The 70335-nt window shown below is 44.2% G+C and overlaps 3 protein-coding genes across 10 annotated transcripts in view; 1 reads left to right on the top strand and 2 right to left on the bottom strand.

Annotated features, from left to right (window-relative positions):
* Positions 1 to 26554, bottom strand: part of ARHGAP40 (Rho GTPase activating protein 40) — a 29324-nt gene extending 2770 nt beyond the window's left edge. The window contains exons 1-14 of one of the 3 annotated variants that reach the window (XM_074888477.1): positions 26296 to 26554; positions 16907 to 17109; positions 12309 to 12529; positions 9146 to 9221; positions 8395 to 8546; positions 7617 to 7782; positions 7177 to 7268; positions 6968 to 7045; positions 6546 to 6705; positions 5709 to 5791; positions 4364 to 4570; positions 3969 to 4109; positions 2171 to 2331; positions 1122 to 1177 (exon numbers count right to left, since the gene is read on the bottom strand). In XM_074888477.1, the coding sequence (XP_074744578.1) occupies positions 1122 to 1177; positions 2171 to 2331; positions 3969 to 4109; positions 4364 to 4570; positions 5709 to 5791; positions 6546 to 6705; positions 6968 to 7045; positions 7177 to 7268; positions 7617 to 7782; positions 8395 to 8546; positions 9146 to 9221; positions 12309 to 12529; positions 16907 to 17109; positions 26296 to 26411 (1912 nt within the window). In that variant the 5' untranslated portion in view covers positions 26412 to 26554. Of the gene's footprint in view, positions 1 to 1121; positions 1178 to 2170; positions 2332 to 3968; positions 4110 to 4363; positions 4571 to 5708; positions 5792 to 6545; positions 6706 to 6967; positions 7046 to 7176; positions 7269 to 7616; positions 7783 to 8394; positions 8547 to 9145; positions 9222 to 12308; positions 12530 to 16906; positions 17110 to 22409; positions 22549 to 26295 lie in introns of those variants that run through there. The other 2 variants (XM_074888478.1, XM_074888480.1) reach the window with 2 other exon arrangements.
* Positions 26555 to 40890: 14336 nt separating this feature from the next.
* Positions 40891 to 46682, bottom strand: ADIG (adipogenin). Of its 5 annotated transcripts, none has more exons than XR_012631406.1 (5): positions 45429 to 45826; positions 43359 to 43648; positions 43156 to 43248; positions 41829 to 42159; positions 40891 to 41126 (listed from the first exon to the last, which is right to left on the bottom strand). XR_012631406.1 is itself a non-coding variant. In XM_074888134.1 (5 exons), exons 2-5 carry the CDS (start codon positions 45432 to 45434, stop codon positions 41908 to 41910), a joined length of 636 nt encoding a protein of 211 aa, XP_074744235.1. In that variant the 5' UTR covers positions 45435 to 45444; positions 46584 to 46682; the 3' UTR covers positions 40891 to 41907. The 5 variants fall into 5 exon arrangements, 4 of the variants coding, with proteins under 4 accessions (XP_074744235.1, XP_074744236.1, XP_074744233.1 ...); XM_074888134.1 differs by adding an exon at positions 46584 to 46682 and having other exon boundaries at positions 40891 to 42159; positions 43359 to 43643; positions 45429 to 45444; XM_074888135.1 differs by having other exon boundaries at positions 40891 to 42159; positions 43359 to 43423; positions 45429 to 45825.
* A 560-nt stretch (positions 46683 to 47242) lies between these two features.
* ACTR5 (actin related protein 5) lies at positions 47243 to 68720 on the top strand. Of its 2 annotated transcripts, XR_012631403.1 has the most exons (10): positions 47243 to 47641; positions 48547 to 48776; positions 49624 to 49793; positions 50642 to 50859; positions 51192 to 51374; positions 53990 to 54112; positions 54626 to 54765; positions 55682 to 55814; positions 57238 to 57732; positions 66209 to 68720. XR_012631403.1 is itself a non-coding variant. In XM_074888118.1 (9 exons), the coding sequence occupies exons 1-9, from the start codon at positions 47258 to 47260 to the stop codon at positions 57493 to 57495; spliced, it is 1839 nt and encodes a 612-aa protein (XP_074744219.1). In that variant the 5' UTR covers positions 47243 to 47257; the 3' UTR covers positions 57496 to 58334. The 2 variants fall into 2 exon arrangements, 1 of the variants encoding a protein (XP_074744219.1); XM_074888118.1 differs by lacking the exon at positions 66209 to 68720 and having other exon boundaries at positions 57238 to 58334.
* Positions 68721 to 70335: the final 1615 nt, after the last annotated feature.

Here is a 70335-nt window from a genome sequence, read left to right as displayed (position 1 = left end):
ATTTCAATATCACAACCATTCAGAAGTGTTTCCACAAATCTGGAAAAGTTCTAGTGAATGAATGTGTGTTTCTTAAAACTATACTGAGCCCAGGCTTTGGCCTTTGTGGAAAGGTACTCTAACTTTAACACCCAATAACTTTAGCACTTGCAAACCATCATGAAATATGCTAGGGATCAAATCCAGAGACTGATTTTTTTCCAGTGACAGAGCTTTTCTTCTACAGATGCTAAAAGATATACTAAGAGGCAGCCAAAGCACTCCAGTAACCAACAGTCTCCAGAAGCAGCTGCAGCAGGGCATAAGAATTCCTTTCTATTTTCAGAGACTCCTAATCTGCTGCTGCAATCATATTATTCAAGTCTCCTCTCCATCTGATGACATTACTCTATTGACAAGTGGAAATCAGTGACTAATGAACATCATCACTTGTTTAACTACGTGGTTTGAGAAACTTCCCCCCAAGTTAGTATGGGTACTTTTGTCAGAAAGTTGATGAAGGCAGACAGAATTCACACCTGGAGCAGGCAGTCATTAGTACAGATGCCATGGGCCAGCCTACCACACTTAATTAGAGCCCAGATAAGAAGCACACGATTCAAATCTAGTGGCATAGGATGGAGTTTCCCTTTACTTAGATGAATGTACTTTATGGTTTTAAGTTCTACACTTAATTGCAAACATGAACCTTTATCATTGAGGGGAGAGGGAGTTTGACATGGTACATTTAACAGAATGGAAGGTTTGCTTGTTTCTAAGATGGACAAAGTTTTGCATATCTCTGTCCTCAAGACTTCTGGAGTCTCCACTTTTCTTGACAGGAAGTTTCTGAATAAGATCCATTAGTGTTAAGTATTTGTGGAAGTCCAGGCTTCAACCTTCTCACATACTTGCCCTATAAAGGCTTTGCAGTGATGGCTGGAAGACACAAGAACCATCAACCCAAGAGCTTTGACAGGTGCTATTTGCTGTGGGTGAGGTTAACCCACACTTGTTTATCTGTCTTCTAACTTTTGGACCCCCCCTCCAAATCTCATTCTTTTTATAACTCCCTCCTAAGACAAGTTAAGCATAAAAAATGGTTATCAGACTCCTTATTTTCGGTTACCATCCAGACTTACCAATATTGCCTCCCACTTCATACAGGAGCAAGTTTGTGCACTCCATTGAGTTGTTACTGCAGGAAGAAAAACACACTGAAGTTAATAAAGCTCTGTGAAAAGCAGGTTAGGTAGTTTAGTCATATTTGTTCCAAAAGAATTGCTTATGGTTCAGAGGCCAGCAATGGTCAAGGAAGATACAGGCCATATTACAGAGACCTTGCTGATCTTCCTGAACAGTGCAGCTGTTGAAAAGGACACCCAAAATTGGAAAAAAGAAAACAAGGCAGATATTTCTCACAGCACACTATATGCAAGCACTAACTTTTCAATAGGAAGACAACAGGCATAAATACCAAAGTTCACTGGCAGCATTCCTCTACAACTGATGGCCTGTTCAAGAGAAGCTCATCTGCAGGAAGACTTTGGCAGCTGTAGTAGCTTGTTAGTGAGATACCAGCTGACCCATATTCAACCAACTTCCCATCCACCCTCCTTGTCTAGACATCTGCTGCCCAGGGACACAGTCAGGAGAGGCTGAACATTTTACCTATTAAATACGTTCTGCAGGCATGGTGACAGAGGGGGCCAGGAATTCTTCTGTTCAATTTTTAGGTTATTTCATCAATTCACCACTGGAGCATAGGAGGGAGTTGCAGAGCTTATTTTAGGAAATCCCTATATTAAGATATGCATGTTGGAAATACTACTCCAGGCGAATAGTTTGCACAGGTGATGTTTTTCTCCAGGAGAGCTAGAGAGGGTTTGTTTTGCAGGGTCAATGTTATTCCACTTTCCCTTCCCTTCAGCAAGGCTGCTAAAGTTCACTTGTCACCCAGCAGCCTGGAGGAGACTACTGACCTCCTGAGAGCCTGAGCACAGTGATGAAATCACGCAGTTGAACTAACATTTGCTTGCCCCATCCAACACACTATTGCCAAAGCATAGGATAGAGGAGCAGAGAACAGTCTCCTAATGGCTCACTGTGCTGCCACATCAGCTCTGCCACAGCAACTAGACCACCCAGGACTTTTTTTCTTTTTCCTTAAAGCAGAGAAAAAGCCATTTACCACTTGAGGAGGTTGACAGTGTTAACAATATTCCAGCCATTCTGGCACAGGTTCTTTTGAAACTGCCTCAAGACATCAGCAACTCTGGTTGCATTGTTCAAATGCACCTCTAGCGAATCCTTCAGGAGAAGTGAGGCGTGGACTTTCACAATCTTGGAAGGCTGAACAAGACAGGCAAAAAGAAGAAAGTGCTTAAAGAAAGACGTTATCAGGTAGAACATCAAGTTTCAAAATAGATGAAGAATTAAACCTATCCAGCCAGCTGTTCACAGAATTTAGGTTTGTTTCTCATCCCACACACACCACAGACTGGAAGCTTACAGAAGCATCAAGGTGAGCATTATAAACGAATCATCAGTGCTTCGGTCCTGTGGCTGGAGAGAAAAGCACCCCTCTCCATCAGGGTGCACTGGTGCTCTCTGCTGTTCAAATACAGCACCGGCACTAGAAGCGACACAAGCTTTGATGAAAATAGGATTTGTCAGAATAAATTCTAACAAACTGTTTTGCACAGGTCTGATAGACTTCTCTGGAATTCATTTAAATGACTGAAAAAGGAGTTTAGACAATTGAATTGCAGACTACTGAATTTCAGAAAGGTAGTTTCAAAAACATTCCAGTGCTATTTTCTCAAGACTGTTTTTATCAACTCCCTTGTGAATTAACTTCTCAGAACTTTTGCAGAGAACGTTGAACTGTGCTATCAGGGTCTGATCTGCACCGAGTTAATTTTGCAATCCCAAATCCTCTGCGAAAACGGCACAGAACACCAAGACAGTGCTAACAGTACTTCCTAAGCATCAGGTCACCTGTTTGACTGCCTAAACAGTAGTTGCCCTCTCTGAAATAACAGCATCTTCAACGGTGCCATGACACCTTAACAAGCCAAATTTTAGGCAGACGTCATCGCAGTATCCCAACTTGAACAGAAAGGTGGGGGATATACTGGCTTGTGAGAACATAAACTCTTCTTCAGGTATGCAGATTTAAGCTTTTAATGTACTATTGTTACCTCAGACTTCATCTAGCTCATGTCCTTAGAGCATCCCAGTTGCAGCACCACTGCTACCAATACTTAAAATCCAGCACTGAATGATGTAACGCAGCTCCTACAGACCTACACTTATTCAACTAACAGTGGCAACCAAAAAAAAACCAAAAGGCAGAATGACTCCAAAGATCTTTTCCCAACTTCGATGCTCGAATAGATCTGGTAGTAACATCTGTCTAAAAATCTCAGCCTGCAGCAACACAAGAACAAGTAGAGCCATTTCATTTATCAGGGAACTTCTCTCCTTTTAAGTGGCAAGAACCTTGTCCTCAAACCCTCCCATACAGATCAGCAGCATTATGGAGCAGAAAGAAAACTGGATGCAAAATGTACATTTATACTCCTGTAATAGCCTAAATTTTTGCTTTAAGTTAATGAAAATAAGTCTACCTTTGTCACAGCAGACACACCAGTCTAAACACGAGACGCCTAAAGCCATAGGAATTCTGTTCTTCATGTGAGGTAAAGATCAGCATTTCTGCTCCTGGTCTCTTCCCCCCTTGCCTGCAACCATGCAGCATCTTAAACAAGGGTTTTGTAGCCTGAAATTTATTTCGTACTCTTGTTATTGGGATCAGTTCTTGCCACAACCTGGCTGAAAGGGTCTGGGAAACTGTTTCTTGTTGTTCTGCAGATTTTTCTCCATCTTGCTCTTTAAAGAGCATCACTCCTTACAGTTTTCCAAGTTGTCATGAAAGCATTTGACAACATTATGAAAGAGCCTGTTTTTTTCAAGCCCTAACTCACCTCTGCCTGGTTCTTTTCCACCTTGTCTTTATCAGCATGAATCTTCCGCAACAAATTTTTAATTCGCTTGTCACAGAACTGGTACCTTTTGCTATTGCTCTCATTCAGCTTCCTCACTTGAGCCACCAGAAAAGAGGAGACCTGGGCAGGGGAGAAGGAATTAAAACAAATCAAGCAGAGATGAGGATGCCATTTAAGAACATAAGCTATGAAGCTCCTTAAATAGACCAAGTATTTACATACCTTCAAAACAGGTAGTCTTGAAATTCAGCCAGAGGTTTTGCCTACAGACATTTAACTCCTCTGAAATTCCCAAGACTATCCCTTCCCCTGTTCCAATTCTAACCAGAACAAGACACTGCTACACCACACCGCAAAACACCCACACAACTTACTGTCCAGAGCAAATCCTGGTAATGGATCATCATCCGCACAACATCAGCTGCCCCCTCTGCCAGCTGTTTCTCCTTCCCTTCAGGGATCTTGTTTGGCAGCCCCTTGTGCATGAAGAGGTTCGGGGCCATGACTGTGGAAACATTCCAGAGGTTCATTTTGTTGTTGTTTTCCCTGGCGACCACTTTGCTGAGAAACTCAAGTAGAGCCTAAAGAAAGAGGAAGAGACTTAAGACATCCACTACTAACAACGCTTAAGAAACTACTGTGGCAATTGTTGATGAGATCATTTAATTAACATTTTTTGTTTATATCCATGAGCAAATCTTATTTCTCCAGTCAGGAAGTTCAGTGACCATTTTCTAATACTAGAATAGCAACAAATAACCATACCAAGCAGAGAGAGAGTTTGTCCAGCATTCATGAATCAGGAGACACAGTCTGTGTGGGAAGCAGATGAGCTCTTACTCCTTGGCAGGTGGCATTTTACAAAGTCCAGTCATAAAAGTTACAGAATCCAAAGACTACCCCCCCCTCCCCCAGTATCCCCTCAAGCTTTTCCCAGATGTGGAAAAATAAATGCTTTTGGATTAGCTCTTCTGCCTCACACCTCCGCCAAAGCCATGATGCACGACAGAACATCTTTGGCTGGATGATGTATTCCAGCACTTTAAATGAAGTTTTCAGGGTGCTAAGTCAGCCTTGCCTTTATCACCTGGAAGCTGAACTACTCAGAAGAAGAAGAAAAAAAAAAAGCAGCAGCAACCACCACAGTTGTCATAAAGGCAGAGGTTGTGCACTGCCTGCAAAGCTGATCTCAGCAGCATTTATTCTTTCAAAAAGTAGTAGGTGAAAGGATTTGAAATTAATTCTGATTAGAAAAGGGTAGGAAGTTATAAGCTTAGTAGCTTTTTTTATCTTTTTAAAATTGAAATTATCTTTCATAGATGATGACTATACCACAAACCATGAATCAAAAGACTTGAATTTGTTTCCCTATACTTAGCATGCCCACAGACAATGTAAGACCTACACATCTTTCACTCCACAGTGAAGCGCTTTAACACACTGAAGAAAAGCATGTTTCTAAACAAGATGCTCCAAGACCACATGGATTCCTACTGCTCTTAAATTTGTACCCAGAAGGCAGACTGTGCTTACAGTTTACGTTCACTGCACAGCCTTAAGGTTTGCCTGCTCTCCTCATCATGGCTTTTCATTCTCAAGTCAGTGAAATAAAACCAAATAGCACGATGTATGTTATTTACAAAAGCTGATAAAGCTTCCTCGAATAAAAACCTGGAATGAGATCATGTTTTTCCAGTTAAATCCAGAACAGGCAGTTACCTTTAGAGTGTTTCTGTTGGGCTCTGGCAGGATCAGGATCAGGAGGTTTAGAGCTTGCAATCTTTGTTTCAGATCTGGAATATCTAGAGAGGGAGAGTGTCAACAAAACAGAAGATTCAGGCTTCCAACTGTTCTTTTTGAGCATGGGAATCCCCCAAGGAATAAGGCTATTACTTATTATAGCGTTTGTCATCTAGGATTTGAGACCTTGTTTTACAGAAGTAAATCAAGCTCATACTGCCCTTATGAAGCAAACTACCAATGTTTTAGAAGACTGGCTGATTTGCTTCGGAGTACCCAGTCTATCAGCAAGTCTTTGAAGGTGCCTTTGAAGGGCAACAAAAGACCCCATTATTCCCCATTTCTTGAATAAAAAATGTTGTGCACTTCAACAGTTAGCTGAACACATTCAAACCATCTGTTGAGGCACAAACCTCAAAACAAGGTGCTTGCACAACACTGCACTACCTGCAGACAAGCCAAGACCATTCACCCTGGCCCAGCTGCCACCGCTCAGCCTGCATGTCATTATTTATCAGGTTGTCCTAATTCATGGTAACAACCCTGCAGCCTCAAATGACACGATAAAATTTAAGACCCCAGGACGATGTTCCTACACAAAGATGTATGCAACCAAGCACCAGTGACTATGACTCTCGGGCTGATACATGACAGGACACAGAGTCTGACCATAGTTCATATCATTCTCTGAATTCCCATCAAATCCACAGGCTCCCAACACACCTGACAGGAGAGCCCAAGACCAGCAGAGGTTTGCAAAAAGAAAAAAAAGCACAACCAGCAAACTAACGCTAAACAGCCAAAACAAGGACTCACTTTGTACAGCAGCAAAAGCAGGGAGGTACTCTGCTGTCAGCAGTGGGGCTGGCAGCTCTCTTATGAATCTTTTCAGTAGCCCAGATACATCATTCTGGTGGACTTCATCCCAGCGGAAAAGGCCAGTATAGAAGTCCCTTTCTAGCTTCTGTTCCAGACTCTGTTAAAAAAAATGAAATTTATTACATGCTTTAATAAGCAAATACAAGGGAAATTCTGCAGCTGAGCACTAGGAGGCCAACCCATCAAGTTAAAAGAGTGCAGAGACCATCACAACAGACACTGCCAGATTTCCCAGCAATGGACATTTCTAGTGGTACTGGGAAGACAGGCGAGACAATTCAGGTTAATTAGATACTTGCTTCAGTAACGTGCTCCCTGATCATCTCTGACACATTCAAACACTACTAAAGAGCTCATACCTTGATTCTGGTCTGGGACCCAGAAACTCTCAAAATGCCCTCCGTTTCAAGTCCTCTCTTTTCCAGGCAGGATAGCAGCTATTAAAGAGGGGAAAAAAAGAAAGCTCTTAAGCATAGAGGATGAAAAGTCAGCTCTTCCTTATCACAGGCCTCAAAGGCTTCCTGATTCAAAGGATTGGAGGTTTGCAGGAAACCAGAAGAGAACTTACCGACTGCAGTAACAGAGGGACCTTGGTGTTGGGGAGCAGTTTTTGGTCATTTTCCAACAGAGTGTTGAGTGGAACTCCAAAGAGTCTTTTCTCTACAACAGAAACAACATGTTATAAACTGTATCATCACTAATACAGGTGTAAAGGGTATATCCCCCACTGCAGACTAAGATGGCACATTTTGTAAGGATAAATACTGGAGAAAAAGAGAGGAACAGTTAAACAGAACAAGTGCATTTGATAGTCAGACAAAGGTGGTGCTAGGTCTTGATGTCATGATCCAGTGACTTCCAAGAGAAATTCTGGTCAAGGAAAACATACCTGCCACAAGGTTTCTTATCGAAGACCCTCTCTGTTCTAACACTTGAAACACTAACCTATGAGAACATCAGTTTAAAAAAAAAAAGCACCAAAAAAAGTTAAGATGACATACAACTAACCTGTTGTTTTCAGTTTTACTGCTTTGTTTCTCTTCAGCTCAAAGCCCAAAATATCACAGAGAGCTGTTAGTTCAATAAGGGCCAGTGTGGGGATCTTCTTCATGTCTTGAGCAGATAAATCTCCAATTCTGGTCACTCCTAGTCTGCCCTTAGGGATCTTAAACTTCTAAGGGGAAACACACACACCCAAAAGGTTCAGTGCAAGTTATCACTACTAATCCCTCTAGTTATTTTTATCATTCTTTACCATAACCAGGAATCTATTCAGTCTGCTGTTTTCAACACCAAATACCCAAAACTACTCCTACTTAGCCCACAGTTGAATAAATATTTTTCCTTCTCAGTATTGCTCTTTAATCATATTGGATATCCCAATTTATTTAAATTAAAGACAGCCTGATACCCACTCTAATCCACTTGAACCTTGGAAGCAGTCCAGTCCATCTGTGGAAAAGAAAACTGTTAGAATTACGAGTAAGAAAGTCCAGTTATTCTTTTCAGTGGAAACAACACAGATCTGTATCAAAATAGCTAGTTTCACACATAAGCCCTACTTGTTTTGATCCTCCACAACACAACGTTATCCTTGCCCAACACTGCAAGGATAACAGCACTACCTGTCCAAAAATACCTACCTAGTATAGACCCACTGCAACACTATCCACAGAGGCCATTTCCAAGAACTGATCAAACATTTGAATCAAGTGTCTTGTTTCCCCCTCAACAAGAAGAGGTTAGTAAGTTCTAACAGGAAAAAAAAAAATCCTTCAGTGCTTACAGTTAGGGCACTTCCATCCTTTAACTTCCTAGATTCAGACAGGAACGATCCCTTGAGCAGGACAGCCGCTTGCTCTGAGTAGGCAACATCCATGTTGAACACCTCCTCTTTTCCAGGGTTTCGAACTGTGCAGGAGTAATCCTGAGTTTCTGCTACAGAGGAAAATTTGTCTTAAATTTCAGAAAGCCAGAAGGATGAAGCTTAGAAAACAAGTGTGCTAAAAAAGCAGTGCGAGACAGATTTGGGTACCACCTTTTTAAAAAATCCTACATAAACATCTGAAAACAGTGTTATAGCACAGTCCTCAGACTGAGCAGTAGGGTAAGATTAGCTTAAAGCCATAACAATCCTGCTACAATCACCAGACCACTGGTAAAACAGGAGCATGGCCTTAAATTAAAGGACATACCAATGGCTAACTTCTCTTTACACAATTGCGTATGGTGTTTATAGGATTTCACCATATGAACTTCGCTAGACTGATTTTATTCGCATCTTCTAGTTGTTTTCTTAAAGAGTTATGGTTATCAGTTGGAGTGGCAATTCCTAACAACACTAGAGCCTGGAAAAGTTTACTAAATCCACAACTGTGGATAACCATGTATTTAAAAAAAACCCCAAAACCCCCCAACAAACTACAAATAAGGACAATGTTTCAGAGCCCAGATTAGTGTAACTTCTCTTACAGTTCCAGCCCTACTTCAGATCCTACTTCCTGTTCAGTCCTACTCTGCATTTAAAAACTTCTTACTTCTCTGTACATTTGAAGTCCGCAGATTGTGCCACAACTGATCTGGGCTGGACTCCTCTTTCTCTGCTGCTGTCTCCTGAAAAATAAACCAAAACATGGTTACCTACACAAAACAGAAGTTATTATAAGACAACGTGATTCTGGCAGAAAACACACACCCCTGACATTGCTAGTCTACGAAAATGCTCCTCAAGCTCAGAGCTACAAGACTGTTCTAAAATTAAGAATCATAATTAGAGGATTTGGTAGGCAGGTGGAAAATAGATGATTATCTCACAGACAGTATTTGTGATAAATTTGCACATCATTGAGCCAGTTCTTCCTGTCACACAATCATTAGCCAATTTCCCCCTTTTCGAAGCTGCCTGGGATCTACCCATTGCCTGTGATCACAAGATCTTTCCTGAGAAAGAACATAACACACCATCAGCATCTAAAAGCTTCCCTTCATGGGCTTCATAGCGAGAGAAGCGAATCTTTAAAAGTATAAGGAGGCATTTGGCAGGCAATTCTGTTAATAAAAACCTTACTTTTGCTAGAACTAGTTAGAATATAGGAAAGCTTATTATTCTATCATCAAAAGTTAGCAAATTTCCAAGAACATGCTTATGACATGGAGTTGTGGACTGTGGACTGAAAGTTAAAAGGAACCTGTGCAAAGTCAGTGTAAGTGGACAAAACAGTTAACCTGCACAGAAGCTGTATTATATCTTTAGAGTGGGCGCACAATGATGGGCTTGCCACGAAAGCAGAACCAATTTATTTAGCACCTGCATATAAATCACAGATCATGCAGTGAATAATGCCAGAGCACCTTCAGATCCAGCTGCTGTGTAAACAGGCCATACTGAACCGTAATACAGGGGAAATACGTGGGAAGGTTCTGATAGAAACACCAACAACTTTGATGCCTGAGAGGTCATGACAGAGGTGGACAGGAGGCAAACTGTAAATCCATCTTGAAACACTGATAGAAATAAAAATCCAAGCGACTGACAAATCACTGCCTGCACTCTTACTGCCTGAACTGCTTCCACTCCACTCACAGCTGAACTGAATTAGCTTTAAGCTCAGTTTGCTGAACATAGTTTTTTCCATAGGTAGAGCCCATCCAAAAGTTCTGTTCCCAGAGAGCAGTCAGTAGTGGAAAGCATCCAAAACCTGACTGAGCAGTAAAGGCACAGATACTGTAGCTGGGTTCCAAATCAGGAATTTATGAGCCTTAGGGAAGAAACCTTCGCCTTTCCACATTTCTGTTTCCTTGCTTACGAAGTGATTTCAAATATCCTTTTGTGCAATAAAGGATTTTTGCTACATGCCTCGAACAAGTGTTATAGCAACATCAGGCATGCTGTGGCATATGGTTCTTGCATATGTCCTTCAGAGCCCCAAAACTAGGCTTGGAACTGGGACAACACAGCAAACCAGTATGGAAAATTAACCACAAAGCCTGCTTCCCTCTGGGATTGCTCCAGAAATTACTCAAGGGTAAAGGGCTTCTTCTGCTCAGTGCCTATATCCAGTGTCATAGCCTAACATCTCAAAAATTTACCATTTTACATAGAAATCCATCCTCATTTGCCTAAACTGAGCATCTATCACTTCTCATGAAATAAAGAGGGCAAACACCACCCCTTGGCGTGTAAAAGACAAGCAAGATATACAGAGATTAAGCTGATGGCCACTCAGCAAAGAAGGAATAAACAGTCAAACAGCCTCATTTAAAACACATTTTCTTACTATCTTTAATTAAAAAGAGGGGAAAAAAAAACCACCACTGTTTTTTGTTTCAGTGACCTCTGGTAAAAACTGTAGATCTCGGAGACAACTGCAAAGCTTAAAAAAAAAAAGGCTTAAAAAAAATTGAGCCAAAGAAAATAATAATAATTCCAGCAGAGTTATTGGAAAGACTTCAGTGATCTTGCCCAAAGTAATGAGACAAAATGTTTCACATCTAATCAAACTAAGGCTATTTTAAAAGACAATATTAGCATTTTTGTACAGGCCTTCATTACACAAAAATGTCATTTTAAAACATCAGATTGGATCTCAGTTGCCTATCAAATGCAAGTATTAGCAACCTAGTGAGCGGACACATGAGATTTTACGAGCTCAAAAATCTCTGTTCCTATACAGTAGAAAGTAAAATTATCTTAAGAGCTATAACAGGCTTCTATGTAATCTGCAAGTTTAAGAACTTGCTGAATTTCAACTGAGGCACCTAAGACAACCCTGCAGTATTACTGCTTCCAGAAATGTCATCATTTTGTCACCCATTCAAGGAGGAATGCAAGTAATGCTCTGCAAAAGAGAAAAAACCATGACACTGTCCCAGTGCAATTCACAGTAAGGAAGCAATCTGCACCTCATCACTGGGCAGTTACAAAAACAAAACCACAGAAGTTTCCAGTGATGTTGCAGACTAGTGTCATTCCCTTAAGGCATTCAAGGGATTATTTGCTATAATTCATCTCATTATAGTAAAAGAAGTTTCAGAGAGGCTCAGGCTGAAGAAAAGGAGTAATCAGTTCCAGCAGAGAGCAAGGGTCCCATGCTACTGAAAAAGGTAGATCTTGGTCAAGCTCAATATTGTCTGACTACACAACTGACCAAGTAGAAAAAGTCACAAGGAGCCCTGATTGAGATATACTTTCCAGCAGCCTCTAGAAAAAATAAGGATACTGTACCTTGTAGCCACAACCAAAAGAGGAACAGCACAGCACGAAAGCAGCTGAAAAGCTAATGGTTATGTATTCTCTAGCAAAGAAGGAAAAAAAAAAAAAAAAAAGGCAGTGGCTAGTCTTTCTTCAGAATTACCAGCTGTACAAAGCTCAGTTCTGATAAACTGAATTTACAAGGTTCTCTCTTTTTTTGGTTAATAATGATTTAACATGTCGCTGGAATAAAGGAAACACAAGAGGGCTCCAGATGATACCGCAGGCACCATACAAGAGTCTTCCAGCAGTCTCTGGGAAGGCTACGGATCTGCAGGTTTTGTAGCAACTTCTCAATGCTGCAAGCTGGATGCAGAATTTCTATGATCTCAGCTTCATTTCAGCTCAAGAGATGAAGTCTTTGGACATGAGAGTAGCTCTAGACCCAGAAAGCCAAGTCTGCTACCACAACACAAAGTCTTTCAGGAGATCCCACTAAATCAACTTACCTCAGAACTGACCACCCCAAAAATGTCTCGGACATCACGCACAGGATGCTTGTTCTTCCTCCTCCGAGAGCGGGAGTAGGTATCCAACCGCCGCTGCACAGCAGCAGCCTGGGTCTTGGTCAGGGTGGAGAGCAGCACGATGTTGTCGTTTTCCGAGGCACGGTCCCCGAGGAGGTCAGACAGACCCGCGTCCTGGAGCCACTCAGCTTCAGCTTCTCCCTCTGCGAGGCCAGGGATGAGAAGGGCGAGTGAGAAGAGAATGGCTAACAGCAATAGGAGTGCTTCTAACACTTCAGAGACAGAAAACCAGAAAGCTGAGCCATCCCCCTTCTGGGTCATCACTGGGAGGGAGCCACTGCTATTCTCAAAATCTTAGTCCTATTCCCAGGTACCCAGCTGGATATCAGGGTGAAACCGGAGAAGACACAGCACTTTAGGCAGCTGTAACTGCCCACATACTCCTTTCTCCTCACCCTAGGTGAGGAAAAAGAGAAGAAAAAACTAAGGAGGCATGGATCCTGCCAGGAACACAGGCTCCCTCAGAAGCCGGGGCACAAGTGTGACTCTGCACAGTATTCAGCCCAAGGATTGCAACAAGAACTGAACCCAGTGGGGGCTTTCACGGGACATGGGGCGAAAGTCAGATGCACTTGCTTAAATCTGTCTTTACACGGACTGCCTGTGCAAAGGGGAGCTCTGGCAACAGTGCACAGCAAACTCTGAATGAACAGCAGTGCCTCCCTGGAGCACACCCAATCCTCCAACAGCTTTAAGAATGGAGAAAAGATCTGTGAGAAGCCACAACATACAATACTGCACATTTGGCTTTTGTAATCTTCCCGATTATTTGGCTATTTCTTTTAATTTTTATTTATCTATATCCACGCCTATGTATCCACAACTTTTTCCTTCTTAAATATCCAGACACTGATCTGGTAGATTCAGATGTATTTTGTTTAATATACTTGCAGAACTATGTGTATGCATCATCCCTACTCTTTATCTTTTAAAGTAAATTGGTATCCATACAGCCATTCAACAAAAGCAAAAATGTTATTCTTACTCTGTGCATTCGCTTTATGTCTGTGCCTATTCAAAATCACTAAAATTAAAAATCATTCCAGTTCCAGAATGAAGCGTGAGAAGCCTGGAGACAGTACAGCAGCATTACTCAAACAAGCTCAATTCCACTTCATTTTTCACTATATATAAAGTTGCACTTCAAACACAGAAGACAATTTTTTCCTTATGGGATGCACCCTTTGTGCAAGTGAGAAAGTGCCCTGAGCAAGGCAGCTACTTGAAATCCAAGGATAAAAGAAGCAATTTAACAGGTAGCTTCAACTTTAATACAGTGAACACCACAAAGCCTTTATCTTTTCAATACTATTTACCACATTCATTCACTGCAGGCAGCTCCAGCACAGCTCTACCAAAAGTTATACTAGGAAAAAGAAAATTCACAACTGAACTGAGCGAAACAGAACAGTTCATTCCCACTCTCCTTTTCCTCTGCAAACTGTTATCTCTGCAGTTATCGCAGCTGCTCAGGCAAAGTTTTATTATTGCTGCATCAATAATAAAAAAGCCATGCAGCTCTTCTTGAGAGATTAAATATTTTCATTTTTCTGAGGAAACTTCCCTGTTCATGTAACTTGCAAAAACATATTGTGACTCCATCAAAACTCTTTTCAGCCTTTGGAGCATGCTCTTTGTGTTCTTAGGTGCTGTAATGAAACAGAACTTTTTTTCAGCATCACACCACAATAAGTGGAGCTGGACTTGAAGTCAAGTATTGCCTTTAATGAATCGTCTAGCATACTGGCTAGCTTTCCTGCGTGGTCTTTTCTGTTCTTTTCCTATGTCTAGTTCTACAGAAGCTAACAGGTAAGAACATCCCCCCAGTACTGCTCGCTGGGTTACAGCTGCTCACACTCTCGTGGTCCCATTCACGACTCCCCACTGTACAGCTATTTGTCCTACATCCGTCGTTTCACAACAGCACAGCATGCAAAAAAAACTTCTGGTTTATTTTGTCTTTGGGAACTAAAGGAAGTTAAGTGTATTGCTTGCAAATTTTGAAAATACCCAATTCCAGTCATAACAGGAAACTAATCTAATACACAATACTAAACAGCAGGCCCTAAATCGGACATCCGTGTGAGCCTACTGCCCCATCTGATGCCAAAGCACCATATTTTAATTTCTCTACTTAATATTTTTGGCCCAGTTATGCTTGCCAGTAACGCAAAAGGAAATCAGTAAAATAGGTTATTTATGGGGAAAAAAGGAAAATCAGAGAGAAACAGGTCAGAACTGAGAGGTCCACAGAAGCTGAGCTGCAGGTTTAAGCCTGGGGAGCTGCTAAGATTTGTCTTGTGAGTTCCAGAAAAGCAGTATTTCAGGGGGGCACAATTAGGAATAAATTTGCAAAACTAAAGAACACCAGTTTCAAAACCTTACTGGAAACATAAGCTAGCCAAAACCAGCATTCATAATAAAGCATTTAGTTTCTAAAAAGTTAAAGGACAGCCACAGCATCCTACCATTTCAGACTAAACATTAAGCGGAACTTCCTATATAGTTTTCAATGGTAGAGAAGAATCACTCTTTGAAGACACTTCTCAGATGTGATTACATGCTACAAGGATGCTAGCAGATATTTTAGTGGCACTACTGCCCAGAGTGCATACGTTATCAGTCTGCTGTACCGTCAGACCTTGGAGAGAGCTGGATGAACAGCAGGCAGCAAGGAAAGGACAACGCTCCTTATACTTCAGGAAAAAGCTACTTTCTGCTCCCTTTAACTGTTAGTGAAGCCACAAGTATCATCAGCACCTTTCAGCTGACCCAGTTCTGCAGCTACACGCTGGCCTCCCACTAACACCAGGTCACAGGCAGCTTCCCATGACACCACCCCTTACACGGGGCTTGCACAGGGGACAAGCGTACGCCAACTGGGTCAGCATTTTTGTAACGCCTTATCTACTCGCAGCCTTCACGCTGTCCCTGTACTGCGATTACAATCAGCTATTTGACAGGTTGAGCCAGGCTGTCTCCAGGAGCCCTGAAGCTTCCGTGCAGCATTGCCACCTCGCGGTGCTCCGACCATCAATTGCAGAGACATGAAAGCCAAGAGGCACCAGCCAAATCCTGCACCCACACCACGTGAAGCTTCCCCTCGCCACTAACGCTTCCAGCACAACGCTGATTTGACTAAACTCCTTCGCAGAAGGCACCAGGAGGCCAAGCGTGCCACACCTCCTTCCCCAGCCTGCTGGGAAGGCTTCAGTACTCAGAGCTTTATTTCAAGTTTGTCTGGTTTCAATGGCCAATTAAGCAGTCAGCTCTTGCCTGCTATATTAATATACAGCATTAAAAGACACTTTTCCTTGTGTCCCTCCTTACACACAGTAATCAAGTTGCCTCTGGCATATCGGTCTTTTGGATATCCCAGACAGCCTTTCATCTCATGGCATGGCCTCTTTTCCAGAGTCTCCTTCCTGGCGCGCTCATTTTCTGAGTCACTTTTACATCTCTTCCAGTTCTAAAAAACAAACTTATGTCCTTTATGTAAGGACACTAGTAGCAGACCTTAATGTTTACTGTGTCTTGCCTGCTGTGGCAGACACGGATGCTGATCTTCCCACCCCGCTCTCCCGAGCCCCCTCTACGCACCCAGGACAGCTATTTACCCTTCCCAAGCACAGCAGCACACTGGGACTTTCACGCAAACGTTTCCCCATTACGCACATGGATCCTTCTCAGTATCAGGCCAGCACAACAGCTGTAGGCTGTACGGGCTGCAAACCCAACCATTCAAGAGGACGTACTGCCAGCTAAATCACAGGCTTCAAAACGAACCCCGGAAATGTGTGATCCCAATCTGTGGGATCGCTGGGTGCTCATCGCAGTTCATCATCCTTCCAACAGCCCGGGATGTTGTACCTCCCATGTCAAAACGCAATCGGTCCAGGTTCCAGTTATTCCAAAATACTGAATAACACCAGTGCTACGGAAAGCCCATTAGAAACACCCCATGCATATGAAGCAGTCTTCAAAAGAAAGAGGGGGAAAAAAAAAAAGGATATAAGAAAAACCTTGTGTGGATGGACTCACATCATTCTGGATGTTTATTATGGTTTCTTGAAGAGTGAATCAGAAGGAGAAAAATCTGCCTTCCACAAAAGCAGCTCTCATAAAAGCCACTATGATGAAGTCTCATAACCACGTACACAAACAAGCCTTCCAAAACACCGTCAGCTATCACAGCATGTTTACCATACAGCCACCTGCACGGGGAGCGAGGGCCCCCACACTTAGTGGGGGCTGTTTGTAAAAATCTGGAGCCTTGAACTTACTCCTGCCTGACCTTTAGAGTCAGCTTTGTTTCCGAAGCTGAAGCCAGGCCAGGACAGCACTCCCCTTCTGCAGGGTATTATCTACCACCCAATGAAAAATTTTATATATCTCTGATTTGACTGGTAATATTCCAACCATATTGCAACATGCTTCTAAATCATTCAGGTGCATAAGCAAATTTTCTCTCTAAGATGTTAATCTCCCTCCCCTCACTCCCAACATTTTTGGCAACCTACCCTCCTGTGTTTTGACATCTGCAAGGCTGCATTCCTCTTGTTCGCCTTCAGTGCTCTGTTTAATGTTCTCTACTTCCAGCCAAAAACTGTCCATTGACAAGTTGTCCAAAGACTCTACCCTGGAATTCGTGCCCTCTGACACCGGGGATGGCAAAGGACTCTTCGGAGGAAGCTGGCTCATTCTGCAAGGGCAATTTCTGGTACTGAGAGGGGAAGAGATAAGGAGAGAGAGATTAAACTGTATGTATTCAGAGATGGCATGCATCGGTCTTCATTGATTAATGACTGCAATAAAAGCCAAACAGAGGTAAGTGCTAGACTTCCTCTGGTTAGTGTTTAGCAATAACAGACAAGGTTGCAATCAAATCCCCTAGAGTAGGGGAAAAACTGTCGTCCAAACACGCGAGAGGATCAACACGGGTTTTCCAATGCTGTCCTTCCAGTGACCTCTGAGACACCACCTACCACTCCCACACTCGCCTCCAAGACTCCCCTGCAAACTTGCACAGATACGCTCCATGTTCACAGACACAAAGATGTTTCAGGTTTGGCACATACGTGCTCTATCTGGCACACACTGCCAGTCCAACAACTCCCAGCCGCAGCAGACTGAACCCAGTAGGCTTGTCCTCTACGCAAAAACTGGCACAGCTCCGTCTCCTGCACTTCAGCTCATGCAATAAACAACTGTAATGTTTGAGGCCCCCTTTTCCTGCCCAGACCATGCTTTTCAGCTGTGAATCAGAACAAGTGTCCCAGGAAACCCAAACATACAGAATTTTCTTACCACCCTGTTGATTAATTCATGGGTGGCCAAAGTCCCAGACTGGCCTTGTTCAGCTTTCAACCTCTCTGCAGAAAGTTGTGAGGTTCTCATCAGTTCATAAAATAATGTCTCTCTTAAAATTAGTTTTAATTCACTTCAAAAGGCTGCAAGCCATTTAAATGCTGTTGTATATCTTTTTCAAAGACTTAAAAAAAAAAAAGGGGGTAAGTGGAACCTACTTGTGAAAACACCTCAATGGTTCAACTTATGAACACAAAAATTAAAGAGACTGCATATGAATACAAAAATTAAAGAGACTGCATACTACACTAACTTGGGATGGTTTGAAAGACACCTGGGAACACCCACCACCACCAAACACAGACTGGAATTGCTTTCTAGTCTCATGACAAAAAAAAAAAGTAGATCAAGTCTTGTGCCTTGAAAACCACGACAACAAACCAACCACCAAATGCAATTTAGCCTCCCAACTCTGGAAGGACTTAGTTATAGATGGCAGAATACCTGGAAAGTTTTAGTTCCTTTCATTCCAGAAAGCCATTATTAGCAGTTCTGGCATTAACTTACTTCCGTTATAAGAAGCATTTCAAGTCATAAAAGACTAAATTTGAAGATCTACCAAGAGGCCTATGTTGGAGGGTATTCCGCACTTACATTTACACATGCTCATACCTTTCTAACATGCACATAGGCAGCCCTTCTCTTCTAAAGGTCAGGACTAAAGCAATAACCATCATTCCAGGAACATCTGGAGCCAGCAACAGCATTGAGAACAAAAATATCAAGGTTTTTGTTTGTTTTACAGGAACACAAAAGTGAAAGATTGAAAAGAGCTATTACACCACCCAGCCCACCTCTGACAAGGGCAAAGGTGATCCACTTGTTTAGTACCCATCCCCACCTTTCCTACTCCTGGATATCCAATTAACAGGCCTCCAGTTGAGATACCACTTATAGCCTGGCAGAGCACTTAAACAGTCAATCTAAGTTTTTTAAAAAATTTTTTTACCTTGATAGTTCATGCCCATCTCTCTCAGTTCTACTACAGCTACCATCCCAAATCATTACTTCCCCTTTCAATTTTTTACTTATATCTTCACCCATTGGGAGTTAAAAATTTAGGTCACATCCCCCACATTAACTCTTCTTTAGCAGTCCTCTCCATTTTCTCACATTTGCTGACAGCCTTCTCCTAAGAGGATTAGATTTAAACAAAGCCACCTTGCTAGCATCAAAAATACTGTTTAATACCTTGCCATGATATCTCACTAGAATTCTACTACAGGCCAGTCAATAGAAATAATCACTTGCAACATGAAACTAGAAGGAGGATTTTAGATTACCTTGAGGGACTTGGTTTTGGCCGTATCAGTGCCAGAAACGCTGGCAGTCAAACTTGCACTAAAGAGCAGTCTGCCCGTGCACAACACTACACAGGCTAAGGAACCGTCTTACAAGAGCTCCTGATTGCTCTACTAAAGGCATTCAGCAGGCACACAACTACTCTTCTCGCCCTAAGTTACTGTCCTATACTACTGTGGGATCTAGGCTATACGGATCAAAGCAGCTCTGAAATGTACCTTTACTTTGCGTTCACCTTGATTTATGAAATAGACCTTTCCTTCACGTTCAGCTTGGTTTAGAGCTGGCTCATATAACATCCCAGAAATCTCCATGTATTCACACCGAAACAGAATTTAGGTTTGCAGATCCACCAGAACCTACCCGAGACCCGAGCAGCAGCTTGCACCCAGCACATGCGCTCTGCAGCAAGCCTGTGTCACACCTAGCTGTGACAATCCCTTCCCCACACCTGCCACAGGCCTGCCTGGAAAAAAACCAAAATTTTAAGCCAACATAAATACAGTCTTCAAAAGGGTGACTCTTGACTTAGATGTTCTGCATGATTTACCCAGATAACAGATCCTGAATGCAAGTTTCAGTCCAGGAGATACTACGATCAAGTGGAGTAATACTTACCTAAGGCGTTAGGGCATATTCCTGGTACACACCTGAGAAGCATCACAACATCCTTACAGTTCAGGTTTCAGGCTATAGCCTTGCCAGCAGCTATTTTTGATCCAGCAGCACCTTCAGTTCATATCAAGACAAGAGTACTAGTGCAAGGATATAGTTTTGCCAGACAGCAGCCAACTGCTGCACCCCTACCCCACTCTGACGTGTGCTTTCATACCACCCACAGTTATTTTCCTTCTTTCCACAGCTGGAAATACAGATGATCTAGTAGTGCTTGCACAAAAAGCTCCACCACCAGTCACACTATTTGCCTAATCTAGGAGTGTCATATTGGCACTACTTGTGTGTCAAACAGCTGAAAAGCCATCCTAATTTTTCTCTCAACAACCCCATGGACTGATGCACTAAACTATTTCACCGAGGTGCAGGATGCCAACGTCACACAGCAGTTCTACACAGCAGCAGCAGAATCCAAAGCCCAGCTCTACAAGTCCTAAGCTAGTGCTGTTGTTACTGTCTCACAGGACAACACCAAAGCAAATTCAGGCCTTTAAATTTAGAAAATGTTTTATTTTCTGGTCTAAATATTTTTTTTTCTTGAACACAGTGCACAGTGCTTTACAAATCCAACTACTCAGGTGGACGGTTAATTTTAGATTCAGCTCACCTAAAAGACTGTTCTTCCTCACTGCATTCCCAAGTCAGCAGAGGGCAATCAGTGACGTATAAACATAGCAACAGTTTAGATTGAAAGTGTAGATTGTTGGCTTAAAATGTTAATTACTCAGTTGCAACTGGGCAAAGAGTAGTAGTATAATCAAGTTCACTCACGCTGTCACTGTAACAAAAAACTTAAGATTATAAAGTTTTAAAAATTAACCCAACAAAAAGCAAACTTGCAGAAAGATCTAGTTAAGGACAACCATAAAGGAATGACCATCCTAATGCAACCTTCTCTTGTTTAAGAGCAGAGCCAGTTTTAATGGGGCTGGAGATTCATTCAGCTGACTTCCGTAACACCTTCAGTCTAACCCTGACTTAACAGTATTAATGACACAGTTATGAGAAATTAGACTGCCGTATACAGTTCCGTATTACCTTTTCTATAAATCCCCTCCATGTAGAGCATTGGTAGCCCTTAGCAAGATCTGCACACCTGCATAACGCTGACTCTGAGTGATGGTGGCTCACCAATCCTGGGCTAGAATATGCAGTCTCAGAGTAGTTTTTGATCTGATCCTAGATACTGTCAACACACCGCAAATAAACTGTAAACACTCATGCAACTCTTGGCCCTCTTGAATATCAAAATAAAATAAACACTGTTGCTATGCATTTGCTCATTCCATGCTTGAATCACCCCCGTCAGAGAGCTTCTCAAAGGATCTGTAGCTGCCTAGACTACTTCACTGCTTGCTCAACATCCTTTCCTCCTTGAAATACCTCTCTAGCAGATGAATAAATAAAGAGGTTCCTTCTCAAGCATTTCAAACAGAACAGGAGGCAACAAGTGTAAGCCAAGAAAATGGAATTCCTTTAATACTGTTTCCAGAAAAACTATGAGAAAAAGGCAACAAGAACAGAAGAACTAAGTTATACAAGGCAGTCCTTCCACACAACAAGCACCTAGATTTAGACATTTCCAAAGATCTGGAGCAAGCACAAAGGCACACATGAAACAAAGAAACACATGGAAGGAGTCTGAACTAACCTCAAGAGCAAGTTAGGAACACACCAAGTCACAGTATCATAGCAATATAGACCACTAGCATGAAACACAAGTGCTTTTGAAAGAAAAACAAAATAAGTGAGAAATTATCCTATCAACTGGTTACAGCATTTTGACATATAAAGACACTAAGTCAGAGAACAGAAATACATTAGCGTCACAACACACACACATCTTACCAGCTTTCAATTTACTTCAAGGTCAAAAAACAATTGATGGGTACAAAAGCACAAGATTAAAAGAAACAAACAAAAAAAAAAAGCAGGAAAAAGTCCCTCTTCACATTGCTTTGCAGTTCCTGCCCTAAGCAAACAGTCTAAACCAATGAAGAACTGTGTAGTTAATTCTGAAGAGAAAGATTCACCTAAAGATCAGCCCACCACAGGCTTTCTTGTTTAAAATCATGTAGTAGGAGAAAGGCATCCAGAAACAACAGATAGGAGTATTTGAAAAACGAGAAAATCCTGAAGCAGTAAGTCACATATCTATCTATCTATCTAATATAGATATAGATATTTTGCTTACTGAAAGTATTGGAAGTTTAAACCTCAATTTTTCAAAGATATCAATGTTAATATAAGGTCCCTGCATGGAAGAAGTCAATCTACTTATTATCAAAATCTTAGATGAAATATGCAAAACCAGCTATTTCATTCAGACACACAGAATCACACAAAACTCTATTCCCAACACCAATAGCAAATTTATCCGGGAGATGCCTTGTGGACAAAAGCTCCACAACTTTTCTACCAAAGGTCTGAACCGAAAGAAAGCTCTACTGCAAATCTTTGAAGCCTGGTTTTGTTAGCTTTACAATTCCCCAAATATTGCACTACAAACACCATAGACACCAATTCCTCCCTTCTCCCCGCAACAAGAAAAGCACTACTGAAGTTTACTCTTAGGAGAAAATGAAAAGCACATGGCTGGTTCAAATTCCTTGGACCAGACCATAAAGCAAAGACAGACTAATTATCAAATTCCTGTGGCAGCGATGAACAGTAACTTACCCAATATACTCTTACCATGTTTTACTTTCCCTGGCTTAACTAAACCAAAGCAACTAAAGAGCCAGAATTAAAGCACTCTTAGAAGCAGGCTGCCACTGCTGACATACGTCTGCATCTCTCTGACCATAGGGGATTTGCTCATAGACCTAGTAGTTTCACTGAAAGCATCCCCTACGAGAAGTTACAGTGCCTTTAGCCCAGGTTATTTTATACAGCACTGCTGCCAACCACCACTTATGTTCGCATTAAGGCTTTTTATCGAGGACTTCGCACCCATGGAACAGCACACTTGAAGGTCTGTCTCTATAGCACCAGCAAGAATAGCTAAGATGTCACTACTACAATTTCCTAATAAGATTACAGCTTGTTTTCAGTAACACAGCAATCAGTTCATCAAGATCTTCCATTATGCAAGCAGCTCGGGGAGTAGCGTCATTTAAGGTTGTTTTGAAGAAGCCTGTTCTGCAAGTGATAAAGAGGACGTGCCAGATAGCTCTGCATATGTGGAGTAATTCATACCAGCTCCAGCTTTCCCCCACTCCAACAACAACAAGACACTCCCCAACTCCTGTCCTGGCATCCCTAGTGACACCAGAAGGACAAAACAGCGATCCTTTGCCCAGTGCTATGGGGAGTGAAAGACAAATCCTGACGCTTGCGTAACGTACTGCACCTCCATCTCTTTCTGTGCTGGACCCAAACTCCAGAGATGACCTCCACCACAGCACTGGGAGTTTTAAATAACTGATACTCTCAGGTTATATTTAAATAAACTTATACTTAAATAACTTATATTTTCAGGTTATAATTTACCTGACAATAAGTGTTTCTATCAACGTATTTAAGGGCAAAGAAACTCCATCCCAACATTTGTCTCAGGCCTTCACCAGGAGCAGGCTTGTCTCCACTCTGTCTAGTAAGGGTCTAAATAAGCAAGCTAAGGAATAGTCAAATTTGCCTGTAATTACAGATATGCCTGGAGGTGTCTCAGACCGAAACTCAGAGCAGAACAAACACCAGATTGATAAGCCCATGTAGATACAGCCAAATTAAAAATATTCAAAGCCATGTTTAGTTTAGTCTATTAGCTGGGTGCCTGTCCCATCACACTAGAGTTTGTTTTGGCCTCCAAAGACATAAGCCATGTTCTCTGTATGTGTTTTTTGTTTCACTGCAAGGTCACTGCAGACAAGCCCGTTGTTCACTTTCCCCGTGCTAGCATGGTAAGCCAAACAGGAAAGGGCTTTCATTGACACAGAAATCCGGCTGCAAGAAAGGGGTACCTGGCCAAAACAAAGCTTTAGGAGTACTGCGATCTTTAATGCAATTGGGAATTGATAAGCCTGATCTACTGGATGATTATACAAGAATCGTCAATTAGAAGGTGGCACTCTCATCCCCATTTCCATCCTCACACACTCCACTGAATCCACGTTCATTTAAACACTCAAGCAGCTTTGTCCATCCAGCAGCCACAAAGACCCAGTCTGCCACTCAAGTTCCACCTTCCAGCACGATACCAGGATGCCAAAACCCACAGACCAGTTCACATGGGGTTGCTATCCCCACAGACCAGTAGCCCTGGCTACAGACAGGAGCTCCCGCACACTTGCTCTCCCCACCACCCCCTCCTCGGCAGGGGAGCTGCCCTGGGCTTGCTCCAGCCACCGCGAGGCTGAGCCTGTGCTCGGGATCCCCACGAAGCAGCTGGCACAGACTTACAGCCCTTTAGCGACTTGGCTGTCACAGCCCTGTAGCACACACTGCCAGGGATTTTGCCAAGGCCAGAATGAGTCAGTACCTCCCAGTTACTAAACGCATCCTCAAAACACGCTACCGTTATGTCAGATGAGACACCCTTACTTTACTTCCATCACTGCTGTGACTTTAGGCAAGATGTTAAACCCCTGCACACCTCAGCTGCCCAGCTTAGGGTCAAAGGGGGTGAGGGACCACATGGCTTTCAGATGAAAGGCTGCTGGTATGTTTGAATCCTTTACAAAAACGCTGTGAACTTATTTTGTGTGTGATCACTCATTAATGCCAAGGCTTCTTACAAAAGCACAGATTCACACACACTAAATATTTGTCCTACAAGTTCTTTAGTGATGAATTAGAGTAAATCAGGATTATAGAACTCATTCTTATTTCTTGTTGTAGCCCATTCTACCACCCGTACCTACATCACAGCAGAGAATAAGCAATTCTAAGTGGTTGCTCAGATGTATGGGAACAGGCAAGAGACTTTTAAAGAGGTCACAAGAGTAACCTGCTGACCAGCACAAAGTAAGGAGGGGTTGAGAGATGTGGTGGAACCAAATTATGCTTCATGCAGGAGAGGTTTAGGGATGCAGGAAGACAGGAAGGACAGTCATAAGTTCCTTGCTTGGGCTTCTCAGATAAGAATTATTACACATAAGACAAAGTGCTTACATAGCCATGAGAAACCTGGCCTTGGTTGAGATTTATAAATAATTCTATAATTAATAACTGGAGTGCCGCCCGAGCCCAGGGCCACTGAGCCCATCCACAAGCCACCTCAGGCACCACAAGCTTTACAGCTCTGAGAGGAGCACGAGGGAGGGAGAGCCAGCAATGGCTTTTTCTCAGCAGTGCTTTGGAGGCACAACACCACTGCTGCTGGGTAAGCCCGTAGGTGTCTTAATGGGAACCCAACGAGCATGCCACAGTTACTGCTGCAAAAATAAACAGTCATTACAGTCAATTAATTAGAAGACCAGGATGGCTGGTGTATCATTGCCTTATTGTATAGGCATGTTTTAGGTTAGTCCTAGCAGAGAGGCTTAGTTACACATACAGGACATGCTTCACCTGCCAGTGTGGCCTGAATGAACAGATACCAATTGCCACTTGCTACGAGTTAAATGTTGTGGTCAAAGTTAGTGAGCAAATTTGGGGTTCCTGCCATAGCACTTCTTCAGACCTGACCACAGAGGTGTTCTGGCACCAGTGTAGACACTGGAACTCAACTAACTTGTCTGGCAAAAACCATGAGTTGTTACTGAATATTTTGATTTTTATCAAAGAACACTCAAGGTGCTAATCTAGTTCTCTTACACATAGGTAATTTTAAAATAATTTAATATATTACTCCTCTGTCACTCCCACTAAGATTTTTTTTTTTTTAAATCTCAAATTTTGCCTGTGATCTTTTAAAGATTTCCTTTCTTGCTTCTACACACAGGGTCAAAGCAGACTAGGAAAAATAAATCAGAAACATGAAAACGTGAGCTATGCTTAGAAATAAAACCAGTTGAGTACATTCACACAAAACCAACAGGTTAAGATTACTGCAGCAGGGAGTTCTGAAACTTGGTGCAACTTCTAAGCTGATGCAAACACATGTTAGATGAAGTTTTAAGTCATTTAACGTCATTTAGGCACACAAACAGTACAGTGTTTCTCGAGTAAAGTAGATCAATTCTCAGTTGTATCCTTTAGTATGTGTGCTTTGCACAGTACAAATCTGAAGTTCTTACCCTTATATGATTTTACAAATCACTGAACAGCCCTCAAAGCTCACAGGCTGCCAGGGCAGCGTTACTTCTGAGTCACAAGGAAACCCGCAGTCTGCATTTCAGCCCCGCCAGCCACGCACGCACCCCCCAGATCCCACTTCCACAGCTTGCTGCACTCACTCCAATTACAGAGTTAATACCAAAAAAAACCCAAACCAAGGAGGTGGGGTGTTAATAGGTTTCATTTCAGGACCAAGGCAGTCAAAGCACAATTTTAAAGAGTGTATTATAGCCTGCTCACCTCTAGAAATTCATCTTGTTTCCACCTGTCCTGCCCCAGGTACTGCCCTGCCCTCGGGGTGGAGGGGGGCACCCATCACCCCGTACCCCACTGCCACGCTCTGTACCTGCCGAGGCTGCCGAGCCGGGCACAGCGGGCTGGCCAGACCGGTGCCAGCACCCCGCGGGGCCTGGGGATCCCACCGCTGGCCACCCCCGAGCCGCGTGCGCCACGCTTGTCCATGTCCAGCTGGGGAGGAGCGCGGCCGTCAGTCCATCCGTGCCCCTCCGCTGTCGAGTCGAGGAGCGGCTGCCAAGCCTCGCGGCTGATAATGAAGAGCCACTCCTCATCACCCGCAAGGTGCCAACCGGGTGGCCGTGAGCATCCTCTCCTCCCTCCCCACATCCACCCGCCCGGGCGGCCGAGCAGAAGTGACGGCAAATCCACCCGCGCCTTCAAGGCAGCGGTGCCCGCGGCTGAGCCGCCCACGCCTGGGACGCGGGCTGAAGGACACGGCCCACAGCCAGCACCCAGCGCTCAGAGTAAGCAGAAAATAGCAAGGAGTTATTTCGAAGCCTGGACTGAAGAGAAGGCTTGCTAAACATTAACTCAAGCCTCAGCCACGTGAAGAAGTAACTCCCGAAAGGAGCACTGGAAAGGAGTCGTCAAACAGCGTATCTGCTCCTCGAAACTGTACTTCTCTGAAGTAAGAGAACATCAAGAAGAGCACAAAATATCTCCTGGGGGACTCAGGGGAGGCAGCAAAAAACCCGAGCGCTTATTAAAAAAGCAAATTCAGCATTTCCTCCCATAGCTGAGCAGTGAGTAAATCCCAGCTGGATGTAAGACGCTGGTGTTGAAAGAGCAGCATAAACCCGTAACACCCACAGAGAATATTTTGCAAGATCCAGATCCTTTAAAATCTCAACAAGAAGCAACACACAAGCAAGCTAAGGGTTAAAGCAATCCGACTCCCCAGAACCATCATAACAGGTTTTGTTCTTTCTTTGTTATTCCTTCCACAGTGTTTCTGTAACTTCCCTTTCCTCTTAACATTACTCTCCTAATCCTGAAGTTAAAGGGACAAACCAGTCATTTATGTAAAGTTTCCTTAACAAAGACACATAAAGCTTCTCCAGCACAGGTAATAACCCTGCTCTTCATTTCCAATATTCCCAGTAAAACTGGATCTATGGCTCAGCCTGCTCTGCCTGCAACGGCTTAAAGGGCAGCACCAGCTATTTTAGAGACAATCCCTCATAAAAGCATGCAAAGAGGCCATCTCAGTTTTGTTCCCTCCCCATCAACGCAGCTATTTTTCCAGCCACTTTCACCCCACCTTGCGAACATGCAGCCGATTTGCTGCAGAAGGAACGCTGCCCGACTGCCCAAACGTCAGCCCCCGGGCAGGTGGAGGGAGGGTATTTGGTCCGGGATGCTTACAACTCCCTAAGCTAACGATGCAAAAACAATCATGGGAATTTCCCCCCCTACACCCCCAACTTTCTCTCCTTACTCCCAATTCTTGCAAAAGTTTATTTCTCTCTCCAAGATTTTAGACACTGGGAAGTAAACCAAGAGGACAGCCCTCCAGCGAGGAGGAACCACCCTGCCGAAGGTGGATCTTTCTCCAGGTGACTGAATGCGCCTGTGGGAAAGCTCCTGTGTACGGCGGGAGCTACGCTGGCTTCTCCTGGCTCGCCCCTCTTCCCAGGAAACCCACAGGCTTTGCGTGTACATTGTGTGTTATATTTCTTACTTAGCTAATTCACTACAAGTGGTCCTTACGAGAATCATAAGGGATTCATTTCAAAACTCAGGTTATCCATATCCATACAGCTCCCTCCTCCACCAGCTCCAAACCAAGATAAACCACAAAACGTACAAGTGTGTGAAATCCACAGTTAGAACCAAAGCCCGTCCATGAGCCACAGCTTTTACAGCAGCACTGAACTATACATATGCAGTGTATTAGCATAGAATGGTTTGGGTTGGAAAGGACCTTAAAGCTCATCCAGTTCCAACCCCCTGCCATGTGCAGGGACACCTTCCACTAGCCCAGGTTGCCCAAAGCCCCGTCCAACCTGGCCTTGAACCCTTCCAGGGAGGGGGCAGCCACAGCTTCTCTGGGCAACCTGTGCCAGGGCCTCACTACCCTCATGGTAAAGAATTTCTTCCTTATATCTAATTATAAGCATTCATCCAATAATAAAGACCTTAGCAACGTGCAAAAAGCAAATCAAAACAACTCTGATGCTTTCATTCAGGTACACAGACAACAGTTGCTGCAAAGCTACATCAGACACACAAACTGCCCAGGGCTTGAGACATAGGAGGGGAGAGCAAGGAGGGATGGCAACAAAAACATCTATGAGAGGAGATGTGACTGCTCTAAGCTTTGCTGTGTTTACAAACTCAGGAAAGCATTATTTCTCCCCAGGGAGCACCCAGCCTGTCCAAAAAGCTTGCCACCGAGCACACCTTGCCCCGAAACAAGCGATTGGGTTTCAGGGCATTCCTTCTCCTGTGTGCAACAGCACATCTGAGCTGCCATTACTGCAAATAGATGGGCACAACAGGTCACAACTACGTTTCTTTTACCCCTCAGCTATGTTCCTTCTCATTACATTTCTTTTAATAACTTCAGCCAGCTGCTTGTCCTTTTTGACCAGCAGATTTTCAGACAGGCTGCCAGTCAAGTCACTCATACGAGTGAGCTTCACCATCGCAGCTTTCCAATGCAGCAATAAGAATTCAGCCGGGCTTGTTGCACACTGAGGTGAATTTAAAGTATTCAGAATGAAAACAGAATTCTTTAACAGTACATTCAGCTTTGATTACTCATATAAAGCAGTACACAAGCATTACTGAAAGTTTAAGATCTCTGTGGATAATAATAGCTGCACTACCATCTACAGCCTTTCATGTATTCACTCCTGTCTGGACTTTGGTTATTCATGGAATTTGAGAGGAATAATCAGCAAGTTCATTTCCTAGCGTGTGAGAAAAGAGATGGAGGAATAGGATACAAGGCCAGCTGAGTCTGCATTTTCAGATGGAGTGAACCAGGATAAGTAGTACAACTCTAGCTTCAAGCTCTCCAGCACGTTTCATGCTCCAGGACAATCTTCCTGGCGTCATTAGAGACGGGCCAAGCTCACTAGGATGAGATATCTGGATCACAGGAGCTGAATCTTACTCAAATATGGAGACAAAAAGACATACCAATGCTCTCAGCAGCCAATTAGTTCAAATGAATCACTGGTACAGACCCAGCACTGTTATCGTCACAGCTTCAGTGCATGAGTTATTTCTGAAGATATCTACACGTCCTGCCAAGCTGACATGACTTGGCTCGCTCAGTAAACCTGATTTTTTTCAGAACCAAAAAGGAGGGGCAAAAACATCCAACACACTTTTGGATAATCAGGAATTTTAGCTGGGCAAAACATGTGCAGGCTGGAGACCTGAAGACAACAGGAATCCTCTGCCAGACCGCAGGGACCCCAGAGCTGGGAGACCTGCCTCTGAACGCTGCCTGACAGGGTTCCGTGTCCGTGCCTTCAGGTCGGCTCAAACACAATGTTCACGAGCTGCATCGCAAGATCTTATGGCAGCATTACATTTTTCAAGCATCCCCAAAGTAATGCTACCGTAAAAATCAAATGCAAGTGAAAGACACTGCAATGTAAAGTAGAGTGGAAAAACCTGAACAGAGATGAAATCTCTAACATGCAATTCTTTTTTCTCCAGCAGGTTTATTTTTACAGAGTATGTAACATTAGGAAAGCCTGAAAATAATTTATCCCCGCTCCACCCCATCACATACCAAGAAAATCCTCAAGTAGCGTTACCTATCCATCACGTGGACCCATTAAGAGGAAGAGATTATTACAGTTTCTGGAGTCACTGAGGCGGTGAGATTATCCAAGTCCCAGCTTGTTCCCAGTCTGCCAGGGAGGCAGCACCCAGGCTGTGGCCTGGGGCCAAGAACTAAGTTGCAATCACGTCTGGGTAACAGGCACCAGCTCCAGCAGCCGCCCCGCAACACCGGCTGGCTCTGCTCTGCCCTGAGCTGGGAGATCAAACAAGCATCTCTCAGCTCAACAGCTGTGAAGAAACAGCCACAGCAACACTCAGACCCTGCAAAGTGCTTCCGCCCGTGACTTTACTTCACAAGACAAGACCTAATTTGTCATCCTACTGGGAGAGATACAGGCATGTCCACGGGAGCTGGGGTATCAACCCAGTGCAAGTGGAGAGGTAAAGCATCACCTTCCCCAACTGCCCAGCATCACCCCTCGGCCCTCTCTGCTCCACCCACACTTAGGGTGGCTCAGACCCCACAGTGAACTGTCAGACCTCAATTACTGTAAAATCCAACCTGACTGCAGCCACAGTCTCTGTATCAGAGCACATAATCTGCTTTACTGCACCCAGGAGTTGTAACAAACAGAGGATTAAGACTTCAGGCAGTGGACAAACAGCAACAACAGATGCTTCTTAAACTGAGATTGTTTGTACACAGATGGCTATTAATCTCTCATTTAAGAAAAAAGAAAAAAAACACTGGGCAAAGGAGGAGCCACTGGTATCTGTCAGGATGCGATGCTGTAATAGAGTGGGACTTGACAGCTGTCAGTCAAAGCCAGAGCCACTTCATCACGTTATCATCAGAAGCGGCAGCTCTGAGCAGAGATCACCAGACACCGGCCAGTGGCTGGGTACATGACTGCTTCCCGCTGCCCACCCTGTTCAATACTGTCATGGCTTGGGGGAGGGAAGGAGGAGGGGAAAAAAAAAAATAAAATCATACACTCTTTAGACACAGATGTATATTTAGATAAGTGAACTGCAAAGTTACTTAAACCTAATTACTACTGTAAATGTAGTTTAAAACACCCAAAACATTTCCACTGCTCAAGGAAGAGATTTAACAATAGGAGGAAGCACTAAGCCACAGCAGCTATTCTTAATACTCAAAAACACTTATTCTGATGAATAACCAAGACTTACTAATTTAAATTGAATATGTTTCTGTCTCCTGGGCATTTTCAGACTGTATAAAATTAGAAGTCTTAGTGGGTTTCTAAGGATGACCTTGTTTACCTCCCTATTCAAACACGTGCCTGACATCTACCGGGTGCTGTGCCTTGCCAAAGCCGTATCTTCCTTGCTGGACACTAAAGGCAGGAAGAAGTGACAGGCACCAGATTAATAACCACCAAGCTGCTTGTTCACTTCCTTCAAACACAGGGACCTATTACCACTGCAACCAGCTGACAATGTGCTACACATCACTTCTAAGGTGTGATAGAAGAGAGGCAGATGGGGCAAAGGATCAGCAGTCAGCTCCCTCTCCGGCTGCAGTGAGTAACCACCACCTCATGCCAGTCCAGCTATGTCAGCTGAGCTCACACGGGACTGGAGCTTGCCCTCAGCACCACCTTCACGGAGCACTTTGCATCTCCTTAATTTTCATAGAGAAAGAATATGCAAAAGCTCAAATTTCCAAGCTCTCGTCCCAGCCCATTTCACAATCCCCATTTTGACTTTTGCAAGTTGGATTTTCTGGTGCCTTCTGGGAAATGGATGGGGCAACAGAGCTACAAATAGGAAGAGTGTCAGAAACGGACTTACTCTGCTGCCCCAGTTCTCAGCCCAAAGATGTGATGGATTACGTTGTCATCTTGTTTATTTCCTGCGCCATAATCACAAGCAGCGGGATAGGCTCCATGGGCTGAACTCACCATGAGTCAGTGTGTTTTTGGGCATCCCATAGGAGTTACTGCCCAAAGAACACCAAACATCCACTCCTGAAAGAAGAGAACTCACGCACATGGCACGGCCCCACAATCAGTGCAAAGCAAATGGTTCAGAGCTACCAAGGTTATGAGACAGCTAAACAAGAGCTACTGGTAGCTTGACTCAGATAAGCTGGAGTTTTAGCAAGGACGGTAAGACAAGGGGAGGAGAAAAGCAGAAGTGACCTGATCAACTAAGCTATTTATTAAAAATGAAACACCTGAAGACCAGAGCATGGACTAAGAACAAATGCAGTTTTCAAAGCAATGTCTCATTTAGGGTTTTTTTTGATAGATTTTAGTATCTTACAGCTTTAAAAATGTCCCCAGAAATTTTTATATTGGGTCAGACTAGCTGAAACTACTTCGGAGATTAGGCTGGAACCCCCTCTGTGTTACTGAAGCTCATCTTGTTGAATGATTACAGTAAAAACTAAATCCACTTACTGAAATACTCCAAATTCAAGATCCAGAGAAAAATATTACCAAATAGGTCCCCACACACGTGGCTATAGGGCATTTACTTGGGAATGAAATGCCACTGTGCACATTTGTGGGTAGGGCATCCATCAGCCTCTGAGCAGGGGAACAGAGCAATACACCATTCTCAAAGGGAGTAGCATTTTTACAGATACTGATTGCTCAATCAATTATTTCCAAAATAAAAAGAAAATTTAATACAGCCTAGTAGCAGAAGTTCTTATTTAGCAGGCGGGCAATAGTAAGTGCCAATTATTCCACTCATAAGCAACAGTTGTGCTTGTACTCAAAAGTGCCAACATTTATCTTAACAGGCTTCTGTTCTATTTTGTCATCTAGTAACAGGTCCATCAGGAGGAATCCAAACTCCTCTGTGTGTGGACAGATTACAAGTGGCCCATAATTTATATTTATGGGCATTGTCCTCGTTTGTCCTCTAGAAGAGAACAGAAACAGAACTGGGCTGCTGCTTTAAAGGCTCAGAAGTTTTTTTTTTAAAAAACAAGTCAGCTGTCACTATTTTTGCTATGCTGGCAACCTGCTCTGAAGTCACCACACACAGCTTGTTTGTACTAGTTTCGTCTATAAACGATGCAACAGCTGGGACAAAACTGCTTGAGATGCTGAACCTGATTGCACAATACAGCTCACAGCTCTTACAGAGCTATTAGTAGCCAAGAGTTTGTTAACTCATTAGGAGAGGACTTGTTTTTCCAAATTATTCATGACAAAGTTTAATTACACAAGTCTTCATGAAAACCAGAATCAGAAGATGGCAGACATCATTGAGGATTTAGGGGCCAGTGAGGGGATGGAAGAGCTTGCTATAGACATTTCCAAACAGCTTTGTAGTAGGGGATTTAAAGGAAGAACAACACAGGGCAGGTGAGGTTAGCAGTGCAAGATCATCTCAAAGGTCGGTCAGACACTAGAGTAGTGCCCATAAATCCCCACATGCTGTTTACTCTTGTATAAAACCCCACTGCCCTAACTGCAGGACCAAAGCGGAGATCAGACATACGAAGTCTCAGGTACCAATGTCAAGTGATGTTGCAAGGCAGATTTTTATTCTTCAGTTTACACCCAGTGTGCAAGTTCACGGGGCTGTTGCAGAGGCAACAAGAAGACAGCACACAGATCATCCACTGAATAAGCACAGTGAATCCAACAAGCAAAACAAGCAGAAATTCAGCTCAGACTCGCAGGTGAGTTGAAAACTACAAAGAGTAAGTAAAAGTAAACCTAAAGACATATACACAAGCAGATGAAATACAGCAACTATGTCTTACCTCACAGCTCTGCAGGTCTGATGAATTCTTAAAACCAAACTGACATTCAGGACTATATGTTTTAACCAGGCTGGTCTAAGCAACCTGTACAATGGACATTTTCTGACACAGGCATCACTTGACTGTGGCTGCTGACTTGACCCCTGCTCAGGTTTTGGCCCAACACACAGCTCATGCTGATAGAGCTCAGCCTGATCTCTGCTGGGAGCAGCACCACTGGGCTAAAGCAAGAGCTACACATACACCAGGTACTGAAGAGAGGAGAAGATAAGACCTCTTGTCCTTGCAGCTGTGCAAAAGCAACTGTTGGGCAGTTTCTGGTAAGACTGAAACTCTTCATAATTAACTGGAACAACCCACAGGAATGGTAGAAAACAAATTTCCATGATGGAAAGCGTAAGTACATCACCTTGCCCAAGAAGCTTTCAAGCTGACCCATCAGCATCTGCACTGCTGAGGCTCCCAGGTTTCCCACTGTGATACTGGGACACCTGCAGCATGACAGAGGAGGAAGGATGAGCATTCTCACCATCAGCTGGGAAATGGGCTTCCTCATAAGCACATGAGTTGGTGAACTTGTGAATTAATGAAGTAAGCAATTAGACAATTAACAAGTTACACCAGCCCACTGAAAGGGGACTGAGCCCTCGTTTGATTTTTACTTAATGAGCTCATGTAACAAAGTTGGATTCACAGGATACACCCTCCTGTAACTTTGAGAGGTCCAGGTGAACCATGACACTTGACTCAGCACTATTGTCAGAAAAAAGTACTTGGATAGGGTTAAATGATATTCATAGATCCCCAGCTAGCAACCAAGCAGCAGCTTCTTGACTAGTTTGTCTTTGCCATCTGCTTTGTTGACACTGACAATGAGATAATGCTAATCCATCACAAAATTGCACAGATCTGACTAGCAGAGTTCACAGGAAAGCCTTAACGAAGTAATTCCTTGGTCTTACTTACAGATTTGCCCCCTGGTTCAGTTTTCTTCCAGCTAACACATCACTGCAGCTAGAATAAGCTTCGCAAAAAGCCATTCTCCAAAAAGCTTTTTCCAGAACGCATACTGGTATTTAATAAAGCTTTGAATTCTCCCAACTGACCTGGCAGCTCCAAACTCTTCCTGGCCTGCAAACATCCGGCAGCTTCACGCCTGCTTTATGCTGGCCAAGAGTGCGTAGGAAGCACCAAGTGAATGAACTCTGAAACTCCTGGATTAGGGATATCACTAGAAGGACTGCTCCCAGGAGGTATCCTTCCTCTCCCATTAGTCAAAGGAAATACTGCATCTAAATACAGCTGTTACCTTTATCTACTTTACCCTTCTTATGCACAAGCTGGAATGAGTCCAGGATTCTGGAATATTTGACCAAAACAACGGTATCTCAGATCAGCTGCAGGGATGTATATACTGCAGCCTCATGTCCACCTTCCGCTATGAGGCATGCAAGGATTTCCTTCCACTGTGTTAGCCCTGCTGTTTTCAAACACTAACATTGTCTGAGCTTTACCTTGACCAAGAAAAACAACTTTCATCAGCAAAACTGTATTTATTCGTTGCCTAAAGAGGATATCCTTCCAGTTCCATTATATATTGGCCACCTGCTATGGACCTTGCAAGAATTACAGGCTCCTGTTCACTCAAGAGCTTACACACACTCTCAAGGCAAGAAATACTGCCTTCAGTTCCAGTGTTGGTCACTTGGTTAGGGTTGTCAGGAATATGATCAATGGAGATCAAAGGAGAAATGGGGGTTCAAGCACTGGCAGCATGCTCAATTGTGTACATAGAGACACTGAGAAATCTGAGCTCCCAGGACTCCAGCATAACTGTTAATTTGGCAGCATCGGTGAAAAAGTTTTGAGAGCAGCTGAACAGCAACCACCACCAGCAAGACAGCCTCATGCTCAGGCTTCAGAGCCATCACACAAAAGCCATCTTCCCAAACCAGCAGTGCCACGGAACAGCCCTCCAAATGCCCAGCACCCCAACAGGCAGACCTCTTTTCCTCATCTATCTGCATGCTCTCCACATCCACCACAGGCTAAGACCAGTGAAGGTCCACCAAGAACTGAATGAAGATTAAGGAAAAATACATCTGTTATGCCACCTCCTCCAGGAAACAGGCACTTAACTGACCTCAACTACTTCATAAATGAGACCCTCCAGAGAGAAGAGTGCAGAGGCAAGGGAGTGAAGAGCGCTCTGCACTGGTGCCATTCCACTGTTCCTTAGTTACAATGATGTCTCTCCCATGCTTCATTAGGTGGCCCAGGCAGGGATAACTGAGAAGTATAAAACAATAACTGTTGGTCGCTGCTTCATCCATGCACAGCCTGCCCGCTAAGCTACCGCTGAACCATCAGTGTATAATGGTCGAGCAGGCTCCTGCTGCTGCCCTCACCACCTCCTTGGCAGTCCCCTCCCAATATACACACAACAGCAGCATGCGTCAGTACCAACCTCCACTGCTAACAAAGTCCATCATTCTAGAAGGAACCTTCTGGAAAAGGGCAAAACAGGACAAAGGGATAAGTACGCTAGTGCCACAAAATCAACAAACAAGAATTCACGCACTAGAAGTGTGCTTGGCTCCGAGCTGTTTACTGAAACCCTCAGGTCTCAGCTATATGTTGCATTCAGGGTCATTTCCTACGCTCAGGCTCCACCATATGATGGAAGCATGTATGTTCATGTGGACATCTCACAGACCATAAGCCACACTATTCAATTCGAGTAGCCAGGAACATTGCAAGTTATCATAGGTGACAAAATTTCGTATGATATAAAAACTAAACAACTCTCAGACAGCTAGTGAATTAATAATAGGCTTGCCAGACATTAAGCAAGAAGATTCAGTCCTGAAACTTCTGCCTCTAAAAATTTAAAAGGACATGAAAGAAAAAACAGAATATTGTTTATGTTAAAGAGTCCCCCAGTGGGTGTTGCCCTATTATTTTTCTGTATGACAACAGTGAAGTTCCCTTCATACATAGCTTGCACAGAGGATTTAGTGAGAAAGATCCTCATTTTTCCAAGAGACCCGAATTTTGCAGCCAGCACTAGCAGCCCTGGGGCTGATGGAATAAGCTATGCAGATGGAAACAATTATTTAGGAAGGGAAGGACTCCTACATGTATGGAGCAACATCTCACTAAAACTGAAGCCTCCCACCGACACATTCCAGACTCTTGGAGTAATCTACTTTGGGGAATATGCTTTAAGCTACATCAGCTTTTGTATTTCTTTCTCCAGACTTCTTTGCAATCACAAAACATACTCCCCTGCAAACTGAACTAACAGTCTTACCAAATGGCAACAAATAACAGAAAGTATTATAGACATCTGAATCTAAAACCTATTTAGAGACTTTTCAGACAACAAATCCTAATTTCAGACAAGCTTTTCACTATGCAACACACCTGGAAGGACTTACCCACACGATTAACAACGTTGCAGTGAATGACTTCTACCTAAAATCCATGGCATAAAATAATGAATAAATCATACAGGCCATATTTGATATGCAGAATATCAAATCGAAGTGCCTTATATAACTCAAAATCATGTTTCTTAGAAAGGAACAGAATTACAGAAAGGAATAGCACTAATTGATCAGAAATACCTAATTAAGGGTAGTGCTTTCAAGCCAGCTGCATAAAGAATATTTCATATAATATGTTGCAGGAGAAAAATAACTCCATCAGGTTTCAATTAAGACTCACTGCCATATGGATTTTACATCTGCAGCAGGAAGGCTCAAACACCATGTCACAACTAAGACATTTTTATGTCTCCAACTGAAAGCACTTAAACTGCTTGGAATAGACGCATATGGGCCATAACATCCCCAATTAAGCAAACATTTTGCTGAACTGAGAGCCTAAAAGATATATGAAGCGAGAACATCGTGCTTTCCTGGTCATGCATTGTAGCCTCTAATTTTTAAAGGATAAAAAATGCTAGGAGTGTATAGCATGTACTCTTGTAACCTTTAGTGCCCTCCTCACCCAGCCAAAGCAGAAGACCCCAGCGCAAGTCTCACAGTGGTTTTTAACGAGGCACTAAGGGGGTTTGCTCCCGGCAGACAGAGAAGGGCACTGCTCCCCGAGCAGTTTACACACTCTATCACAACCACATGTGGAGGGCTCCTCAGATCACCACCTCACCCAACCTCCTCCTTAAAGCAGGGGTCAAAACAGAAGTCAGACCAGGGTGCTGAGGGCTTTGGCCAGCCGGATCTTGTAAAGGGCTGAGGTGCCACAACCTCTATGGGCCCCTGTTTCAACACTCCCCTGTACTCACAGGGAGTAATACTTTCCACTAAGGCAAGCTGAACCCCCACCCATTGCAATTTATAAAGTTTTGACAAGTGGCATGATTCTCCATCCAACTAATCAAAGATGCTATGAACTGGAAAACAACCTTTACAGGTTATTCCTTTCAGCATCAAAAACACCATCTCAAAAACCATGTCTTGATTAAACCAAGAGCTGTGCTGCTGCCCTTGCAACCTCTTGGGGCATAAGGGACCATAAGCCAAATCTTCAGAATTATTTTTCTACATGCAGCTGGACCCAAGAACCCCGATTCCTCTTTACTAAAAACAGATGTCGGCCAAGTTAAATCATCCCATGACTCCTCCAGGAGAAGGATGTAAACAGCCACAGCTCACCCAGCTGTCACCAAGAGAGGCCCCACTGACAACAACTTAGGGATCCCAACATGCTGCAAGATCTTATCCCGAAATGCTTTGACATAATGTCTTCAGACATGTTTATTGCTTAAATCCATCAAAACACGTTAGGTCACTTGAGTTTACACTAGATTAGAGTTTGGGTCTTTTACCAACTTCCTCCAGAGTTTTGAGCTCAGAGAAGAAAGAAACCAATACCTACATTTCTCAATGTACAATGCTTCTCAATGTTTAACAAACCTCACCCCATAACATGCTTGCAAAGTAAATGCTTTACAAATAAGAGTGAAAAAAAGATTGTGATGTGCAAAAGGTTATAAAAAAAATCTACAGTACAATTTGGTATATAGAAATGCAGGCTTCTGCCTCCCAGGAGGCTTAACCTCAGTCAAAAGAAACTACCAAAAAGAAGCTACCACTAAAGCTGTGCTCCAAAGTGTTCAATCCAGGTTTTGGTATCAAACTTTTGCAGCTAAGAAAACTACATACTTGCTACAATATAGAAGCATCATGGGATGGAGGTGCATATGAGAAATGATGCTTTGCCCCAGGGGAACAAGAGACCTTAACAGGTGAATGAAATCCAAAACTACAGAAGAACCTTGATTTAAAACGTAACACACACAAAAAAAAAGAAAACTATTTGCAGTCACTGCAAACAATCACACTGGAAGGAGTTCTACTACAATATCCAAGTCTGCAAGCTATAATGCTCCTGCTGATGACCAGAAAACAGCTTTTGCACACAACAGCAAAGGGAAAATTAAAGCACAAATTCACTGACGCTGTACAAGTGCTTGCAGACCACAAGGCAGTTGAGAGGTCACGGTACCTTCACACTGTGAACTCCAAATGCTCAGCAAAGATAGGCACAGGAGCAGGCGTTACAGCTAGATTCAGCAAGGTGGACCACAACATGAAGTCTACAGGGTTCAAATTGCGTCCCCAGATCTGCAGGTCTGGGCCCATTCTCCAGGACAGGTTCACACATCACCAACCTCTTGCAAGAAGCACGGACCCACAGCAGAGCCCAAATGGCCTTTCCATACTACTTCTAGCGAAATCCACACACAAAAGTTTTATTCTTAACAGACAAATATTTAGTCATGTATTATTTCTCATAGCTCAGAGACAGGAAAACCAGGTATAAGCCACTATGGCCACCAGTATAGCTGCGGCGCTGGGGAACTCTGCAGGAAGAATCCTCAAAGCGGGTTTCTCAAGCAGGTTTTGCACGCTGGCACCAGCCTCCCCGCTATTACAGTGACACTGCAAGCGACAGCCAGCCCGGCCAAGCTAAAGCTATTCCGAGCATATTTACACAGACTAAAAAACCACCCAAGACCAGGCTTTAAACATCGCCATGCAATACAAGAAGCTGCAATATTCTACTAGACCTTTAGATACTTTACCTACTCACCTCAGTTCATCTACTTCTTCGCAGTGATGATCCCAGTAAAACGTTTTTAACTTGAATTACAGCATTTTAGCAACTGCCTCAAGACACTAAGGTTTCTTATTGAACTGAGATTAACAGAGACTCCAACACAATCAAGTAGCCTAAATAAGTGAAATCCCACAGAGACAGGAGGCATCCCCAGCGATTCAGCGGCAAGATTAAGTTCTTCTTGCCAACATGTTTTTAAGTGCGCCCAGACTAGGTGGAAAAGGAGAAGAGAATAACCTTGAGACTACCAGCAAATGTTCTTCTCCTCGGCTCAGGGAAGACAGCTTTGAGGTGTCAGTAGAGGGGCTGCAGCTGAAACAATAACCCCACTCCCCAACGGGCAGGAGAAGCCAAATTCTGCAGAAAAAGGAGCAATTTCGCACCGAATCCCGTTACAGCACCTCAAGCGACAGAAACCCCACACCCCTGGGGCACAGCCAGCATCAGCCTACCTGCTCGGGTCCGCGCTGCACACCCCAGCGGCCGAGCCGCAGGCGCGGAGCGGCGCGGAGCGGAGCGGGCAGACGGGGCTCTCCCGACGGGGCGCTCCCGACAGCCGCCCGCCGCCGCCGTCGCTCCCCGCCCCGCAGCCCCACTCGCTGGCCAGTAGCCACCGCCGGGCCAGTGGCGGAGCGCAGCGGCCAGCCCAAGCGTCCCCCTCCCTCCGCAGGCGGGAGGCGAGGGCCAGCCCGGGGCGGGGGGGAGCCCCGAGCTCGGCCCGGCCCCTGCGCGGGCTCTGGGAGAGGCGGAGCCGGGGCGGGGCTGCCCGCGCTCGCCCCCGCGGCTGTAACCGGTCCCTCAGCATCTGCCTTTGGCCGCCGCCCCGGGCCGCGCTCCGCTGGCAGGCGGGGGGAGACCCCGAGACTACCCCCGGGAGGAGCGCCCCGGCCCCGGGTCACCCTCGGGGAGAGGTGGGGGGGACGGAGATTTCCTCGGCAAACAGCTGAAGAACGGCAAATAGTAATTTTTTTTTTTTCTAAATAAAGGAGCTGTAAAAATAAAGACGTGGACAAACAAGTTTTATTTAAGAGTACTGCTCTGGACAAATATTTGGACATGTGGAGTTCAGGGGATGGGGAGGGAAAGACTAGTAAACATAAACCAGGCAAACTTCGTAATTAGTGCGGGCGAGTGTCGCTGTCACACAGACTGCCCACGCAGGACTCCGGGGAGACACCAGGACATTTTTCACAAGCAGCGATGTGCTCTTGGGGATGTGACCTCCTAATTCAGGTCCTCTTTAAAAAAAGAGAGTTTGTTGACTGTGTGCATGAACAACAGGAGCAAACAGCTGTTCTGTTTACAGCCTAAAGACTGGATAAACCCTTAGGCCACAAAATTATGGCTCATCCCAGTCTCACCAAGTGGTTAAATCGAGCCGTCAGTGAGTGCCTCTTTGGGCTGTAACCTAACCTTACATCAGCCTGTCAGCAGTGCTGAAAAGCATATCCTGAACACAAATTAAGGAAATGCACGCTCAGTATCTGCTGAGGGCTTAATTATTTCTTGTTAATTGGAGGTCGGCTTGTTTCATTTGTTAGACCTAAGTGTTGAAAAATTGTTTCCTACACTGAGAACTGACAAGTTGGAGATCAGAAAAGTGCTAATTGCAGTATGGATAAAATAATCACTGGGCTGTACTGCATCTAAGCTCCAGTAACAACCACTACTGAGAGCTATTGCCTTGATCTTGTTTGAAATCAGAGAGTAGTAGTGGTGAACAGAGAGCAGCACTGGTGCCAGTGTAGTGCTTCATCCTTATAAAAAAGGAACTCATTCCTCTGTAAAGTGGGAGGGGAGCAGAGTAGACACCCAAGCGCTGGACAAGAGGCTGGCTGCTGTCATCCATTTAACAACTAGCCAGTCGATACTCTTCACTCTGAAAGTGGCTGGTGTGACCCGAGTGCATGTTGCCTTAGCCTCCTTTTCAGAGAACTAACCTCTCTGCCATGCTGCAGTAGCTCTCGCTGATGCTGAGCAGGATCGTTGCTAATGGTCCTGGGACTACCTGCTTTATTTCTACCCCGAGGCGGTTCTCCGAGCTTCATCGCTCTGCTCCAGCTTCCTCCCCAGGACTGAAGCCAACAGCCCTCTGCTCTCCAGCCTCAGGGAACCCAGGATTTTCACAATTTTTCCACCCAGCAAAACAAACAGCTGAGCCATGTAGATAGTCAGAGAGGATGGCAGCAGTTGAATCCTTAGGACATTAGAGATCTGGAGCAACTGGCAGACAAAGCTCCAGGTGAGAGAAGAAATCATGGTGCACAACAGCTGGTGGAGAAAATAAGAAACAAAATTGTCATGGCAATGATGTTTTCAAGAGAGGTTCAATTTTCAGTAGAATATAAATGGTTTGAGACCACAAGTGCTTGTTCCCTTCCCTCATCCACCCAACACAACTAGCAAGTCTTTCAGTGTAAGTATTATGTCCTACAAGAGACAAGTTTAAACCCCAGTTCTTCAAACTGCTGTGTTCAAATCAATATTTGTATATGTGAAGAGCTCTAGGAGAACCAACTGGTACCTTAGACCAGACCAAGCTCATTCTTAGCATTGTTTCCCTAGCCTTTGAACACCAACAATGGAAAAAAAAAAATGTTACTACACTGACTTGGTGGTGTTAATGTCAAAAATACTTTGACATTACTGATGCCATGCTAATGCTCAGCTTCAGGGTGTGTTAGTCAAACAGTGATTTAAGATGATACCAGTCCTTAGCTATTCTAGCCTAACAAAGGTTACTGCTCCAGCAAAACTGGTGCAGTTCTAAAATCCCAGCAATGTAAATGTGTGGACAGGACTGTGAATAGTAACAGTGCAGGCACAAATCAGCTTTCCCTTCTGAGCCCCTTCTGCAAAGTCAAGGCACAGGGAAAGAGAAGACATGTAAGACACTAAGCTCTTCCACTGCTTCAAATATATCTTTTGGGATTTGTATAAAGCCTGAGCGGATTGGGACTGCTGCGTTTGCAAAGAGACTTCTGGCTTCAGCTCTTACTGAGTGAAATGTCTAATTTTTAGTCACATTGTACTGTAAGAAATCTGAAGCAGCTTTTAAAAATACATGAGCCATACACGCCAGGAGAGTTCCTACATACAGTTGAGCTGAACTTCTTAACTTAGAGGAATAGGTAGCAATTTTCACTGGTTCAAATGCAGGTATCAAGGACTTTTAAGATATGTATACCTACCTTTAAACATATACACACATATTTATACAGTACACTCATGTGATGGTTATTCTGTACAATTTTGTGTTACCTTTACCTTGTCAACAGCAGGAATCACTCCAAACAGGGAAGACAGAAAAAAACACCTCTTGTTAGTCATTAACCAAGCAGAAACCAATCTTGCAGCTTTCTATTACCCAAGAGGCCAGGGAATCAGGCAGAGGTGAAAAAAGAAAAAAATCAGAGCTTAGGCACAAAAGCAGTAGATATGCAAAGAGGTAGTCTGGTCATGCTACTCACCATCATAATGTTACAGAAATCGCTCTTCTCAGCATGGCTCATCTTCTGGCTCTGAGACGAGCTGTCTGAGATTACAGAAAAATTACTTTGCTTTTGGCTTTTTGGATTTGAACTTGTATAAGCAGGTTTGGGCCTTGGTTTTCCTACAGATCCACTAGTTTGCATCTCCTGTTGCATCTCCGTTCTGGATGTGTCATTCCGATTTTCTTCCTCTGTTGGTTCATCCTCAAATTTAGAGTCAGGTTCATCAGAAGATTGGCTTTTTTTTTCTTCTGCACTGGGCATCTGTGCTAGAAATAGGTTTTAAAAGAACATGCAGATAATCTATACGTGACTTCTCCCTAACTACAAGCCTTGCACGTTCCATCTGAGAGTCGGGCAAGGTTCTTCTGAATCATTTTCAGCTGAAATAAAGGATGTCTAAACCCAACTAGGCAACAAGAGGCCTGTACAAGTGTTTGTTTTTAACCAATTAGCTCTTAATCAGCAACAATATTAAAGGAGGAGCTGAAATACACCCCACTACAGTGCCTGCTATAAACTAGCCTAAAGTAAGGGGATATGACTGAATGAGTTTGGAAGTTATTGAAAAGAATCGTTTTATTTTTCTTTCTTAAGCACGATTGAGAAAGACTTTAATGCTCTAATCCTGTAAATACATTAGTACATAAAAATTCAGTAATGTGTCTAGTCTCATTGATTAAAATGGAATTTAGAGCATTTGTGGAAATTCTTAGAGGCCTGTTGCTAATAACAGTCACTATATGACCAGAAATTTTAAAGGTGAATGTAGTAAGCATAATCTGAAAATCTTCTTCAAAGCATCAAGGGATTCTAGAGTTACTCTGTTGAGGCAAAAAGCTGACACTCAAGTGTAAGTATGTGGCACAGGCACCTACCTTTTACCTATGTAAAATAGATTTTTTTTTTTTTATTCTTCTTTTCAGATCTCAGCAGTAAGCCATGCCTATGCTGCTCAGGGTGGCTTGTATAATTGTCACAACCTCTTACAACCTGCGCTTCTTAATTACTGCGCTTGGTTACCCACAAGAGTGCACTTGAGTGTGTGGAGAGAAGATACTTTACTACTGAAGCACGCAGAGGCTGTTATGAGCTTAGCTGTGTGCTAAGACTGCAAAATGGGAGCTGAAAGTAAAAAATTCAGCATGCGCATACATGCAGGGCAGGAAAGGAGGGAGAAAGTACAAGGCTTTGCTGTGGTGAGTACCTCCTGTTCCTCTGATCTCTGTGGGTCTCACTGTCGCTGTTCTTGTGGGATCTATTATATGACTGACAACCACATTATTAGGTAAGAACAGAGGCACCAAAGAGAAGTAAAAGCTTACTGAAGTAAAACTTTGTTCTTCTTTTCCTTCCTACAGCTGTTCTGCAAAGACAAAATCACAGCTTCTGAACTTACGATTGATTCCTCAGCTGGGATTGCTTATGCTCCAGCATTAGAGCAAACTAGCAAGGCTTTATCCTCAGGAGTAGATCAACAAGCCTATTATTAGCCTAAACCAAAGCCTGTTATCAGTTACTGACATATTAGAAATAGGAATCAGTGATGGATTGGAAAGAGGAGCAAAATACACAAATGAAAATGCATGTCTTGCTTCCTTAAAATTTTTCTGACAGCCTCAGCATTGACAAAAGAATTCCTGAACAGCTCCCCCAGTAACATCACCCCCCACTCAAAAAAGAAATGTGAAAGAACTATAATGCCAGAGTTTGAAAGTGTACAGAATTAGAGGGTTAGGTTTGCTTTGTGAATAAAAATTCACAAAAATTACTTGTCCTTTCCTTTCTTAAATTACCTCTGAGAAAAAGGGAGAGGGTAAGGAAGAACAGCAGGCAACAGCTTGTCGTCTTATAAGCATTTTTAACAGAAAAGCCTAATAATTGGAGTTTGGTTTTTCATATGCTACCAACAGTACTAAAAAACCCTTTAGTTTCCTTCTCTGACAAGTGACATTAGCCTAAAAATAGCTAGCAGAGTGCTTTAAAGATGAAGCTAATAGATAAAGCCTTTATGCGGGAGCATTTTATCTGATCAACTGCAGAACTTACCTTCATTAAGTAGAAGCTGTAGCCAGATAATCATTATGATCAACAGCATTACAAATGGCAAACAAAACCAGAAGAAAAGAAGAGGAAAGGTCAGCTCATTCACCAAAGGAACCAGAGGATACTTCATTGCTTGCTTCAGGTTACACTAAGTTTAGAACAGCTTGCCTGCTCCGCTTTACTAACTATCTTTTAATAACTCTCATTGCATCACTCTTAATCACAAGAAGACGGCTGATATACTCACCATGGTTAGCAAAAGGGACAAGCCCTGCGCTATGCAGGGAGGGGGTAATAAGGATTAAATACGGGATAAGAACAACTGAGAAAACATCTGATTTGATTGTCCTTCCTTCAGCTGCTATTTAAGGGATAAATACAAGTTCGGAAGCTTTCAAGGCTTACGTTAAAACAATAGTTAAAGGTATGTTTATGTCTTCAGATGCTGGGGAGATAACCTAGCACTTCAGCCACTTTGAAACTGAGTAGCCAAGGTTGCTTTTGAGAAATCTGTAAAACAGAATCAACCCTGCAGAGATGTATAGAGGATGACAAGCTAAAAATTACCTCTCCCAGTATGTCCCATATTAACACGGACTCTACTTTTAGCCTACTGTCTACGTTTCCATCTATTAGTCAACCCATTAGGAAAATAAACTTTTGTATTTTAATTGACTTTCTATCTCCCCTCCAAGAAAGGCAAGCTAGCATGTTCCACAGGATATGTGTCTAAATGTATTGCTTAAAATAAAGGAGTTCAGTAGTGATCAAAGTAGAAACAGGTATGTGACTTTGGTAGCTTGACATTCATCACAGTGTGTGTTTCTCCTTCAATAAAATAAAACCATTATCTATTGCGTACCTCACGGGGGGTTGTCTGGCTAAGTTAATTGTTTGCGTAGCTCTCAGTAAACCTTAGAAGACAGCAGCTATGTAAGTGCACATTGTGAATGATTGCATGTATTTAACGTTCTTGCTTGTGTGCATGTGTTTATGTAGTAACAGCCCCTTGAAATTAGCCTTTTAGTCCCAAGATCTAAATGAACTTTGTAAATTCTTATTAATTCAAGTTAATAACACCCCTGTGTGATAAAAGAACGCAATTATCCCTACTTTGTGCACTGCGTAAACAAGTGAGAAAAGCCATTAAGCAATGACCTGAGCTTCAAGGATGCTCAATGCTTGCAGTCCCCATCTCACACAGTGAATTTCACAAATGCAGAGACAGGAGTGACGGGAAGGTGCGGGATCCAGCTGTGACCTCTGCGGTCGTAATGGTGAAGTGTTTCTCTTAGTCCCTGAGTCAGTCACTTTCCGCCCAGCCGGGCTAGCGGCTAGGTTTGGCGGGTGGCCCGTCCTCCCCTCCGCAGCCATGGTGGGCCGGCTCCCACCCGCGTGCCCGTCCCCACGGGGCAGGGCGCGGATCCGCCGGACGCCCGTGGAAAAGGCGAGGGTGTCGCGGCCATGGCTGTCACCCCTTTTTCGGCGGGGAGATGCGCACCCCGAATGCTGACGGGGCCTCGGGAAGCACACGCCGTGTATGTGACCTCCCGGGGCGGCCCGGCACAGGCCAGGGCCGCGCGGTTCCACTTCCACGCGGGTCACGGACAAGGGGAGCTCCCAAGGTCCAAGTTTAACTCGGAGTGGCAGAGGGCGCGGGTGTCGCTGCCTGAGAGGGGAGCTGGTGGGGGGGGGGCAGGCTCCCCCCACCCCGCGGCCCGGTCGCGGCTGCAGCTCCGCCGAGGGCCGCAGCCCCCAGCCGGCGCTGCCGCGGCCCGGAACGGGTGTGGGTGCCCGCGCTGCCGGCCGGAGGGACCCGCCGAGGGCGCAAGATGGCGGCGGGCTCGCGGGTGTTCGCCTTCCGCGACGCGCGCTGGGCCCCCGACCCGGTGCTGGAGCCGAGCGCGGCCGTGCGGACGCCGCAGCCGGTGCCGCTGGTGATCGACAACGGCTCCTTCCAGACGCGGGCGGGCTGGGCCTCCCCCGACCCCGCCGTCCCCGCCGAGCCCCTGCTGCGGTTCCGCTCGCTGGCGGCGCGCAGCCGCGGGGCCCGCGGCGGGGCCGGCGCCGAGACGCAGGTGGGCAACGACCTGGGGAGCCCCGAGCCGCTGCGCTGGCTGCTCCGCTCGCCCTTCGACCGCAACGTGCCCGTCCAGCTGGAGCTGCAGGAGCTGCTCTTCGACCACGTCTTCCAGCGCCTCGGCGTCGCCTCGCAGGTCCCGCGGGCGCGGAGCGGGTGGGGAGGGGGCGCGCCGGGCCCTGAAGCCAGCGGGGGAACCGGGCGCGGGCCTTGAGGGGGGCTGGCGCGGAGGTTGTGCCTGGGTGCGTCGTGGAAAGGGAAGGGGGGGTCCAGCATCGCCCTGGGTTGTACTGGGGCCTTGTGTTGTGCCCCTCGGCCTGGGGGACGAGCCCTGTGTAGCACGCTGTGGTGACCCTGGCCGGGCCAGGTGCTCCCCAGGGGTGTCTTTTGAACCCCACTATTCCCTTAATTTCTTGGTAGTTTTGTGGTAAAACGAAAGTGGAAGGATACAACTGCAGGGCGAGGGGTTTGAACTGCAGCATCTTGGCAGGCTGTGGCTGAGCACCAGTGCCCAGGACCAGTTTTTGAGAAGGCCATTAAGTATTTATTAGTTTCGTATAGTGCTCTTAGTAGTAGTGCTTCTTGACTGCTTGTTTTGTATACCCAAGTGAGTTGAGAGTTGCTTCTCAGACCATGAAGCCTTTTGCCAGTGTGACAACACCAGTTTGAAAGCTTTACCTGATGCTGAACTAAACTTCCAGCAGTTTTCACTCTCACTTCACCTCTTCATTGCATAGATTTTGGTTACTAAGATTTTTAGTATTTCGTATACGCTTTTAAAAATCCATTCTCCTCCACCCTTAGGAGCTTGTTCTTTGATTGAATTAACATTGGAAGCTCTGCTGTAGACAGGACTTCTTTTTTACCCCCTTAAGCACTAGCTATAATTTAACTTACATGATTATAGCCTGCACATAAAGTGCCTTCTCATTGCTGTTTTGGAGGAGTTATCGCTGATGTTCAAAAGAAAAAGCAAGGATAAGTATCCCTGGATTTACCCTTCATCCTTTTATTATTTTTCTTTTCTCTTGTCTCTTACAGGGCTGTGTTGATCATCCAATTGTTTTGACAGAAGCTGTGTGCAATCCTCTGTATTCGAGACAAATGATGTCAGAGCTCCTCTTTGAATGTTATCAAGTGCCAAAAGTGTCCTATGGTGTAGATAGCTTGTACAGCTTTTACCACAACAGAAGGCAGAACTGGCCCTGCAGTGGTTTGGTAATATCTTCAGGTTATCAGTGTACGCACATTTTGCCAGTCTTGGAAGGCAGGTGAGTTCTTGGTGTGGGAAGTTTGGTGCAGCCTCTCTTTGTCAGTCTTTGACTTCTTAACGGTGCAAATACGCATTCCTCTAGCATTCAGTATTCCAGCTCCTGCAGTATCAGGTCTTAATTTATACTGACAAGTTAAAACTAGGTCTGCAGAGTTTGCTAAGTTCTGTGGAACTTTGAATTGAAGAAGCAGTGCTGTCCTTGTACATCCTGTATTTTTAGTTACTGTTCATGCATAGATCTGTACTTTCAAAAGTAGAAGGGGATATTTGCCCCAAGTAAGATCTGGCATTAAAAACCATAGGTTTTAAAGCAGCTTTGGGACAAAAGAAAGTGCTCTGTGAGATTTCTGCAGTTCCTGAGGCTTTTACCATTCTGATTATGCTACTACGTCGCTCTACTCTTTTTTTTTTTTTTTTTTTTTTTTTAAATCCTGCAGGAAATGGCTTTATTATATCTGGTAGATGCTTCAGATTTTCAAGGGTTACACCTGGCCTACTGTGAAATGTTACAAAGGTTAAGGAACTACTTCTAGCTCCACTAACCATCACTTCTCTTCTTAAAATAGAGCATTTCCTTGCTGTAGCCAAAATTATTTAATGTTTGGGTTTTTTAAAGCAGAACAGAGTCTTTCAGAAAGTATCTGCAATAAACAAAGCAGTGATTATGCTTGTTGTCTGAGAAAAGGAGGTGTGTTAGATTCTCTGGTAACTGAATCTTTAAATATTTATCTGTGAATATTCATCTGTCTACCTGACCATCTCAGAAATTAAATAATACTGCGGAAGTGGGTCTGTTTGAACTTGTGGATCTCTCCAATCTCAATTGTGTCTCTTTGCGTTTTCAGATTGGATGCTAAAAACTGCAAGCGTATTAATCTTGGAGGGTGTCAAGCAGCTGTATATCTTCAACGCCTCCTTCAGCTGAAATACCCAGGACATTTTGCTGCCATCACTCTCAGTCGCATGGAGGAAATACTGCACGAGCATAGCTACATTGCAGAGGACTATATAGAAGGTAGAACCAGCTGTAATTTACCACTAGATAGCGTTCATCCTCATCCAAACTTAGTTTTGTCCTCTATATCCCTTGTTCTCAAGTTGGCTGGGATTCTGGCAGAGATACTCTTTCTTTTGCTTTCTTTATAGCTGTCTTTCTGGTAATCTACCTCATGGGAAATGCTTGACAACAGTTTTAAATTTAACATAAAGATAGAAACAAAAATAAAATAAAAAAAAAATCTGTATTAGTGCAAATTTCTCTGTGAGTAAAAATTGGGGTTATGTCAGAGGAAGAGAAATTTAAATGAATTTATTTTATTGGTTACTTTATGCTGCCAACAAAACGTTAAATTCATTAGAGTGATTTCTGCATCTGGCCATGTTTCTTATCTGCTTTAAGATTTCCAGGATTTCAGAGGACACTTCTCATGACTTTTTGTGAATTAAAGAAGTTAAAACTTCCATGGGGAATGTCATCTTAAGTAGTGGCCAAAGAAAAAGTGTTTTCTTAAATTTGTCCCTTACAAAAGAGCCTGCAGGAGTCCTGTGATGTGTGAGAACTCTCCCTTACCTGGGGAAGAGAGAAGAGACGTTAGTGTGCACTTCCCACTTCTTAGTACTTTGTGTTTCTTGCATGCTGGAGATCAGAGCACAAAGAACCATGTGCACTGAGTATGAGACTGGAAGCTGGTGCTCTGAGAGGGTAGCTGAATATGGGGACAGCTGCCAAGAGGTGATAGAATCCCAGGCTAGACCCTTGTTGTCATCTTTCTTCTAAGTCTGAACTTAGCGTGGAGTGCTTACAACATGCGAATCAGTGTTTTCAGCCTGGCATAACAGTTATTTTGCTTTCAAAACATTCAGAGCTACAGAAGTGGCGGTCCCCAGAGTACTATGAGAACAACATGCACAAGATGCAGCTGCCTTTCTCTAACAAACTGCTGGGGAGCACTCTGACGTCAGAGGAAAAGCAGGAGAGGCGGCAGCAGCAATTACGTCGACTTCAAGAACTCAATGCACGTCGTCGAGAAGAGAAGCTGCAGCTTGACCAAGAGAGGCTGGACAGGTTACTATATGTACAGGTAATCAAGGCAGAGTTTTCTGTGTGATCTTTTGGGAGGAGGGCAGGGTGCTCCTGGAGATTTATCAGAGGGTCCTGCATCACTGTAAAGAGGCTACGACTGTCCTGTGTGTTTTCTGATAGGGGCTTTTTAAGGTTACTTGCAAGATAAAAGGGAGAGATTATTGATGCAGAGGATGCTTCCAGATTCTGAACAATACTTTTGTGAAATATTTTGAATGCTGCTGAAGCGTGCACATCATAATATCTAGTAATGAAGGCAAAGTGTCTGTATGCACACAACTGACAGGTAGCCTCTATTGTTCATCACAGCTAACTCTGATCTGTCTATAGGAACTTTTAGAAGATGGTCAAATGGATCAATTCCACAAAGCTTTGGTGGAGCTGAACATGGACTCTGCAGAAGAACTTCAGTCTTACATCAACAAATTGAGTCTGTCTGTTGAACAAACGAAGCAGAAAATCCTACAGGCAGAAGTCAATATTGAAGTAGATGTTGTGGACAGCAAGCCAGAGGTATAATGCTTTCACCAAGTTAATCCTCTTCTTATCTCTGAGAGAATGAAGTTTCTGTGCTTGAAAATGTGCCCCTTCAGACTTTTTTGATGAACTAAGTTTTTGCTTTAACACACTGCAACTCATTGTTAGTTTGGCAGCTGCTTCTCTCTTGCAGCTTTCCTATGCAGCTATAGAAAGTGACAGTTTTGATTTTACAGAGTATGCCTGAAATCAATACCCCGTCTTGTGCTGTTCTGCATTGTGCTCTGGGTCATATCTTACAGTTTGATTCCATATAGTTCTAAGCATAATCTCTAGGGTTCCTGACAGTAGTTGAACTATAGTTATATGAAATCAGTAAGTTTCCTTAAAAATTTCTTGCACATCTTTAAGAAGTTGAAGAGGGAAAAAAAAAATAGCCCTAGTGGGTCAGAGAAGGTACCACTGAAGATACCAGTGCTTCCCTTTGTACTTACTCGTGGCAGAGTATGCCAGCCACTGTCCTTACTTAAGTTGGACGTGCTTAGATGTTGTAAATGCAGCAGTTAACATAATGATTTTGTTCATACTTTAAACCAACCTCTAACTCTGTTTTTGCATTAATTTGGGGGAAATAAGTGGGCCTGTATGTTAAAGATTATCTTTTTTTTCAGTGTCTGACAATTAAATGACATGGAGTTTTTACGTACTTAACCCTCAAGTGGTTATAATCCTAAAGCAACCATCCTTAAATGTCAGTAGCTTTCCATTAAAGATATAGAAGAGCCTATCAAGCTTTTTGTTAAAAACAGTATTTGTTTCCCTTTCTGTTCTTCCCTTTCAGGTGCAGAGAACTTTATGGTAAACAATTAACCCTTTGCCTTCATTTTGGCTATTTTTTTTGGTGCGGTTAAGCAGCATGTCCTATTTTGTTTACTTAACAATGAAAGATTAATTGCTACACTTGGTTGTTGGAGTTGTCTTGAGGATGAGAAGCTTATTTGTCCGCTCTGCCAGACTAATACAGGCACAGCACATAGCAGCTGCTTCTAAGAGATGCTCTAAGACTGTTCGTGCGTTTACTTGTAATTGCCTTTCAAGTCACATGAGATAGAGGTTTTTTTAGTTATATCAGTCTTTGCTCAGGAAAAGGTAGAGAGGAAAAACAAAAAATTGAAGCATAGAGGAGGGCGGTGCCAGATACAGGAGTTCTTGTGTCAAGTATGGAACTTGAGATATAGCCAAAACTAGCAGGTGAGCAGGTACCTGGGTGTTTTATTTTGCCTATCCTTATCAGTAAAGCCTGTGTAAGAATCAGAGTGTCTGCGTTTGAGTGAAATTGAAGTAGGTGATGGCCTTACCATTGTGATAAAGAATCTTTCTGCCTTCTGTCAAAATAAATTGTTCTAGAAAAAAGATAATTGAAAGACTGTTAGCTTCTTGTAATTTTGCTCAGTGGTTGTGCCCAAGTTCCAACATGTCTGTCTTGGATCCCACACTCCTTTTTACTAGGTGTAGTCTCGGACCTTGGAATGCATTCCCAAACCTTTTTGTTTGGTCTGTGCTTTGTGAGAGCGCCTACAACTATCACCAAACCCATCTGTGAAGATAGGCCATCCCTCTGTGGCTGTGTAGAGGAGTCCAAGAGCTAATTATGTTGTCCTAGGGTCTGTGCCAAGCCTTCAGCTGAGTTCTATGTTTCTTTCTGTTGCCTTTTTTTTTTTTTTAAACATAAAAATAAATTGATTTAACAAAGATTAGATGCTGGCGATACCTTCAGGTGACTACAGTTTGTTTGCTGTGACAATGAACACTGCTTAAACTTCAGTTTGAGTAATTGCTTGGGTTTTAAGTGGATGTAAGCTAGATACTTAAGAACGTTTAAATGATCTAGCTTTATCTCATCCTGGTATTGCTTGCTAGATGTTGCAACAAATGTTTCAAATTTAAAATAACAGAAACAAATCTTTAGCACGAAAATTGCAAAGGTAGCATTGTAACACAAAAATAAAGGAGTAATTAAAAAGCTGCTCCTGCTTCACAACAGTGAAGCACTCTAAGATTTTGAGTGATGCTTTTCAGGAGGAAGGAGTTTTGGGAACACCTTCTCATCTGTGTAAAATAGAAGGGCTTTTGGTATACCCCGTGTGCAAATGCTAGGTGGTTGGAACTGTGTGGCGGCTTTGTAGCTAGCAAATATTTGTTTTCCACTCCCACACAAGCAAGGCATAGAATTTATTGGTAATTATAGAGCAGGTAGAGGTGCTGGGAGCGCACCAAGTTTTAACCAGTTTAAAAAGCTTTTTTAATAAGTTTTAGTATGTTGTTATGTTTAGGACGTGGCTGGCTAGAATGCTGGCAGTCAGACTGTTGACTAAGGCCTTTAATATCTGAGCTGGCGTCATGATAAATTTATTGAAAGTGTTTGATTTTTATGCTTTGAGTGAATGTCTGTCTTCTGTTTTCTGTGTTGTTCACCATTTTGGCTTTTGTCTTCAGTGCTGGAGAACAGCATGTTTGGTTTCGGGCATGTTAAAAAGTTGAGATTTGAGGAGATGGGTGTTGAAATTGTTGAATTGTCACCAGAATTGAAGTCATATGTGTGCCTAGCACACCTGAGCTAACAGACCATAATAAACCTTCTCTGTTTCCAGACTCCTGATTTGGATCCATTAGGCAGTGAACAGTCACTGGAGGATGTGGAAAGTATTAATGAGTTTGAACCTTTATTTGCTGAGGAACAGCCTGAAGTTGAGAAGCCTGTTGCTGCAGTGCAGGTTTGATTTTTGTATCTCCACCTTGTGCCAGAGCTTGCTGCTATGATTTCTCCACATGCGAATGTTTGCCTGCTCTTGGAAGAGATGCTTAAACTATCTGAACAGGACATTAAGAGAGAAGTCATCTTGGAATCTTAGCTGATGGTTTAGAACATGAATATACCCACTTGGCTCACTCTGCAGGCAGTGCCTGTTGTGGCAGTGCCATGTTATTAGGGAAAGAAAGTCCTCAAATTTTTTTGTGTGTCATCCATAGCCTAATATCGCATCCCAGTGGATACAACTTTTCAACTTGTGAGGTTGAGCCTTAGGATTGTGTGGCACCACACAGAATAACATATAGGAAAACTCCATCTTCCTTGGCCTTTGGAACCTTTTACAGCACGGCCCTTTCTCTGTGAGAGCATTACAACCTGGGTTTTGTACAGAATTGTTTGCAAACCTTGCATATTCTAGAACATTACTGTTCTTTAACATAATTTCCCACCACTTTTCAATCTCATCTTTTCAAAGCCCGTGTTTAACCTGGCAGAGTACCACCAGCTTTTCCTTGGCACCGAAAGAATCAGGGCTCCAGAGATTGTCTTCCAGCCCTCCCTGATAGGAGAAGACCAGGCTGGTATAGCAGAAACCATGCAATATGTCCTCGAGAGGTGAGTTTACAAAGCTACTTGGCACGTACTTCAAAGAAGCTAGCATTGTTTTGATATCAGCTTTTGCAATACTGGTTACTTAACAATAATTTCAGAAAATATGTTTGAATAGTTCTTTTTGTTGGGGTTGAGCATTGCAGGTTAGACCTGTCTTCCTGTTCTGAAAACCATCTGTAACTCTCCTTGTTTTAAGTCAGTGGTCTCCAAACTTTTTTGATCGATTAGCGCATCAGTAAAAAATTTTTGAGCACACAGCTCCAATATTTATAAATTACATACAGGAACTACTAAACTGATATATTATGTACATTTTAAAACCTACACAAAAATAGAAATTAAAAAAGGATGAGATGAAGGTGAAATAAGCACTATTTGATTTATTTATTTATTAACGGCACAAAAATTATCTTCTCCCTGCACCCCAATGGATTGTCTTGCACACACTGCACTTTGGAGACCCCTGGTCCAACTTGTTATAGAGAGAAACAACAAACCCTTATAAATATCTATCCCATGAAACAATGAGCTGGCAGTCTCTGTTTTTGCAAGACCTAAATCAGGGGTGACATTTTTGTTATAGGCACACTTGCTGGACAACTATTTCCAGACAACTTAGCATTAGGAAAATGTCACCCCTGAACTGTTTGAACATACGAGGTTGTGTTTTCTGAAATTTAAGAATTCCAGCTCTACTGAGTTGTTGATTTATGGGGTGCAGTGCACAGAGTGCTTTAAGGCTTTTCTTCTGCCACCCCTTGATTTTTCAGAAAAATGACCTCAGGTTTTCATACTAGGGAAGTGAAGGAAGTTTCTCAAAATGAATCCTGAAGACAAGGAGTCAGTATTGCCCTTAGCTGTTCAATTCATAGGACAGATGTCCTTGAGGAAGACTGAAATTGTTTTTTGTTCCTGGTAGGTATTCAAAGGAACAACAAGCTATTCTTGTCCAGAATGTTTTTCTCACTGGTGGAAATACAATGTACCCTGGACTGAAAGCCAGAGTCCAGAAGGAGCTCCTTGAAATGAGGCCGTTCAAGTCATCTTTTCAGGTACCTGTATTGACATGATATTTGCATGAACAGCCTATTCGTCTGCACTCAAAAGTAATTTGAGTTGGGAGAGGTACAGAGCGGGTGTACTTAGAGCGTGGGAATGGAGAGTGGTTTATGACAAGACACTGCAAACAGCTTTTTTGACCTGAGAAGATGAAGGTTAAGCAAAGATACAGTTGCTCTTTATGAAAACATTAGAGAGAGTAGGGTAGATGCCTTGGAAAAGGACAACATGCTTCAGCTAAAACACCATGCACACACAAGCATCTTTGGCTGGAAATTTGCAGGTTGCTTTCTTAGGATTGGGACAGTTGCTATCTGGAACAAGTGACTTACTGTTAGGAGTAGTTGCTGGGAGAAACTGCTTGCTTCAAAACTAAGTGACATGTTCAGTTTGTTACATGTAATGACTGTCTGGGACAGCAGCAAAAGAGATTCAGTATCTGTGATCCTTTGCAACCTTTTCAATAGCGAGCACAGTACAAGCTGGGCAAGTCCCAGAGTCTGCCACGCATTTTGTAATGAGACTTGCAAGGGTCTCCCTTGCTGTTCAGAAACCACCTTGTCTCCTCAAATCTGTCTCCTGGAATAGAAAATCAGGTTGTAAACTTGGGGAGAAAAGAAAAAGCAGTGCAAATATAATCTTGTGATTCCACAGCCTTTGTTTTGTGTAGGTACTGTATGTAGCTCTGAGCCAGGTGTGACTGACAGAAACTTAGTTACAGCCATATACTTGGTAGTTCTAGGAAGGATATTGCTTGCAAAGTTTTGAGTGTGTAACTTGTGTCTGTGGGAAGAAAATGAGCGTGTTTTCTTCTGATGGTAATGCTGCTGCCTGTAACTGAATAAGAGCTTCCTTCTTTCCATTAAAATATGGTCCATGTCACTTCACAGATATCACATGTGGGATTTACATGGTGTCTAGACTGGCGAGCCCACAGCTGAACCAGGAAAGCAGTTCATGCTGGAGTAATAGGAGTAGTTTAAATGGAAGTGTGAATCTACACAAGTGGAAAGAGCACATGTGGTTTTTTCCCCACATACTGCAATTTTTTTAGCCTGTAGTATTCCTCCCTGCTACTTCAAGCAGGGAGGAAGTTTCATTGGAGCACTTGATACTTGTTTTGCAGTACCACCAACTCTTCCAGCATTGGCTTCCAGCTGTGAGGGCTGTTGGTTGTGAATGTGACACACCCATGTGCTTTCTCAACCTCTAGAAACAAAGCAGGTTCACTGAGAATTGATCTCAAGGTGAAAACATGCTTCAAACCCATTCCTAACATTACTTTTCCCCACTGAATAATCAGCTCAAACTTCTGAAATTCAGTTGTTTGTGTCTTGTACCACTGTAATGAGGGTAAAAAGGGCTTTTCTCTCCTGTGTTGAATTGACATTGTTGTTCTATTTTCCTTCCATCCAGGTTCACCTTGCTTCCAGTCCTGTTTTAGATGCCTGGTATGGGGCTAGGGATTGGGCAGTGGAATACATGACCCGTGAGGAAGGCTGGATAACCAGAAAAGACTATGAAGAAAAAGGGGGAGAATACCTCAAGGAACACTGTGCTTCAAATGTTTATGTCCCTATTCGCCTTCCAAAGCAGGCGCCACGGACAGCAGAGGCATTAGCACCCAGCAGAGCGCTGACGTCCAGCGCAGGCAATCCTTGTGAGCAGGCGTAGCACCGCGCCTTCGGCACAGACCCTCGGATGGGGAGAGCAGTGCAGAGAAGAGAAGAGTGACTGGTGTGCAGAATGGGCTGTGTGTGGAGCACAGGCCTCAGCCTAGCCTTGCTGGCTGCTCAGAGAGCACCAAGCATCTCATCCAGTCACTTGAGCGAGGAGGACGAGCCGTGCTGGGGCGGCCACTGGCCCGGTTGTAGCACTTGCGACGCTTCGTGCTGCTGGTGCCCAGCACAGGTGCGTGCATCAGCAAGGAGGAGCACCACAGAAGTGCGTTCCAGAGCAAAACACCATCTTATAAACTTCCATAGTAAGGCTGAGGGGTTTTTGAGAGTATGTGTTTTAGAGATTTTTTTTATTTAATTAAAGCGTGCTGGGTTTGTAGGGCTGGGCCAGGGCTTGTGTGGAGCGGCTCAGCCCAGCAGGCGTCTCCCTTGAGCGGTGGTGCGTGGCGGGAGGTGGTGCTGAGGCCAGGGGCTGATCCCCGCCTGTCCTCCTGGGGCCTCCTGCACTGCCCTCTTGTTTGATTTCCTTCCTGAGACACACTTTCTGCTAAACCACCGCAGAACAAGCAGCAGGATTTCAGATACTTTCTGATTTCGTTTCTATCAGTGATATTATTATGTCTTGGGCGGAACTGGAGACCTGGTCACGTAAAGCACTGCTGAGCTGTAAAGACAGAACCCTCCGTAAAGCGCAGTCCTGAAGGACTGCCAAATCTTGTGCTGTCCTTAAGTGCTTTTACAGGAGTGTGGCTGAGCAAGGCAGCTCTTGACTGATGGGGCTTTTTTATCAAAAGTTGTTTTAGCAATAAAACAAACTTTTTGCTTTACCACTAACTTACGTGTTTCAGTGATTTGACCTCTTTAAAGAGTACAGCAATAAGGATGTATTGGATTGGTTGTGCCTTGCTGAAAAATGCAGGTTTGCAGCCAGGCCCCTGTCCTGCTGCACAACGTACTCTAGCTTAAATCCGACTGGGGATTCAGGTGCCACACTGAACAACTTGCTATTGCTTTCCCAAAAGAGTAATCAATACTAAATGCTGAATTGAAACCTAAGCACACTCCATTACTTTGGCAAAAGCTGTAAACTATTAGGCTGGAAAAGGTAAGACTATGGGGAAAATATCAGGCTGGTATAAAGAAGGTGAGGAGGTGGTGGCTTACTGGCCCCAGGGGCTGCAGAGCATCAAGGTAATTTGTCATCTGGCAGATTCAAAACAAAGGATATGAGGTGCTTGTTGGTGCTGAAGTGAGGAGTTTGTTGCCACAGGATGGCAACATTTCTGGATTCAAAAAGTATTACCCAGATCTATGATTTAAAAAAAGGAAAATCTGCTATCAAACACAGAGGTCTCAACGCCTGTGTGTAGGAGGTCTTGCCGTGACGTATTCCTCCGCAAGTGTATGAGGGAAGCGTTGTTACAGACCTGCTCTCTTACACGGCTCCTGCGGTGCCCAGCACTGGCTGCTCTCGGGTGGGGTACAGGTCTTGGTGGACTTTTGGCGGGGTCCTAACAGGCTGCTGAGCAGGGGAGGAGGAGGAGAAGGGAGCTTGTTGCCTTAAGGTAACCTCAAGTTTGGACTATTGATCATATCCCTATCTGCCTGGAGGCGTACTAATTTGCAAGACCATTAAGGCAATTCTATAGGTGGTAAAGAATGTGGAAGAACATGCTGTGCTGAAACATGGCAAAGTCACACCCCACCCAAGTGTATTTTCTGATCTCGTTCTTGTCAGTGACCTGGAGTAGAGTATATGATGTCCCAGTGCTATTTGACCCCTTTCTGACGCATCTTTAGCTATCACGGCAGAGTGGGTACTCAAGATACAGAAATTTGTTCTCCTACTTGGTGTTGGTTGCTAAGTAGATAAGAGGGTGTTGTGCGTAAAACTGTTCCAGAATGAAGGCCTAAAAGGGTATCTGTAATAGATGGTTATATTACTTTTAAACGTTTGGCCAAATTGTGCCAACCACTTCACTTGCATTAATTCAAAGCAGAGCTGCCTAATTCTGTACAGATCAGCTGCATAAACAGCTTCAAGGAAGCATAATTTTATAATCTCCTCAACATTAGCCATTGATTTGTTACTTTATCCCCACAATAGCTAGAGTAACTAAGGAACTTGGACAACGTGATCACAGTCACAGGCTGTTCTGAATGTGCTGGTGGGCATTCAGTTGCTTGGAGTAGCACCATGAAAAGCGTGAAGGTTGCAAAACGGGATTAACGTTACCATTTAAATTCAGTTCCCTGATACAATTTGCTGTGGTGCTAAATGAGCATTGGTGCTGGCAGGAGAAAAATGGAAAAAGGGTGTGGTGATGAGGGCAGGAGGACACAGTGGTGTTATTTTTGACAGTAGTGTTGGTCAGAGTCCTTGTGGAGCTCCATCACTGTGACACTTGTGACAAGGTTTTCTCATACCCACGTGCAGAATTTGGTGTTTTTTCATATAATCGGTGCTCACCAAACCCAGAAAGGGCTTGCACAATTTCTTCTGTGGCTTATGCCACCTGAAAGGGGAGCAGGCCAATAATGCACCTGCTTGGCTCCTTTTTAATGGGACTTCTAATTGTGTGAGGAGGAGTAGGAGGAATTGTTAGAATGAGAAAACTGTTTACTGAAAAAAAAAGAGATCATTGTGTGGACAAGAAACTTGAACTGACACTGTGAGGGCCTTTGCCGAGTGGTCGTAGGGCTGCTGTTGAGTGCGCTGCTGTGCAAGCAGCCTCAGAATCTGTAACGTGTTTATCCTGGTGGGTCTCCTCCGAGCTGACAAAGTGCAATTGCCAGTTCAGAGACGGTCAAGTGGTTTCCATTTGGTCCTCTGTATATTAAGTTCAAAGCAACCTTATTATACAATACAGTTATCACCTAATTCAGGTCAAAGAATACAAAAAGTACAAGTTGCAATTTAACAAGCTTGGTGAGCTTGGTCTACTTAATCTAAAAGAGAGCTCAAACTGGGTTCCACCTTTCACGGGGTCCCTAAGACCTGCTCCGTGTGGAAACACCACGTCAGTGAGAAGCCCTGGAGACTAAACATAGATCACGTGTTTAATGTCCCAGATTTCCGTTTGAGCTGCATACGAGCCTTGCTTTTGGTCTTCAAGGCTTCTTATGTTTCCTGTGCCATAGCAACTTCAAACACTAACCGTTCTTTGCTAAATCTCTGCTAGGACACCAAGATTAGAACTCTTTGCTCCAGTTATTAATCTCCGAAATACTTAATGCGCTGTGTAAGACAGCGTTTCAGAAGAAAGAGAAGATGGCCATGAACTGTCACTTAAAATTTAGGATTATCCCTCCAGAGACAGCCTGCAATGATCCTCTAGCAGCCAGTCATAAACCAGAAGTTTTGAAGCTTGTGTGGGATGAGCAGGGGAGGGGAGAATGCTGTAATGGATTTAACATTATCCCCAAAGTCATATGGTGGGATTTCCACCCCGGTTTGATACGTCAGGCACAGAGCAGCTGTGCTGATTCCCATTGCTCACTCCCACTGCTTTGTGCAGATAGCAGGCTGGTCCCTGAGCATCAGCTTCAACAAAACTTCTCAGGTTTAAATGGCTCAAACCCCCAGCATGGTTTCCCAAGAGTTCTTTAGGCTCCTTTCGCTCCCTCTTTTCAGGTACTCAGTTTCCTATATTTAGTTGACAAACACCTTTTCCCCTCCTTGTTCATCACACTAGCCCAGCCCTATCTCTTAGGGCAGCAAAGTGCCTTAGTTTCAAGTTTCTGTTTTGGGTTTTTTTTTTAATTGTATTGGGGTTTTTACATCCTTAGAGATCTTTTCTTACTGTTTTTGAGCGCTGGGCTTGGTTTCCATTTCCTAATGCAGCAGAGACCATGATGAGAGTACTGCACCGAGAGTCAGGAGACCTGGATCCGTTTGTGTTTGCTCATGACAAGCCGTGGCTGTTGGCTCTGACCTCAGTTCTGTGCCTCAGCATCTGCAACACCAAAGCTGAGAATGGTGCTTGCAGAGGGTTTCACAGAGTGCATAATTACTGTAGAAGACAGTAAGGGTGGTGGGAAGGCTGGAAAGGGCTTTGTGGGGAAGAAGGGGAGGTCAACTAAAATCATGGAGAATAGGTCCATCTATGCTTAATGCACAGTTGAGTCAAGTAAAAGGTCTTCAAACTACACATTGCCTGAAGCTGGAAGAAGTATATGGATGGTAAGAATCCCTCCACACAGGTATGCTTTTATTCTTAAGCAATTGCTATTGACCACTGTCAGAATATGAAGTAAGCTGGATTCATGGTCTGACTTGGAAGCTTTTATGCTCTTAAAATTCCTGGGTTTAAGCAGGACAGTAGTTTTTTAGCTTTTTATTTATTTCAGGACTGAGGTGAAGTATGAAGCAGCTTCTCCCCTCATCTGTCAGGAAATAGATGTGCTGTGCTGATAGGGAGGGAATCTTTTATGTTGCCAGTGAGATTCTGTGAAGGTGTCCAGTTCCTGTGCTCCAGTAGCCATAGTCAGGCTGTTACACCTAGAAGAAGCTCATCCCTGGGGAAGCTTGGTGCACTGCTCTTGGCAAGTCTGGCTGGACAAATGAGCTTTACAACATGCTGGGAAAAAGTGTGACTTTATTCAAACCTATGTCAAATGGATTCCAGAGAAGACACCTTTGGAAAGCGTCTAAGCTCATGTTTGAACTACTTGGGAACACGGTGGATGATAGAGAATTGGACAGCAGGAAGACCGTGGTACACTGGGTGCCTTGTGTGCATGGTGGAGCTCTGGGTGGGAGAAGTTTTGAGGGGTGATGGCAACCTGCACACCCAACAGCCTCACAGCTGCATGGTGGCACATGGGGGTGGCACATGGGGGTGGCACACAGGGCTGCTGTGGCACTTTACGGAGTGCCCTGATGCTCAGGAGGGGTAGGAGGCTGTTGGCTGCAGCTGAGGCCGATTTTCCGCCTTTTCTCTAAACTATAACCCTATTTCTGCACTGCTTCCTGGAACGTCCTCCGTGCCCCTAAATGGCTCCGTACGCACAGTGGGAAAACTGTCCCCTAAGAGCCTGGGAGGCTGGGGACTCACTGCCTTGTCTGAGGCTTGCTTGGAGATGTGTTCGAGTGTGTGCAAAGAGTTTTTGGGTAGTCTTACCTTTCCACTAAAGATTTTAATGTGGAGATTTTGTTCTTCAGGGTGTTCTTGCTCTCTTCAAAGGACAATAGTAATAAATAAGAACTACTAGCCTGCCTTGCTGACACTTGTTTCTGCATTTGAACAGCAGCCCAACTGCATTCAGATAAGAAACAGCCTGTTGGTCTGATCTTCCTGCCCTGCTTTGTGGGCTGGCAGGGACTTTCACAGGGCTCCTCCACGCAATTTTAGAAATAACTTCAGTCGCTGCTAGAATGGCCAGAAGTCCCCTGGGGCACATGGGCCCCCTGTTCCTTGTGGGTGAACTCCCCTGTCACCCCTCTCACCTTGAGCACCACCTGCCTTCCAGCGTTTCGTCTGCTATGCTTAGATAAATCCACCAGATCTAGAAGCCGTCAACTAAAACTATGTCAACGCTCCAGAGGCAAAATACCTTAAGAAGGTCCCAAACAGTTTTCTGAGATGTATCCACAGTGACATGCCCTTGGGACCCCACCATGCACAGGAGGAAGGTTGTCACAAGGTGGATGCCATCTGCCAGCACTGGGTCTGAGCTATTAGTAAGCTTCTTGCATAACACCTTGCATAGCTTGTCTAGTGTTAGGAAAAGCACCTCTGATTGCTGGATGTGGCAGTGTTGGGTGGTTTTTGTCATCTTTAAACTTAGTTTTATGTCCCTTGGGTTAAGCATGTGCATTAGCACGATGCTTCTGGCTGGCATGGCTTCTCAGCACTGGGAAATATATTTCAAATCCTGATCCTTACATCACTTTTTTTTTTTTCCACACCATAGCTTGGTTAAAATATATCCCACTCCTCCTCTCACCCCAGATTCCTGCCACATACCTGGCATTCCTTCATCCTTAATGAGATGAAGGAGTGGGGGATTTCACCCTCCTGGAATTCTAGAGGAATACTAAGTGGGTTTCTCATGAAAAGCCCCATTTAGGGTACAAATCTCCCTGAAAGATAGTCCCCGCACGGCAAACCTTGCTTTTGCTGGTAACGGTGAACAGAGTTTTTAATTCATTGTTTGGGCCTTGTTGTAAGTATTGTCATTGATGGAGATCGCATTGGAACAAGCTTATGCTGTTGTGGATGAAGCAGAGGAGACTTCTATCTCTGCAAAGGGAGTGGGACCTCTGCAGCCCAGTGGAACTCCTGGGCTGTTGGCACTTGAAGTTTTACCAGTCGCTGCAATATGAACAGACTCTCCATATAGACAAGGCGATGTTCAAGGTTGTTCAGTCAAAATAGTTTTCTGCCAGGCTCAGTCATTAATTTACCCTAATAATCATAAAGCTGCGTTGAATCAAAGGTTCCTCCAGCCTGGTCCTGGTAGTGACCTCCAGGAGATGTTGAGGGAGGAGTATAAGAATAGGAGCAGTAGCGGTGTGTGTGTAAAACAGGAAGAAGATTGTAAATAATTACAGCTGGTTAATACTACGTAGCCAGGGAGGCATGTGAACGCAGTGCTCCCGGAGTCTGTCTTTACACAGGATCCATCACCGTCGCAGTACTCTGCCCTCTGACATGTGTTGAAAGGACAGGTTAAGGTATCCAAATGACAGAGCTCTGCAAGGACGTGGGTTTTGGAGTAGCAACACCCCACTGGACTGTGAACATCCGCTTTGGAGGCACTGTGCTGTGTTGTGGATGTTCCCCAGCCTGCAGTGAAGCTGCTGTGGTAGCCCCAGGCCATGCCCAGAGGTGAAGGGCTGGGGCAGGACACTGCGTCTGGCCCTGCCTGCTGCTTTGGGAGAGGGGCTTTACTGCAGCTCCGCGGGGCGGGTACAGAGACAGAAAGAGTCCTGGGTCCTGTTGTGGGGGGGGCCCGAGTTGCTTTTATCCAGCTCTGCAGTGGCAGAGGGCCATGGGCTGTTCTTGCTGCTGAGGAAACAATGGAGAGGAAAGCTTTGATTTCACCAGTGATGGACACCCTCCTGCTCAAGGGTGGTGCAGATGGAAGGAACTGGGGGCCAGGGCTCATTTTTTTGCTTTTATCCTTTGTTAACCACTGGTAACTTCTTGTTGTGGGAACTGCTGTGACCTCTCTTTAGGTTTTGTTTATGCACTTTGGCTGACATTGTTCACAGCAGGGCTTTGATATTCAGCCCCGGGAGTGTCCTCTGGCCTGGGAACAGGAAGAGTTGAGCCCGGCTGCCCGCAGGCACACTCCAGCCCGGGAAGAAGGGCTGGTGCCCTGCCGTGGTGGCACCACGCAGCGATGGACCTTTCCATCGCCTGGGGAGGACAAATTAGTTGTATTGTCCCCAAGTTGATGACTTGTGCCCTGCATCTGCCCTCCTCGGCCCCAGCAGTGTCCCGTGTCAGCAGCAGGCATGGCCCATAGCTCTTCCTCAGGCAGGAGCAGCTGATGGTGCTGCACTGCCAGCGGGTGGAGAAGATGCGAGGAAGAATCTGGCATTTATAGGAATTTGCTGTGTTTTTCTAGGAAGACAAGAATTAGGAGGTGGCAGAGCTTTTGTACTGGGTTCAGGCTGTGGATTCATGCCTGGAAGAGCTGGGAGAAGCCCAACACGCATGATCTGGGGAAGCTTTGATCAGGTCTCCTGTCCACAGTGTCCTGGGGGTGCACCGGCCACTCCACCGACCCCTGTCCTCAGGGCTCAACTGAGACTGGAAAGGATGATCCCCCAGGTCCCGAGGGCTTCACTTCCCAGTGTGATGTAAAACTTACACGTCCATACCCTTTGCTGTTCCTGTTCACAGGAGGTTTTGTTTCTGCCCCTCACTGCCCAGATTGATTTATCTGGGTATTGAACGAAACCAACTTTTATAATGATGTAAAAATGGAGGGGATAATTCATATTTATGCTACCCATGAGTCCATTCTCTTGAATGCATTCTAAAAATCCCAGTGAATACTGTTTTTCACAACACAACAGATTCCCCAGGTAGCAAAGACAACAATTCCCAGGAGCCATAACCCCCTTGAGCATGTTTACTCAATTCAGAATGCACTTTATAATATTATATCACCTTCAACCTACTCTGCTATTTTACATACTGGGATCTGAAATATGTGTAAGCACTGGTTGTGCCGTATGCCTTGCAGAGAGATTGGAAATGAGACTAATTGCAAATTTAGCGAGCTATGGATGGCAGTTTTTACAAGCAGTCATTGTTTCAGTCACAGGAGCCAGCAGTCACAAACAATTGATTTTATCAGGTATCAGAGTACACCCTTACAATCTGGGAAGCAGGGCTCATTGAGAGGGGTTTTATCTCGAGCTCCAGGCTTTATGGGGAAGGTTTAAGTAGACGGTCACCGTTTCAAGGAGAACTTGAAAGTTAAAGTACTCTCCAATACCCCACTGCATGGGCCGGCAGCAGAGGGACTGAGCTACACGGAGCCACACGGGAAGTGGAGCTGGTTCACGTGTGAATGTCCCTATTCTGCAAGAAGCGGATATTAAGAAAACAAACAAAAAATACCCCCTAAAACCCTGCTGTTCTGATTTGGAACCCAAAATAGCAATTTTGCATTTCCTATAGAAGGAACCCCCCCATGACTTGTTCTGAGCAGTTATAGTGACAATTTCCTATTTTTCTTCCTTCTAGAAGGGTGTTTGAGCAGCTCCAGCTCTTGAATTGAAGGAAGTCTTTTCCTGAAGTGCAGACAGAAATGCTGCAGGGTTTTCTGGCTCAGGAAATCAGTCCTCAAATCTGAGGCTGACTTCTTTGGAGCCACAGACACCAGAAGTCCCCACCAGGCTGGTAGAAACACAGCAAGTCAAGTCCTGCAAGAAGTGACAATTTCCATTGCTCCAGCTTTGCAGACTTCATGTCCTCTGCATATTTTTGTTCACAGGCTTTGTCAGAAGATGCTCAACCAGGCTGCCCCTTCCTTTTTGAAGAAGTCACTGTGGCTGAAATCTAGGCAAAAAAATTTTAAAAATCTAGTTTTGTTTCATAGGTGTCCTAAGGACTTTCTTGAAATTAAAGCAAAAGTATGTATATTTTGAAAGTGTTTTGCTCCTTCATGTTTCTACTTGAAAATGAAGAGTTGTAGCTCTCTAAATGTGGCATCAGTTCCTTCTGAGAGGTATAATTTAAACATTTTGAACTTAAGTGCAAGCCTTTAATGTCATAATTTCTTAATACTGCTGCCACAACTGTTTAGACATATAAGCCATTTGATTATAGTTTTATGTTAAACGAGGAACCATAATTAATATGATCATGTTTAATTTCTTCCTTACTGAACATAAAGAGAGAATAATTTCTCCAGAGAAAAGAGAGTTTCCTCAAATGACTAAATGGAAATATTTTTTAAATAATTTAGCTTTTGGAAAAAGAAGTTTAAGCTGTTAGCTAGGATAGAGGCAGGGTATAAAATGCAAAATGCCTTGCTTGAGATGTGGAGAGAGAATCCCAGGGAGCCTTGTTTCGTGCCTGCAGCATCCCCTTTCCCTGGCTGCAGACAAGGTGTGGGGGGAGCAGTGGGATTTTCCCAAGTCATCCCTTTTCCTCCTCCCAGCACCATTTCATGGAAAAGAGAATGAAAAGCCTTTGATTGCCAGAAGTCTCCAGAAGACCTGCTCCATTTTTCACTACTCTCTCCCATTTTTGCCTAAGCTACATTTACTAGCCATTTTGGGAAGCAGAAAATTTGTAGAGAAGTAGAAATGACCCTGCTGTCCTGCCCAGCCCCTCGCTGTGTTCTTTTCAGAGCGGCTCATAGCTGGTGCATGTGCACCACCTTGGCAAAGGCTTCTGTAAGGTGGGAGCCGGAGCACACAGAGGCATTTTCACCCACCTCCAAGTACCTGCACATCACCAGCGTGGCCATCTAAATCGGGGATGCTCTGGAAAGGTGCATTGGTGCATCTTTACAATTTGCACTTTCACAAACCAGGGGGATCCTCCACGCCAGCACCCTGCCTGCGGCCGAAGCAACCCATGCGGCTGGCACCGTTGCCTCTCCCTGCAATCCCTGGTAAATCCCACGGGATTCACAATCCAGCAATGGTACTCCTGCACAGCACAAGTTCTGCCATCAAGTCCTTGAGCCTGGGAGCAGTTATCTTCTCCTGGCAGAAATTCAGCACTAATGACTTCAGCAGGAGCAGAGTTAGGTGGCTGGAACGTGCTTCACCTGTACCCTGATACGATGTGCCTGGTCTACACATTGCTGGTTCACTTCTGAGCTCTTAGTCATCACCCCCAAGTTTTGATGCAATGTAAATACATTTGTGCTTTTTCCTTCTACGTAGCTGCAAGTTGACACCCATTTATCCACCTCTCCAGAGGAAAAGGCCGCTATTAGGCCCCTGTTTCACCTCTGAGAGAATACAGCTGAGCAGGGTGTCATCAAGAGGATGTTGACACAACTTGTGCTCTAGAATACGACCTTCAAATTATTCTCTTAAAATTCTGAATGTAAAGGGAGGAGAGTGTACTGCAAGCTCTCTGTTTCTGCAGGGCTGAAAGAAGAAATAAGTGCTTATTTCTGCCTGCAGTTGCTCCCTGAGCTGATTCCCCAGGAGTACTTTGGTATGAAGTATCCCTCCCAGATCTCTGCTGACATTATTAGCAATAATGGTCAATTAAGTGTACTGGGAAGGAAGAGTGATGAACAGAGATGTCAATTTTAGCACTAGCAGGACAAAAGAAAATTAATGTTTGCTGAGCAGAAAGGATTTAAGACCCTAGCAGGGAAGGGAGGAGAAGGAAAAACTGTAAGCCTTTAAAGAAAGAAATATAGAAAATATTTAATGATGCTTTTTAGGGCTTGCCAAACAAGCAAAACGCATTATAGCATTTTCACCTGCTGGCTTACACGGATTTGACTTTTGATTCACAATTATATAATGTGTTTTGCAGCTCAGGTTTTAAGCAGGGCCTGAAGGTAAGTGGATCCAGGGGCCATTGTATTGTCAGGGAGAGGAATGTGGTTTTGTGCTCTTGATAGAGGTGAAAATTTGCAGCAGGTCAGGTCTGGGCTGCTGAGGGATTAGGTCTGTATCAGCTCTCAATGCTGCCTTAAGGCAAATTGAATTTTTCACAGAAAAGGGAAAGATGAAGGGAAAAAAACCCCTGCAACTTAACTAATCACCTGCCACTAAATAAAGCAGTATGAACTATTCACCACCTCCACTTTGCTTTATAACATTACTGCAGTAATTACATGGCACATTTGATTGGAGCATTTGTAATCCTTGTAGAATAAAAGTGATTCTGCCCAGTTCTGGCTCTGCTGGGTGTTTGGCTGATGGTGGGTTTGAGTTCTTGGTGGTGGGATCAGTTAGTGGGTGAGGTGTGGGCAGCTCAGGGGATGGGTTTTAGCATGGGGAAAATGAACATGTGGGGTGTTCAGCTGAGAATCACAGCTCTATCTCACAGGGGGTTTATTCTCAACCATGTAATTTCAGAAATTGTGGGTCTGTTGACTTGCATTTGCTGATGGCTGTTGTTGGAGAGGTAGGAAACAGGCTGCCTCATCCGAAACAGGTACTGCTCCTCTTTGTCACTTGTTGCTTTTCCTTCTGTATTGGGGTAACCCCAGTGACATCCCACCCCAGACGCTCACAAGCAGTGCTTTAACTCCTGTTAGACCCCTGACTCAAATCCCTGCTTGGTTTAAGATTTGTGGGATGGGTGGCTGCTGAGGGTGGGATTTGAATGGTGCTTTTGCTGGGCAGGTGTCTCTGGCCTCTGTCTCCTGCTGAGCAGAGCCGCTTGCAGAAACCCTGCAATGCTCGCAGACTCCCTCTGCTTTGCTTGGAGGAGGTTCACTCTAGGTAGAAGATACATGTTTCCAGACAGAAAACAATAGGAAAGAAAGCTGTAGACAGGTCTAAGGTGATGTTCTTGTAACTCTTGAATTAAGAGAAGGCTTAATGATGACTCTCAGACAGTGTTTCCTACTGTAGCTTCTCAGAGAAGAATTACCAAGAGAAGGGAGGGGAAGCATCTCCCCAGGGATCACCAGCATCAGAACTGTTTCCCTAACTCTCAGCTGGCCAAAAATAATATGTAGCATGGAGTATCCTGTGTGATGCTTTGCTTCTCCTGCTGAGGCTGTTGATCTTCACCCCCAGAAACCCTCCCATGCTGTTGCCATAGTCATGCATGGCCCGGCTGAATTCTGGAGGTGGTTAAGAGTACTAAAATGGAAAAAGAAAAGCCAGTGAGCTGCTTTAGCTTTGCTTTCTCCTCTTGTTTTGATGTGTCTGTCACAGTGTGGACAGCAGCCTGGTGGCCCCATAGAGCATTAATATCTCTATTGCAACAGCTTTGGCAGCGCTGCTGAATGCGCTGATGAAACCAGTGCCTGTTTCTCACAGGCCTGGTGCCAAGGGATGCTAGGAGGTCAGGGACCTGTCAGTGATGGTGTGGGTATGTTAAGGCTGGGGCTGAAACAGAGTATTCAGGTTGGACAAGTTTAGTCAGGTGTGCCAGCGACCTGAGCACTTTCCTTTATGGTCCTGCCAGTTTTGCGGGGGACTGGCTGAGCCGCAGCCTGGCAGGGGCCATGCTGGCCACCACTGCTGAAGGGAAGGGACTGTCATCTCTCATGAACGCATGTGAAGGGGGACACTGCAGAGGACAAAATGAGCTATTCACGTTGTTTTTCTCCTAGTGATGCCGTGTGTTCTGAACGCTGGGTTGATCTACACTGATGTGTCTGATCGTGGGTCTCTGATGACACTCACAAATCTGGTTTGATGGCCTTGGCACGTCGT

Source organism: Strix uralensis, chromosome 18 (genome assembly GCF_047716275.1).
Source record: "Strix uralensis isolate ZFMK-TIS-50842 chromosome 18, bStrUra1, whole genome shotgun sequence".
NCBI lineage: Eukaryota > Metazoa > Chordata > Aves > Strigiformes > Strigidae > Strix > Strix uralensis.
Note: the sequence above shows the minus strand (reverse complement) of the source record. Positions and strands in the feature narration are given on the sequence as shown.

Coding starts and splice junctions, on each gene's coding strand:
- ADIG (XM_074888132.1), bottom strand. CDS start 45,555: ATGAAGTATCCTCTGGTTCCTTTGGTGAATGAGCTGACCTTTCCTCTT. Junction 43,649..45,428: donor ACAGCTTCTACTTAATGAAG/GTAAGTTCTGCA, acceptor ACCTATTTCTAG/CACAGATGCCCAGTGCAGAA. Junction 42,160..43,155: donor TGATTCCTGCTGTTGACAAG/GTAAAGGTAACA, acceptor TTTCTCCACCAG/CTGTTGTGCACCATGATTTC.
- ACTR5 (XM_074888118.1), top strand. CDS start 47,258: ATGGCGGCGGGCTCGCGGGTGTTCGCCTTCCGCGACGCGCGCTGGGCC. Junction 49,794..50,641: donor TGCAGAGGACTATATAGAAG/GTAGAACCAGCT, acceptor CAAAACATTCAG/AGCTACAGAAGTGGCGGTCC. Junction 54,766..55,681: donor ATGCAATATGTCCTCGAGAG/GTGAGTTTACAA, acceptor TGTTCCTGGTAG/GTATTCAAAGGAACAACAAG.